Raw genomic sequence first — 61,874 nt, forward strand, 5'->3', positions numbered from 1 at the left:
CACCTATAAACCACGAAGACAGCTATATTAAAGGCTTGTACACACCTATAAACCATGGAGACAGCTATATTAAAGGCATGTTCACACCTATAAACCATGGAGACTGCTATATTAAAGGCATGTTCACACCTATAAACCATGGAGACAGCTATATTAAAGGCCTGTACACACCTATAAACCACGAAGACAGCTATATTAAAGGCCTCTGCACACCGTGGATAAGTGTAACTGACGTTAAACCAGGTACTACTACCAAGGATCAGTCGTTGGGATGGGACGTTAAAGGTATCCCGGTTTGAACAGTCTCAAAAATAAAAGTCTGAATACGTATGAAATTTAAGCGCCAAAATGGTGTATTGACCTAGTCTCAAAATTTCAGCTCAAAATATTGAGTCGTTTGGACGTGAACGTCAAAACTGCTTAATTATGTAACCCTTTTAAGATTTCGGGTCAATTTTTTCGTTGGGTGACCTGATAATCGATTCCCGTTCCTTTAGAGGTCTATACAATGAATGACCCATGTGTTGTACTTGATAACGAAAGGTAAATTTCACCTAAAATAAAAGTCTGGTTTATCCAGACACCGCATAATACAGCTTGGGAAACCGGTCTCCATTTCCAGATGAATACTGACGGGTTTAAGTTGTTTGAAAACATCACATATGTTGAGATAGTTGCTCGGCCCTAAGGTAGAGGATTTTAAGGGATTTTAACACAAAATTAAGCAGTTTTATTCTCCAAGATATTATCGGAATTGACCCTTTAAACCAAGTCCCACCACTGTAATCTTTGATGTGCACGTAAAAGAATCCATGTCAGTTGGAATTCAAAGAAGCGGAGGAGGACAATGCTGTCCTGGCAAAATTTCCCGCATAGCACATTGCGTGACGTATACCCGGTTTATTTATTTATTCTTCAAGTAAAGGTTACAACATGACAATAAATTAATGTATTATAATAAGAACTAGTGCCGCATTGCACGACTGGGAAAGGGACAACAATTAATATAGATATGTATATGAAAATAAGAACTATATGCTACATTGTATGATTGAGAAAGTGGCATGCTACGAGAATAGAGAAATATGATAGGTATGTTGTCATGAAGAGACCTTTACTTAGGATAGCCCATAAAGCCTGACGTATATAATATCCGTTGCTTATTTCCAAGGGGTCCATTGGAGTGGAACAATAGGACACTTAGCCCCATTTCATTTCTTTATATATTTTCTTCTTTGATTGGCATTTAATAATTGAACATATTAACATTAGTATTAAATGTCATTATAGTTTCAACAATGTTAAATTAAACAGCTCGATGGGAAGTTTCCTGTCTCTTGGTGATTTAACGTCTACTTCCCAAAAGTGATATCGCAGACAAGTTAGATTCGTCCCTGACGTTTCACCTGTTATATATATGTACACTAATGGCAGTTAATCTATCTCCGAAAACCCGCGCCCTTCCCTAATTTGCTGGACAGATTGTCAGGGGCGAGAAATCGGTCAGTGGGTGACAGAAAATCGTTCAGTGTGTGCAGGCCTTAGATGACAAACAGGTTATCACACACCTTACAGTTGTATTACACGATGGTGACATTATGACGTATTTTATCCCACCTTTAAACGAGTTAAAAAGACGACAAACAGCTCCACCTATATCCTAATGACATTATACAGATAAAGGTGTAATATATTATATTACGGACCCAAACAACAATTTAACAGGGTTTTGTATTCAACAAATAAAAGTTTATTCATTCTATTTGTAGAGCGGACAAATTGATCTAAAGAAAAGGTCTGGACAATCTAATATAAATAAAAGGAGTCTGGACAATCTAATATAAATCTCCATTGATTACCATTTAAGGTAAAATGCGTTTCATTGGTAAAATTTAATGACATATTGATAAATAAACAGCGACTCCTATAATACATGGCTAGATGAATAATGACATATCTATATTATACCGGATTTTTATTAAACGTATACAGGATGTAATTAAACAATATATAAACGGTCACGCGTGCATACAACTTCCGCTTGTACTTCCTAATAAGGTTATCGCGAGCACGGCGTGTGCCAGGGTCTCGAGCTTACATGACGACAGTTTTATTATGAAGTAATTAATGACTTTGTCGGTTTAAGTACGTCTATACCACGCGCCAGACCACATCGACCCCAAAACAAACAAATTATGATAATTTTGACAATAAATTCAGAGACATGTATTGTTTTTTTTTGTAGCTCTCTTTTTAATTCGACGTTATTTTGAATAAGTATATTAATTTAAAAATTAAAGATTTAAAATTTGCAAACTTTGTAATTGAGGAATGTGGAGGTTAGTAGAAGATTCGGTAAGATTGAAGGTGGTTTCATTTTTTAAAAATAAATTTAAAGTAGCTATATAAGTTTCTAACTCAATATCATCAAAAAATCTTCGACATTGAAAACACGAATTGTTTGTCAATTTAAATCAACAATTATGTTGTGATCTTACCTGGAAACGATGGGCTCCTGATATCCAATATTTAAGACAAAATAAACATTTAACCCTTGGTACAGCCTAACCCTAACCCTAGGTGCCAAATATTAACGATTTAGCTCCTTTAATAACAGATATTGCTTTATTCGTCTATATACCAGGATGGCGCGCGCGTGTGTGTGTGTGTGTGTGTGTGTGTCGGGGGGGGGGGGGGGGTATTTGTTACATGTTACAGTTTAAAAGCAGTTTGTGACATTCCTATTTCTGTTTTCTATGTTAGCACAATGTTTACCGATCTGTGGAAACACCTATAAAGAGATATAAGAAAAGGAAGAACCCCAAGTGGTTCCAGTCAAATAAATTTATTCTAGCTCTTTGAAGGTAGATAGGCCTACACACAAATATACTTGTACGTTTTAAGACTTTATATCATTTTATATAATATAGGCTACTGAGATAAATCAGTAGTAAGTTAATTGTACCTGTCTCAACAGGTGAAACAAACGTACATTTTATGATATATATGTATACATGACCAGCCGGCCCGAGCGATACTAAACAAATTTCATATACAGTAATTACATTTCAATTTTCCAAATGATCGGTCCACGCTCAGAGTCGTACTTAAAATCCCTCTAACCCGGAAAAAAACCTCCACTGTCCCGACCGTTCTTATTAGTGTTAATATTTCCCAGAAAAGTTTTTATTGTAGTGAAGGTATATTTGACAAACTTTGCTAATTTTGGGGTGCGCCCTTCTGTATTCACCCTTGTATAAACAAAATGAAATAAAATGGGGTTTAACGTCCTACTGTTTTGCTCCTACTGAGCTAATGAAGACGGGCATACGCCATACACTGTGCTATGAGGGAAATTTTGCCCGGACAGCGGTACTACGGCCTACTTTTATATCGAATTCCAACTGCCAAGGGATCTTTTACGTGCACGCCAATATGTACGCGGGACCTCGGTTTTTCGTCTCATCTAAACGACTAGACAGCTGTCCTTGTCAGGCCCTCCGTCCTGCATCACTGACAAGGGGGAACCCCGCCGTAAAATGTATTCGTCAATATACACACTCTTGACTGTATGCAGATGAAATGTTGTGGCACGTGGTTTAATTAATCATGTTTCATCCTGCTAGATGACCCCGCGTGTCCCTAAAACACGCGCCGTTGACTAATTAATGACATGATTATGACAACAATCTATAATTAATTATTAATCATCAACAATGTTGGTTGTCAACATTTGGCGAAATTTACTGGATATATATATATATATATATATAATCAACCACATAAAAAAAACAACTCTCGGTTACGCATGGCACCTTTTAGCATTGATATGGTCCTTCAAGAGAGACATTTTACAATAAAAATCTTAAGAGTGTTGGGTATTGAACAGGCAATTCTTAAATTAATTTTATGTGCGTCGACATCTTGTTTTAGGGATAGTTACCTCCATTACATTTTGTTCATGATAATGTAAAAGGCTGGATAATCTAGCAAATGACCTAGTTATTCTAAAATATTGACAACCCATCTAGACTAATATTCGTCATACTCCTCAGAGTGTTTCATTTGATTATACCTAATCCCACTAAACACTGCTTTAACGAAGGTAAATTTCTGTTCCAAATTATGACTGGTCAATGGTCCGATTAACAACCAATAGCTAACTGCGTTACAAAAGCGTTACGCTTAAAACAGAGCTCCAAATTGGACCAAATATGTTTACATAACGTTACGTCATGACTCACGATTTTATTATGCCAAATTAACCATTGCATAGCAGAACATTGCAGAAAATCTAATTGCGTGACAAACGAGGCTATCAAATCGAAAACAATGTAAACAATACTGTATGGAGACGAACAAGACTTTCACCGTTTTTAATACCTTAAATCACTGTCCAAAGTTTTAGGGAAGATCCCAGATTAAACGAAGGGCTGTCATGTTGCTTTACTTGGGATAGATTTGATTGAACGGGAAGAATAGACAAACTCCCTTAAAAGCTCAAGCAGAATGTCTGAATGTTAGAGACTAAGTAATAAGACGTGCGGCTGTGTTAAATTAAGGGACGCCCTACAAGGGAGACGTGGTTGTGATGTCACCAAAACAATAATAATGGGTTCCCAGGGTTCGATCCCGGTGTTGTTGGGTAAGACGGGCAAATTTTCGCGGCACACTTAGGAAGATCTCACACCTGTGTGCCGCTGCACACTGGTTGAGAATCACTGTAATAAATTGACGTTTAACCGTCACATTGCAGAAAACATATAAAATGAAATGAAATGGAGTTTAACGTCCTATTGTTCTGCTCCAAACCTGGGCTAATGAAGACGGGCATACGAGATACAGTGTGCTATGAGGGAAATTTTGCCCGGGCAGCGGCGCTACGGCCTACTCTTATATCGAATTCCAACTGCCAAGGGATCTTTTAAGTGCACGCCAATGTGTACACGGGACCTCGGTTTTTCGTCCCATCCGAACGACTAGACAGCTGTCCTTGTCAGGCCCTCCATCTGGCATCACTGACAAAGGGAAACCAAGAAAACATATAATAACTGAAATTGAATAACGGACAGTGGTGTATATATACGACATTTAAATTATTGTATACATCACTTATACGATACATCGGTCTACCACCAAAGGTTCTTTTTACGTGCATGGTAATGTGTACACGGAACCTCGTTTTATTGAATCTTACAAGCCTCACCATTTCTCTAATATAGAGACAGAAACAATAAATTAAGGGGAAATAACTCATTATTTAACTGTAAAAACAAAACCGTCTGCATCAAGTCCAGATCGGTTTTGAGTTTGAGGGAGTTGCAATGCTACATGGTTTTATATGCTTCGTCCACGTGCAAACCTTAATAACTAGAAATCATATTTTAGCAAAGCTTCATTCCAAAAACATTTAAAATTAATAAAGATTAAAAATGACAGATCAGTAATGAAAAATGTGAAAAATGATTTCATAAACAGCTAGCCATGATTGTTTTGGCAGTAAATTTAGCCATCAAACTGTCGTCTGTGAAGAGCTCGTGTCTGGCAAAAGATAATAAACTTCAAGAATTAGAAGAAATTGTTTGCTTTGCTGTCATATTCGTAATTCAATTAAATGTAGAAAATTCCTGCTGCCTGGCCACCGACAAAATTAAATCAGAATCCCGATTATAAATATAAAAACCATAAATCATATTTTTTCTTCTGTGCGATAAAATGTAGTTTTCAGTGCTCCAGTAGTTATATGCGGGCCCGTAGCCAGCTCGTAAAACTTGGAGGGGCTATGGAATATTTTGGTGGGCTGAAGATGTGGCCAGCTAAGCCGGTCACCGCGAAGCGCCGATGGCGCGAGCCAGGGCGGGAGGTCTTGGGGTCCACCCACAGAATATTTGGTGCTCTTTCCTCGCATCTGAGTTCAATCCTTGGGCCTCAAATTGAAGTGCCTCAGGCAGGGTTTTATGACTGAATTTTCTGAAATTTCCTTCTTCGACTCCTCCCGCCGATATCATCTTGAGGGTAGTAGAGAGTGTCTTTTGATTGACACGGAGAACTCTTGGCCGTGCAATACAGCTGTGGTATCAAATTTCAAGTGAACTATAAGTATTCTATTATTCTATTCATAGCATTACAGTATAGGCTGCACAATAGGCACCTACATTTTAGGCGCCCATAGGCACCCTACATCGGGTGTAGGCAAATGCAAACATTTGAACCGGTGCCTTGTAGGCGAACAAATAAACCAGGACCTCTTTTAAACCTGTAACCCGGGTATAAAAGGGCAGGTCCCAGGAAAATGACGATAAATTATGCAGCATCTGGTACCATCAAGAAAGAGCTCTAACTAATGTTGAACTATTTCTTCTTCCTGCCACAGTAGTTATGTACAACGGACGTATGGTATCAAGACAAGAGGATCAGGAGGTGATGATGACAGGCAGGCCTCGGTAGACCATGCTACGAGCCTACGGGTCGCCTACCAATTTGAACACTCCTAAAAAAACCATTATTGTCGGCGAAATATTTGGGGGGAGGCACCAGTAGCGTAGTTATATGGTCGTGCGAAGAGGCACCAGTAGCGTAGTTATATGGCCGTGCGAAGAGGCACCAGTAGCGTAGTTATATGGCCGTGCGAAGAGGTACCAGTAGCGTAGTTATATGGTCGTGCGAAGAGGTAGGACGAGTGATAGGGCGGTACTTCGGAGGAGAGATTTGCACTCTTGACACATGTGTTGAAATGAAAGATGTTTTTTTTTCCGCCGAGACAGGATAACTAGGATATGTTTTCTTTAAGGATACATTCCTACAAAAGTTTTTATAGAGTTGTTATTTCTAATAAAAGTATGGCATATCTAGTATATGTATATATATATATGGAGATTGGAGACACCCAATCTTACCAGTAAAATAGGCCTACTGGATTCCCACGGGACAAGAAACAGGGATATCACTAACTCACAGTCTCACTGTTCGAGTGTCGAAAGGAGCGTTTCTTATGTGTTGATCTAATGGTTAACGACTGGGGGAAATTATCTAGTGAATTTTTGAGTGGGATGTATTTGTATATGTACGTTGTATATTAGTGGCAGGGTGATGTGGTGGCAGGTATATTGATGTGGTGACAGGGATATTGATTGGTGGCAGGGATATTGTCAGATTTTAAAGCTGTTGAGATATTTTCAGGGATTTACATACAATAAAATTTAATACATACTAAGATATATGTAACCGGAACACGTTATTTACTGTGTGCATATACAGCTCGTGCATGTATGAAAACAATCCAATTGCTTCAAAGCTCGTGAAGTTACGAAATAAATCAAGATGCTCTATCCTCTTCGACGAATTTAAAACAGGCTATTAAAGTAGTCTGATCCCAAATATGAAATTGCCTCCCTTCAATGAATCTTTAGTGTCTAAAGAAGGTAAAGTGCTTTATTTACTAACAAGTTGATAAATTCGTCACGTGTAGATGAATATATTTGCATTTATTTGGACGTCTTATCACTATTATCAGTTATTTAGGTTAAATTTATAACTCTCACCTGACTAAGGAAAGATTAAATTACGTATTTAAACGCACCTGCGTGTTGTAGCTAAAGATCTGATGGTGAAATTACCGGTGTAAAGAGCCAGAGTCTGGGGTAAAAACAGAAGCTTTTTAATTCCTCGTATCATTTCGACGTTGTTTTTACTGTCTTCATGTCCAAAACTCGTCTACTTTCAGTTTCTCAAGTGTTTTTTATTTATTGCATCATGTGACTGACTATTCGTTTACTTCCTATTGAGATACTCGAAACTTCCTCTTTGAAATAAAATAGTTTGTGTTGAAAATAAGTTAAACACAATCTCACCGCCTGAGACTGGGAGGCTGAGTGGGGGATATTATTATATGATCTAATAAAGCGTGCACTTGAGTTGGTAAGGTCTAGCTAGTGTCTGTCATTGGGGTGTTTTCTACATTCCCATGATCTACTTACAAGGAGTACCTCTCTCTCTCTCTCTCTCTCTCTCTCTCTGTGACATTTTCAAAATATAGAAATATTTTTTAATTTAATTGACTAATGTCTGGTAGGCCTACCATATGGATTACAGTCCCTTTGTTATTATGGGATATCAGAATGCAGAAGCTGACCAAGCAGATCTTTGGCTTGTGTGACAATTGTAAATTTTATCTGATATTTTTTAATGTCATATTGTAGATCTCATCTTCCAGGAGTAAATATAATTGCAAGTTATCATGTCTTCCTTGGGTTATCTGCCCATAACCCTCGTTGTTTTAGCCTTCGCCACGTTCATAGCAACATATATAATAGCTGTTGCTAGGGGTGATGTGTCTGCGGCCTTTCCATATATAAGGTAAGTACGTGTATTAATTTATAAATATTGTCAAATCACTTTGACGATCTTTCCAAGGGGCGTTCAAAATAAACCTGGCTTATATCACCCTTACGACAACTAAAATCTGGCAAGGAATAGAAAAAACGGATCCTTCGGAAGAGCATGTTTTTTTACAGTTCATCAAACATTAACTGTGTTGATCGAGCAGTCCAGGCCGTAGACTCAATGAGAATATCCTGGGTTCAAATCCCATGGAGAAGATCCGTTAGTTTTTTGTTAAGGTTGGATTCCACTTGTCAGATGTAGCGTCTGTAGGGGCTGACAATGAAAGGCGCTGACAGAGAAAGGGTCTGACAAAGAAGGGGGCTGGCAGGAAAAGGGGCTGACAAGGAAAAGGGCTGATACACAAGGAAAGGATGATACACAAACAAACCTGTGTTCATATTTGGCTGCATGCAATATTCTCTTCCCTAGCATTGTAATTGGGACCGTAGGAAGTCAAAATAAAAGTACATTTTCATTGTACATATTAATTACTGTACATATTGTTAGTCTCCAAATGACCTAGTTTGTGTTGAGTAGATGTTAAACCCTATATATGGTCATGTTGACCAGGTGTAGTATTTATCTCCCCTTAATAATCTTTTTTTTTACAGTGATACTGGAGCAGAAATACCAGAAAGTTGTATTTTTGGACAGTTTTTAAATTTAACAGCATGTCTAGGTAAATATAATATATAGTTCACCTGGACTGTATCTAGGTAAATATAGTTCCCTGGAAGGTCATCAACAGCAACTATTCAGGTTGCATGACCTTGTGAAGACTAATCAAAGATTAACCACTCGAAATATTACCAGTGTTGAGGGCTTCTCTCATGAGAGGGTGGAGCACATTATTGCCAATGAGTTAGGAATGGCGAAAGTTTCTGCAAGATTGTGCCAAAGCTCCTTGACTGCAAATCAGAAATGTTTCAGATTCCAGAGTCCGGTGACAATCTGTCATTTTAAAGCAGATCCTGATAATGTTTTGACCAGATTTTGCTGATATTCAGGGATTGGGTGGCCTAATAATCTAAGACACGTGCTTTAGATGATAAGATCTGTCAATTGAGGTGGTTGAGTCAAGTGGTGAAATGAAATGGGGTTTAACGTCCTACTGTTCTACTCCTATACTGGGCTAGACGGGCATACGCCATACAGTGTGCTATGAGGGAAATTTTGCCCGGACAGCGGCGCTACGGCCTACTCTTCCAACTGCCAAGGGATCTTTTATGTGCACACCAATGTGTACATGGGACCTCGGTTTTTCGTCCCATCTGAACGACTAGACAGCTGTCCTGAGTCAAGTGGTATATGTGACAAGGAGTATGGTCACCTGTCTAACCTTGTGGGTTTGTTCTGGGTCCTCCCACCACAATATACCCCATAAATGTTAGTTCTGAAATGATTTATTTGAGTTGGATTAAACCTCTTGGAATTGCTGGATCTCCGGTTGTGTTTAATTCATGTAAAAGGGAGATAACTGTGGAGATATTTTTGTAATTAAAGTGTTGTTTAAATATTTCAGCGTTTTGTACGATGTATATAAGATATAAAGCTATTCAAGCGATAGCCGGAGATGAAGACGTCTGGTTACGGAGAATGAATAAAATCTCATTCATCATGGGTACTATATCAGCTATTGGGGTATCTATGGTTGCAAATTTCCAGGTAAAATTATTTTTCCCTCAAAATATTTCTATATTTGAATAATTCGATTTTAAATACATCTCTTAATTTTGTTATTCCTGGCAAGTTTCTCCAAATATATTTTAATATTTTCACAGCAGAAAACTTCTATAGGGACAGAAATGAAATTTAAATAATGATGATGTCACTAATAGTAAGGTCAGGAGGACAGCACTACACACAAAACCGAACAGATCAACCTGTAGACAAGACAAACCTGTCGAACAGACAACCCTGTAGACAAACTATACAAACAATACAAACAATACAAACTATACAAACAATACAACAAATATCAAATCATGTAAAAGGATCTGGAGGGCCAGCTGTAAACGTCAACTGCATTTGGAGGCTTGCCCGGATCCTGGTTAGTGGGCCCTTCATCATGCACCACTCATGACAAGGGTTAGTTGGCCCTTATTGGTTAGTGAGCTCCCTTATTGATCAGTGAGCTCCTTTATTGGTCAGTGAGCTTCTTTATTGGTCAGTGAGCTCCCTTATTGGTTAGTGAGCTCCCTTATTGGTTAGTGAGCTCCCTTATTGATTAGTGAGCTCCCTTATTGGTTAGTGATCTCCCTTATTGATAAGTGAGCTCCCTTATTGGTTAGTGAGCTCCCTTATTGATTAGTGAGCTCCCTTATTCGTTAGTGAGCTCCCTTTTTGATTAGTGAGTCCCTTATTCATTAGTGAGCTCCTGTATTAGAAGATGCATGTATTGTTTTTTTAATTATTTTACAGGAGCGAACGGAGGTTGAACCAGTTCATTTTACCGGAGCAGCGTTGACGTTTATTTTGGGATTATTATATACGTTTGTCCAGACGGGAATATCGTATCACATGTATCCAGATTATAGTGGTATATATATATGTCGTGTACGATTAGCCGTCTGTCTCACGTCACTCGCTAGTTTTATCATCAGTATCCTTTAAAACAATCTTACCCATTGTCCGTCCTTCCACCATCAGTATCCTTTAAAACAAAGTAGTTTTATACACCCATATTTCAATCGTCACCCATACCAGTCCACGATTCGCTTGTTAACACGATAGAGACAACACCTCAACAGATGGAGGCCTTTGGGTATAAGCTGCTGTGTGTTTCTTCAATATCGATAGGCAAAAGGGAGAAATGGGTTTCAACGTCCACTTGACACAAACAAGGCCATTGCTGGGGAGAAAATGGTACAATGGTTTTTTAATAATTTGATTTAGCAGGAAACTGGAGGACCCGAAGAAAACTCATGAGGTTTGGCAGGTGGCCCTACTCATTGTAACATAAAATCATGGGGTCGGGGTCAAGTTGAATCCTTTGACCTAAAACACACCTATTAGATTCCCCCCTCTTTCCCCCCCCCCCACCATAGGGATCGGGTGGGGGAGAGAGAGATATTTGCAAGTTTGTTTTTTTTTTATTTACCAATATTTGTGAATGGTGAACCTGCTATGTTTCACCCAAGATATTCTGGGTGACATTTGATGGCACATGATCCGATTTCTATCGACACTATTTGGTTAAATGAAGATTTGGACAACAAGCAGAGGCTGCACATAGTTATAAGCATATTGATTTTTTGATGCTTTAGAACAAAATAACTCTAGTTCCATCAAGAGTGATGTCTTATAATACATGTTTTAGTTTAAACAGACTTGACACAATGTTTTATAATACATGTAGAGGAGATATATATATATTGAGGGGGAGGGGGGACATCAGCCTCACTGTTACATTGTTTAAATGTATAGGTATTCTGTCGAGTTAGTAAAATCTTTAACTGTACATTTAGCCGCTGCAGCTGCTGGTTATGCTGTTTATGAATGGAAAAGACACAGTCATGATGAATCTAAATTTAAATGGAAACCTGACGATCCAGTAAGTTTGTTTAAAATATCCACAACTCATTGATTTCATTAAAATACAATATTGCGGATTATTTAGATACAAGTCTATATTTAAGATTTGAAATATCTATGGTGTTGTCATGGCGTCTAGCTATTCTTATGATATTCGGTATGAGTGTCGTGGACGCAGAATATTTCAATAGAGGGGGCTCTCTGAGAAAAGTTTGAAAAATCGGGGTGTTAATGTTGATTTGTGGCACATATAACATTCATTTTCATTGGCTACAACCCCACTATACAGAAGGGGTTAGGGTTAGGGGTGAGGGGCTTACCATCAGCTACAACCCCACTATACAGCAGTGGTCAGGGGCTTACCATCAGCTACAACCCCACTATACTGCATCCAATAAATAGCTTACACATTTCAATAAAAATTGTATATTGTTACTTCGTAGTTGGAGGGGAGCCGGTGGAAGGGAGGGGGGCATGTATCCACCACGTATATAGAACTAAGTGAAAATATTTTGGTTTTTTCCAGGGTTATGCAGCTCACGTGGTTTCAACCGCTGGTGAATGGATGACTGCCATATCCTTTATGTGTTATTTTTTTACTTATGTTCGTGAATTCTTTAAATTTGAGCTGAATATCGCCATGCGACCCTTAGTACGGCATCTGGATGAAGAACCATATTACTACGATCGTTATAATACAGATGAGAGAACTAGACTCCTGGCTTAATAAAACACAGAGGAGAGAACTAGACTCCTGGCTTAATGAAACACAGATTTAATAACGTTTAGTCAGTTAGTGCTTGTTTTTGGGAAATATTTTTTAAATATAACTCTGTGATATCTCTATAATGTTTTTGATTCTATGATGTTTATCTTGTCAGACATGTTTTATAAAAGCTGTGTCGTCTCTCATCCTTCCAATTTAAATATGGTGACGGTTATGTATATAATATTGTGTTGCCAGTGATGTATATATTGTGTTGTAATTCAAGGTCTATAAATAGATTTGGGAAACTGTCATAGATTAACAAATAAAATTTGAATTCTTAGGCCTCTTGATGGTCAGCCCATTCATTTAATGAGAGTTGATTATAGGCTTTTCATGTGAATAATTGTCTAAATAATAATTTATAAAAAAATTTGATGCCAGAAAAATTACAGGTTATTGGCAATTTATCTTTTGCATAATGGGTGTTTAATTTGTCTGTCTTGAAGGCCATAATGGGTGTTTTAATTAATTCTTAGTGTATCATGTAATAAGTGCAATGTTCAAAGCTTTACATCATTTCTTCACATATTGTTATCACTGTAACCTTTTATAATTTATTAGTATATATATATATATATATCTACATGTGGGGAGGTAACTCTAGGCTGTATTGTTTATACAGTCATATGTTAGATAAGTTATATCTCCTTCTTTTTCTACATGAGGTAAACAGACAACATTCCAATTTATTTTCATTAGAATTCACCAGTCAAACATTTAATGTGAAAACTGTGACATATCAGGCCCCTTGCTGATATAATATTTAGAGCAAAACAGATTTATAGGCACAGAATTGCATTGAAGTTGGTCTAGAAATAATTAATAGACTTACTCCAGATAATCTGGGACAGCCCTTTGGCTCAAATTTTAAAATTTCACCAATTTCTGTCCAAATTGGTATGTTCTTGTAAAATGTATTTTTTTTTTATTAGACCTGCTAATTATTTTTTATTAATGTGTTTTTTAATCTGATCCTATTTGATTTTACTTTTTGAACTTTATTTTTATTTCTCTTTGTAACAGTAGGATGTGGAAGAACTTATAAATAAACTGTGTTTTGTTTGATCAGAGGGGTGGGGGGTAGGTAGTGTAGGGTTTGTTATGTTTAGTTACAATCAATAGTTTTCAGCATTTAGTCAAAGTTCACCCATAAACCTGCCACATTGTAATGCAGGCCATTAATGAAATTTAGATATATGTATTTTAAACTGATTTGAAGGATACCATTTATGGAAATAAAAAAAAAAATATTTGTGCTCTGCAAGCCAGAGTTTTCGAGATGTTTAATTAAAACCAGCTGAACTCTGTCGAGCAGAGGTAGAAAGAGAAATATGACTTAACATCAACTCAACAAAAACTAGGTCATTTTGGTTCAATTTTATTTCAATAATTCACTTATGTATAGGGGTCTTTAGCAGTAGGGGGAACTGGTAGGACCTGAAAAAAACCCATTAGGTTAGACAGACGAACATACTCCTTGTCAACTACAAATTGGGATACAACACCATTTGACTCAGGGACAGACATTATGCTCCCCATTCTATCATTAATTACTGGTAAACCCTGGTAACCACTTGTACTTAATTCGAATTGACTATATTTCATTCTCCTGGTAACCACTTGTACTTCCAAGTCGAATAGACTATAATTCAGTATAATTTGTTTTGTTTTTTTGTTAATGTAAATATGGTTGTAATTATGATTGTAATTTTTTGTAAATTTTTCAAATCTAACGTAATGGACTATTGCATAATATTTGTAATTTCCGTAAATTACTTATAAAATATACCGTATAATTTATTAGGTGGCTATTATTTGTACATATATCATGTTGACAATCATTGGTCTGATTATAATTGTTTTGTTTTCATAATGGTGAGCTACAGTGTTGATCAGTGAATAAAACCCCGAACAAAACGCTGGCTCGCTAATCACAAGGTTGTAGGTATTCATATTCCCACTGAGTGAAATCATCAATGGACATCTGATGTCTGTATTCTTCTTAACTCATGTTCCATCTACAGGGTTGATTGCTACCAGGGGCATGGGGGTGTGACCTAGCCTCTCTCTCCCGGTGACACCTGAGAATGTTGGTTAGTGTGTAGGGACCATGTTCATTCATCCTATTTGTTTAATAAATAGTTGGTTTATGATACAGCCTTATTGTACAGTAGCTTATATTTTATTTGTTTTATTACAACAATAAATCATGGTATTATAAATACACATTGTGTTTATTTTTTTTCACAGTTGTTAAATGACAAATAGTAACTTTTCATAGACATACTCATTTTATCCCTTCTGAGTTAACCTTTGAAATAGAGCAGGGGCATTACAAAGAGCTATACGGATATATTCCAAAACACAAAATATTGTCGTCAAGGATACCCTGTCTTTTACAGATATGGGTCAATCATACCCTGGATTGATGTGTGCCTTCTACAGCTGTGGGATTTTAAATACACAGTATATCATACTGTTGAATATAATTATAGTATATTACAAACTAGAGAGAGAGAGAGAAATGGGGTTTAACGTCCACTCGACTAATATGTGCGCGTATGGTTCTTTAGCAGTGGGAGGAAACCAGAGGATCCAGAGAAAATCCACGAGGTTGGACAGGCGACACTACTTCGTGTCACGTACAATCGGGGAATAGAAACCACGCCAGTTGACTCAATGACAGACCTTATGATACAACCTGCACACGTGCTAACCATTCGGTCAATATGTCAAGCAATAATCAGAGAAACCTATACTAGTAGAAACGTTGTTCAATTATAAACAATACCTGTATTCCACATGGGGGGTTGGATGGCCGAATGGTTAGCACGTGCGTGCTGCGCTGTCATTGAGTCAACTGGCGGGGTTACGTTTCCCCGGTTTTACGTGACAAGGAGTAGGGTCGCCTGTCAAACCTCGTGGGTTTTCTCCGGGTCCTCCGGTTTCCTCCCACTGCTAAAGACCCCTAGCGCAAGCGAATAATGAAATAAAATTGAACCATGTGTTAGTCCCGAAATGACGAGTGGACGTTAAACCCCATTTCTCTCTCTCTCTCTCTCTCTCTCTGTATTCCATATAATGGTGTACTGTATATTTCTAATGAAACAGTTTATTTGGTTGAATAAACACTTATTGCAAAAGAAATATTTTATAGCCCATAGCTATACATTGTTTTTTTCGGATGAACAGACAAAAAATTGGTTAAAATGCTATTGGCTAAGCCTTTTTAATTTTTTAAAGATAAACTACACAACAAGCGTTGGCCATCAACACAACATACAAGAATTAAATGCACACTGCCGCAGTGTTATCTCATACTTTAAATATTTTTGTGGTTTGGATTTTGTTTTTTCTACAAAACCCCGGTCTTGTCCTCCTCTTCGTCGTGGCGCTTTGCTTTCTCCACAGAAGCCTTGGCTGTTAAAAGGGCGGCTACTCCACTCAACAGGCCACCTAGTAGTGAAATATAAAACGAGGCCCCGATAGAAACATGTTGACCTTCCTCGCCCAGAGCTTGATGTTTTGCGCCAAAAATGATGACGGCCAACAGTAAAAAGAGACCTGAAAATATAAAAATGAATAACTTATTTCATGTCAGGTGTTGGATGTTCGACGATACAGGTATATAACCTATAAAGATTCTGGTTATCTGAGTCTATAGATACTATCAACCTCTGGGTAAATAATGACATAAAGATCCTGGTAATCTGAGTCTACAAATACTATCAACCTCTGGGAAAATTATGACATATTTCTGTTTTGCGTGGCATTCCCATGGAGCTCTGCTAATAATTGTGTCTGTAGACCATTAAAATTCTAGAATTAGATTAGAATTGATGATTAGGCTTAGATTTGGGGTTAAAAGTCATCGTTTCCATTCGTTAAACCCCTTAATCAACCATCATTTAGCCATGGTATGGCTGGGTAAGCCATTACACATGAAGTGGGTTAACCATGACATGGGTGGGTAAGGGCTTGGTAAGGACTGGGTAAGCCACGATGGTAGTACAGTATTTTAAATCAATCGACTGTGTAGGATGGTAGTATAGTATTGTAGATCAATCGACCGTCCTGGATAATAAGTTATTTAGATTAGATCATTAGGTCTGGTTATATATACATACATAGGCGTAGGAGCCGGGGGAAATGAAAAATTCGACGACCTTTTTTTTCTATTAACGTTTAGAGAAAAAATATAACTAACTTATTTCTATGAGATCCACACTGCCCGAAAAGTATTTTCTCGTCTTTTTCTTGTCCACTGCATATGCCCGAAAATATGCCCGAAGCTCTCTTATGATAGGTATGCCCGAAAAAACGGTATTGCCCGAAAAAACGGTATTGCCCGAAAATAGGTATTGCCCGAAAAACGGGCATCGGGTCGGAAAGCGGCAGAGGAAACTAGCAGTAAAACGCGTTTGCGACCGTCAAATATTCCAAAATTTTCTTGGCGGGTCATTCGCCTCTCAAAGAAAACCGGCGCCGCTGTCTATAAATCCGAATTTTTTCGGGCATTTCTAGTTTTGCTTCCCTAACTGTCACCGAGCTCTAATAAAACACTAATTTTACTTCTCTTTTAATTGAATATCACGAATTTGTACTGAGTTGACTATGGATTAAAACATTTTGTCTGGAGCCACTCTACTTTATGCGACATTTTTCAGGCATCGATTATTATTTGTGAATGCAGATGCAACAGTCTGATTGGATGGTTAGAATTCAGAGTGGGATTTCAGTTACAAAACCATTGGATACTTTTGGAGTTGCTTACACGGGCTAGAATAGCAGAAAACGCATTTACGGTGATTAAATTTTCAAATTTTTCTCCGGAGGGTGAGGCCTCCATATACCGCGCGACGATTGATTGGTTGTTTGGAATTCGGGTCAGCCAGGTAGGCTATATTGGACCAAATTGAAGTTGCTGTAATAACAGACTGGAATAACAGAAAAACGCGTTTGCGGCAGTTACATTTTCAAAATTTTCTCCCAACGGTCCCGTCTTCGTTGACTGTAAACGATTGATTGGAATTCGAGTCAGCCACCTTAATAAGGCTATAATATATATTCGACCACTTTGAAGTTGCTTTGTTCACCGGCTGAAATAGCAGGAAAACGCGTATGCGACAGTTAAATTTTCAAAATTTTCTCCTAACGGTCCAGTCTTCGAGGACTGTAAACGATTGATTGGAATTCGAGTGAGCCACCTTAATTAGGCTATATTAGACCGCTTGAAGTTGCTTTGTTCACTGGCTGAAATATCGGGAAAACGCGTTTGCGGCAGTTAAATTTTCAAAATTTACTCCTAACGGTCCCGTCTTCGAGGACTGTAAACGATTGATTGGCTGCAATAACAGGAAAACGTGTTTGCAGCCGTCAAATATTCCAAAATTGTCTTTGGGGGGGGGGGGGGTATACAAGGTCGCTGCTGTTTGTAAACCCGAAATTTTTTCGGGCATTTCGGGTTCTGCCCCCCCTAACTGTCATCGAGCCCCTACGCCTATGTATACATATATCACTTCAGAAAATCACGTGAATGTGACAATTGGGTGTCACATATTGCAAAGTCTAGATATTCACAGTTCGCGATTATTGGTAGACCAGCCATGGGATGCAGGTACGTCATGTAGTAGTCCAGACATGCAGATGATCGTAAAATGGTGGGTGGTCGAGAAACAAGTAATGTACTTTAGTTGACCTACCTGTAGCACCAAGACAATATATAGAAATACTTCTAGTTGACCTACCTGTAGCACCAAGACAATATATAGAAATACTTCTAATCATGGGTTTTCTAACAGCTATATATATAACATGGAGAATCAGAGCCAATACTGTCAACAAAGCACCAAATGTTTCAAAAACTTTACATACAAACAAAAACTCTGAAAGTAATAAAATAAACCATTATTATAGCAGAAAGTATTTACTAAGTCTACTCGGATCTTATCACGTGATTCATTATGGCTTGCAATATCAATGTTATTTTGTCTTGTCCAACTTTGTAGATGTTACTCCGCCCTGCTCTTTACTACAGTCAATGACAGTAGACTGACCATAGCAGATGTTACCCCGCCCCGCCCCCTTACTACAGTCAATGACTGTAGACTGACCATAGCGGATGTAACCCCGCCCCGCCCCCTTACTACAGTCAATGACTGTAGACTGACCATAGCGGATGTTACCCCGCCCCGCCCCCTTACTACAGTCAATGACTGTAGACTGACCATAGCGGATGTTACCCCGCCCCGCCCCCTTACTACAGTCAATGACTGTAGACTGACCATAGCGGATGTTACCCAGCCCCGCCCCGCCCCTTACTACAGTCAATGGCTGTAGCCTGCCCTAGCGCCTCATTTTAGTAAATTTATTACAGCCTACGATTTACTTTAGATATTATTATAAGTTTCATTTTTATCCTTAAATGTTCATTGGGGGCGGGTGGGGGGGGTAGGGCAGATAGAGAGGGATTTCTCGGGCCATTGCTTCAGGAATCTGGGGTCACGGAGGCATTAGCAAACCCATAAATGACACCAAGAAGCAATAAACGGGTTGGTGGTTTATAAATTGCCGTTGTTTTAACAATTAAGTTACATGGAACGACATCCAAGTTCAGGGGACGAAATATGTACACAGGAGATCAAATACGGGTTCGGGTTCAGGGGCGAAATACGGTTGTAGGGGTTTTTTTAAGGTCTACTTACCTTTTCCACCCTGTATCTGCGTTGCTGATCGGATAATACAGTCACCATAGTAACAATCGGATACAATCCATAATCCATAGCTACTCGTCGTATCCACGGAATTAATCGACCACCATTGTGGCAGAAAAAATCCAACCACCACGAAAATAAAGGCTAAAACAGTGAGAATAAAAGCTGCGATACTAAATGGACGAATCTCCATTTTGGTCATTTCACCAAACAGGATTAATGTTAAGGCGTCACCGAATTAGTTTATATCCTAATGCTAAATAAACCAACAAGATGCAATAGGTTATAGAATTATGACACTTTGGCTTGTAACGTCCTATAGGTTTTAGTATAATGACACAACTCTATGGCTTATAACCCTAACCCTAACCCTAACCTTATGGCTTGTAACGTCCGACTTCACACCTCATCAACAAATAAAACTCTTAAAAATTAAATGAAGCGAAGTATGTGATAAAATGAAAATATTCTCATTTTGCTGTTCGTTATTTTCTACTAATTGTATGGAAAAACTATAGTTCCGTAGTAATAATAAAGACTTATATAACCCTACATTGATGCACAAATCCAGAAATTTCAATACCACAATATCCAGTCTGTATCTACAGTTTTGTTAAAACTATCGCGATATAAAACTTAAAGTATTCCATTCTCCGTAGATTTTACAATGACTATATAGATTTTAACTGAACGCCAACGAGAGCAACAGGAAATACGTATATGTTAAAATATTCGAAGGGAAGATCAAGTGGATTGTATGCTACATTTAAGTGGATCTACCACCGAGCATTCGAGGAATATTGATAATGTTATCTTATAAATTACAACTAGATTATCTGGAAATAGTGCTCGGGATACAAGGTGACTCAGGGACCGTGATAGCCGAGTGGTCTGGAAACGGTGCCCGGGATACTAGGTGACTCAGGGACCGTGATAGCCGAGTGGTCTGGAAGCAATGCCCAGCCGAGACACAATGGTACCCGAGATGTAATACAGGCATCGGCCCGATTCCCACTGGTGGGGAGTGTTACTTAGTTGCACCAGGTATCTAAGACATGTATGGTAGACCTGTTGTTTTACACAAATCATTTCATCTGTATGATCACGTGATGATCATGTGATCTGTATGACAGGACTGTGTATATCTGTGTTATGAGTGTAGAGTGAGTACCCCTTGAACCAACTATTAGTGTTGATGAGTGGACGGATTGATACAAATATTTCCTCTACGGAAATAAACGCGAACTGCCATTAACATCAGTCAGTAATATCCTGTTGTACTTCTAGTGCAACTTGTGAATATTAACTATCACCTCTTTATTATGTTTATTTCATTTATGTTTATATTATACATTTGATCCTCGTTCCATTTTATTTTATTTATGTTTATATTATACATTTGATCCTCGTTCCATTTTATTTTATTTATGTTTATTTTATACATTTGATCCTCGTTCCATTTTATTTTATTCCTATACGTAGCATTATTTTAGCACGAAGCTTTACGAGTTCAATAATATAAACCGCCTATCTAATTTCCATTCGTTCCCGTAATGTCTAATATGTGTTCAACTTTACCTTTTAATCCGTTTATTCGTCTCCATTAGTCATATCGGCGCAGTCAGGTGGGTGCAGCCACGTGTGACGTGAATCCCATTCTGTTTAATCCGTTCAGAGAATAGATAAATGCTTGTTTTACTTCCTTGTCACAAGACAATTAGTAAACAACTTTATATCGATCCCAGTCTTTCACAAGGAAGGCTAGACTCACATTCCGACGACAGGTGCAAATAGGTGCAAATACGAATTAACTGGTTAGTGTTAATGTTTAAAATATCTTTCAGAAACAACAACCATATTTTAGTTCCGAAATAACCCAGTTGTGTTTAGTGGATTATTCACCCATTTCCTACTTTCGGTTTCTCTTTACATATTATGCTAAAAATAAACCAGTTGTTTGTCTGTTGTCATGGAGCTATTTAAAGCCTTATATGAATGATACTACTTTCGAATTCCGTGTAAATAATCGGTGATTCCACATTCTAAATATGTATGTTATACGCAATAAGCAATTATTGTTATGTGTTTTCCGAGAAATAATTAGTTCAGAGAACATGGGAAGCGTTGAAGAATAGCCGAGAGAAAATATAAAGGTAAAAATATTATATATTGTTTATAAGACCACATTTAGAAAATCTAGAAAGCTTTATAAAGTCAAATATTTCGCTCTGTATTATACATCGTTATCTATATTTGAATAATTATAGCAAGAACACCTATAGGTCTTCATCTTTAGCAAATATCAATTGCCTCCTTCCGACAAAAGCAAGGGGGGGGGGGCTAATATGGGTCTACCAGTCAATCAGCTTGTCTGTCTATCCGTTGTCATGGATTTTGGAACATACTAACTCTGCTTCTAATTGAGGTAAAATGTTTAAATGCAGTGCAGGTGTAACGTATTGACTAGTAGTGTAGGTGTTTATTAGTGTAACGTATTGACTAGTAGTGTAGGTGTTTATTAGTGTAAAGTATTGACTAGTAGTGTAGATGTTTATTAGTGTAAAGTATTGACTAGGTTTTGTGATGGCCATTTTAAAATTTTAAGCAGGTTGATAAGAAGTTGATAAGACTTTAGAACTCTGCTTCTTGTTTAAGGGAAGTGACATTTGGGATTTAATTTAATTACATCAACGCCTTGAATAAGTTTGATGATGAGCATTTTCTGCTTAGACTAAGTAAAGATAAGCCAATAACCCTGTTTCTAATGAATGTAGACATAATAACTCTGTTTCTAATTAATGTAGATATTTATTACTGTACCGTTTAGTCTAGGCAGAGGTATGTAATTTTATTCCCTGGGAGTGGCAACATTCGATTAACGGCGTCATTACATCAATACCCTGACTGAGTACGATAAGGTTTATTTTTTGTTCAGGGTAAGCAATTGCTTTGAAAACGATATATGTGCAAGTAATTATTGAGTGTCATCTATTTATTTTGTGATTGGTGCGGTGTATCCAAGATAATTACCATTTCCAAATAGCCTCCTGTCGCCAGGAGATGGGAGATCGGTTCTACAGTCAGAGTATTGTCGGTGTAGAGGACGAAGCCCTGCTAGCAGGTCTGACTGCCCAGTTATGTATCTGTTATTAGAAGAATCATATAGAAATGTGTATAATATTCACACTGATAAACCCCTGGCAAACTTGTGTATATTTTTAAAATAAAAATTGAATACGTTGTTTTATTTGACAGGAAGAAGATTCATCGAGATGACGTCATTAACGATGAATAACACAATGGTTGTGTCACAAACAGACAAGAGCGATTTATACCAAACCAATAAGCAGATTTCACCAAATACAGATAAAACGCAATTGATGTTAGCAGCTATGGAAAACGACGTGGCACGTGTAAAGAATCTACTTGATCGTGGTGTTGATGTCAGTGATGTTGACAAGGATGGTTTATGTGCTTTAGATCATATTAGATTATTTCATGGACATCATTGGCTCACGTGCTTTAAATTAATAACAAACTCGAATGGCGTTTATTGTCTCGATCGACCAGACGCAAATGGACAAACATTTATACAGATTGCTTTAAAGAACTGGGATAAACAACAGTGTGATGCCTTCTTCCGGTTTTTGATGTCAGAGAATTGTCCCCTTTCGGAGTTGGAAATTAATTACTCAGTAGAGCGTTATTCAGATTTTGACGAGTTCGATTCCGACAAGCGCCAGAGAATGAGAAAAATATTGTACGAAAGTGGCGCCAAGATTACTGACATACTCGCCATTTTGAATTTTGAACGAGAAAATTTGTATGAGCACACAAACGAATATGAAAATGAGTTTCTGAAATATTGTTACGGTGTATCGCTGAGATCAAAATGTCGACGGATAATTCGTCAATCTTTAGGTCTAGGAATAAAACAAAAAGTTTTAAAACTCGGATTGCCTGTAGTTTTACAACATTATATTCTCCTGAATTTAACAGGAACATCAGAACAATAGCACGCCATTGATAACACTTGTCATTTGGTCGGGTCTGAATGGAGTAAACTAGATCCTTCTGGATCAGTCTTCCGGAAGTGTTTTGTCTGTGTTTTCTTGGGTCAACAATTAATTATGTAAATAATGTATATATTTCTAATTCATTTATATTTAATTGTATTATCAAAATCTGTAATATGTTTCGCTGATTTCAAATATGTATAACATCTATATGTTTTACTTTTGTTATTATTATTACTATTCGTTCTTTGACTGAAATGTTTCATTCTGTTATGTTTATTATCATTGAACTTATACTTGGCAATTTGATTCACAATGACTTGTCTACGATATCACGTGGACGTAGGACTCTCAATAAAACTCTTGAACCTACATATATAAACGTCCGGTCTTCATTAATATAATATTATATAACTTGGAGTTAATAAATACGCATTTGGAATAATTTTGACTTCTCTCATTTAGGCTAGCTCCTAACCTTGTCCGCTGAGAGTTACTTCCCTTTGCCAATTTACTTTACAATTAACTATTTATAGGGTTTGGTCGATAAAAATAGCACAATTATCAAGGGTGGATAACTTGAAAACGTGCCCCCTCCCCTAGATTAACCCAGGGGTTAGTGGAATAGAACGGAATGAATCCACTGGGGATACCGAGCACGCCTATGTTTAGTAAATCCAAACGACTAGGCACTGTCTTTGTCCGACCCTCTATCCAGCACAACTGATACCGAGTCAGCGCCTTAATCACTGAGCAATCACGTGACCAAAACTACAGACTACAGTTGAGGTTCTTTATAAGTTTTATTCTTCAAAATGTGAGGCAATTGTTGGTCACAAATCTCCTTTCGGTCTCAAGAATAATATCTGATTTGATATACATGTAGGTCAAGGTCATAATATTGTTACATCCCATAATAATTTTACAATGTGCCCAATCTAGTCAATCACAGTGAGTCAAAATGTTTCAATTGTCCGTTCTGTGATTTACTTCATTCTGAGCAGAGTTATTGGTGTTAGTAGAATAGCGTCGTCTCGATTGTCATTGCTACCGTTGTTACGATAATAAACTATTGTTGTAGGGGTGAAACAGCAACCCCCTGACAAGATACATGTACTTATTGTTGTAGGGGTGAAACAACCACCCCCTGACAACAACATACATGTACTTATTAAATTTCATTGAAATCCACAAAGTCACAAAGTACAAAATGAACCAGCCATTGCAGCCATCTTGGAGTTGGTCAATCGATATGCAATTACCCAAATAAATCCATATTTCCTACAGAAATAAAAAATAACAAATCGCCTGATAATCGTATAGAAATACTGTCCCCTGTAATTCAACACACTGTCCCCTTCGCCTGATATATCATATATAAAAAACTATGATTCGACAAACCGTGTAGTATTATCAAATCTTCAATCTACCTTCTTCACGCTGTATTTTCTTCCATGACTAGGTTACTACTACAGTTTAGATTCTTGTCTTAAACATTTTATTTCTACAAACCGTGTAGTATTATCAAATCTTCAATCTACCTTCTTCACGCTGTATTTTCTTCCATGACTAGGTTACTACTACAGTTTAGATTCTTGTCTTAAACATTTTATTTCTACAAACTGGAAGCGTTAAACACAATTTTTCATGGTCTCAAATAACTAAAGGCTGGTATGACAGGCGGTGTGAGCTCTGCCCAATGCTATCCCCCCACTCTCTTTTATAGGTACCTATTCTTTTGTCTGAGGTGTATTCTTTTGTCTGTGTTTTTTACGTAAACAACTGATAACAGCTAAATTCCAAATATGGAATGGACATCCACCCCAACCTGTATATCGACAGGGATTGTTACCTAATTTGGTCAATAAACATGATATATGTTTTATAACAAAGAAACATATACATGACCAACATGTTCATTAATCTATAGTTCAGTTGATGTATCAAAATAACCAGCATATACTTTCTCTATTTCTTGCATATGAATTAGAATCAATAATATGAAAGATAACAATATTATTTCGGCCATCATATTTCTCCATTATTTGTCTTTAGACCTCATCTTCTGTTATTGTCACAATATTTCATAAACAATTTAATTTGTGTTTCAGAATAAACTTATACCATAGCTAAAATTTTGCCAATGAAGAATAATTAATCAAGACCATAATTTTATTTTACATGTGTGTTCTTTAGCACAAATACCTGCCATCAGTATTACTACAACTGTCCCCTTCGCCTGATACATGGTATATAAAAACTATGATTCAACATACTGTCCCCTTCGCCTGATACATGGTATATAAAAAAATTGGTGGATGGATGGAACCTGATTGATGTATTGAAAGTCGTTAAATGTTCAGGAAAACACTTCCCTGGGAATAATTATAAGTTGCTACTTTGTCAGAAAAACTGTTTTTGGTTGGTCCCTTTGATGATGATTATGTTCATAAACAGACAATACGTATCATATTGTCATTCTTGAATTCTATAAATATTGCGTTAAGTAAAATAAACCAAAAGATAGCTTTATATAATAATAATATTAATATCGTCATTTATAAAGCGCATCAATACTGAAGAAGACAGTTTCTAAGGCGCTGTTGGTTTTTATATTTACTGATTATTTACAGATCAGGGTTTTGAAATAAGAATGTTTTGAGTTGAGATTTAAAATAGCCCACAGACGGTGATTGTTTTATCGATTGTCGTAGTCTATTCCATAGAAAAGGACCAGCATAAAAAAGGCACGTTTTCCAAGTTGTAAGTTAATGGCTGGAGATTTTAGAGGATGTTTTTTCTGAGAACAGAGATTTCTGCCGGTAGTATAGGGTTTTTACAAGACTCTTTATATAAGATGGAGCTTGACCGTTTAACGCGTTGAAGACGAAGAGGAGTAACTTGAACTTAATTCTTTGCTGAATTGGGAGCTAATGTAAAGATAGCAATACTGGGGAGATGTGTTGATGTGTTCTAGTTTTAGTGAGCTGCTGAATTTTGAACATGTTGTAGTTTGTTAATCTGATAGTATGGTATGCCATATAGTAAACCATTGTGGTAATCTAGTTTAGTTGAGATGAATGCGTGAATGAGTTTTTCTTTATTTTCATTGAGATAGCGTTGGATCTTTCCAATTCGATGTATATGAAAGAAGGCAGTGGAGCAAATACTTTGTATGTGATCTTTAAACGATAGGTTCTAGTCTAATATAGCACCAATATTTCGAGCTTTATGGGTTCCTGAAATTATTTCTTTATCAAAATTAACTAACTTTTGATCAATTTTCCGGAGTTGTTGCTTGGTTCCAATTACTAGCAGTTCTGTTTTATTTGGATTTAATTTCAAGAAATGTTCTGTCATCCACGCAAGAATTTCTGTGAGACAAAGTTCTATATTATGTATCGTAGAATGTTGAGAGTCTGTGTCAAATTCAATATAAAGTTGGGTGTCGTCTGCAAACAAATGAATATTTAGCCCATAGCCTTCACCAATCTTAGTGATAGGCTTTGTGAAGATAATATAAAGTACAGGTCCGAGTACTGACCCCGCGGTAGGGTTAGGGTTATAATATTCAACGTCAGCCATTATGGTAGAGCTCAAATATAAAAATCAATAATAAAATATATATTATATTATTTTGATGATTAACAGGAGAAAAGTATAATATATACACAGGGAAAAGAGAATATCGTAACCACTAGAGTGGTTATTGGTTCAAGAGAAATTGATTATATTATTTTGATGTCTGGCAGGAGAAAATAATAAAAAAAAGGTATTGTAACACTAGATTGGTTATGGGTTGAAGAGAAATTGATTAAGTTAATAAATATATGTCAAAGTGAAATGAAGATGTTGATGTATTCTGTTCTATATATAGAACCATTTGACCAACAGATTAATGTTATATTATGTATAAACACTATAAGATGATATTATCTTTTAATATTTGATAAATGTATTTCTTGTATTTTAATGTTCTTTTTACATTTTGGTGGCACCATCCTCCCTTATTTTAACGATCTTTAAGCAAAATTTTATGGAGTGTTTGTGATGACTTTTAAAAAATTGAACTTGTTAACAAAGTTTTATGTTCCGATTGTGATGAGTTTTAACAACTGAACTTTTTAGCTAAGTTTTATATAATGATTGCGCTTTCATTTTAATAACTTCATATTTCTTAACATTGTAACATTTAGCTTAAGCTGGTGTATATTATTTTGGAGAAATGTTCTGGACGAATAATGGTAAATACTGTTAGAGAACACCTTTGTTGCACCCAGCAAATGGTGGAATAAGATAAGTGCTTATTTAAGCTACTAGCTTTATTTCTTAATTGACAATGAATGATATTCTCTTTCCTATTTCCAGTATTATAATATATGATGTGCATATAAGTTATATCTCATATCAACCTGTCATGACGTCATCTTGGGTTGATATATTCGGTTCATATCAACAGCTGATGACGTTGATGATCGAAATAATACAAAGAACACAGAAATAAATTTTTATTCTTTTGACAATTAAATATTTTCCTGGTACAATTTGTAGCATTCAGCACCGAAATAAACGGCATATTTATATCGGTTATCGATGTTTAAGATATCTTTCAGAATTTACTTTTCGTCAACATTTCGATTATTTCTCCACACATTCCAAGACTTGAAAGTATTTATAGCCAAAGGGTTCCTTTGTAAGGTATTTTTGGGTACTCTGAACATACTGAAAACCTTAAAGATTTACTGTCATAATTATCGGAAAATATTGCCTTTTGATCCAAATTTGCTCCATCCTTTCTGGTATATATTTGAAATATGATTTGACCATAATGCATTAGACTGAAATCGTAATCCCAAATGACAATGAATATTTACGTTTTCAACTTTTGTATTTTCGAAGAGAGCGTCTGGATGAATAGTATTTTTCCTAGTAAAAATAACATTTTTTAGTTTTATTGGGGTTAATTAAAGTTACACACCACTGTTTAGCACACGACGAGATAATATTCAGATCTTTAGTTATAGAGTTCGCGCTACTTAGAGTTCGCGCTACTTAGAGGACCATTATGGATAATGGTAAAAAGTGAAGTATCATCGGCGAATATTCGTATGTTGTTAGTAATATTACCAGAGATATCATTTAAATGAATTAAAAGTAAAAAAGGACCCAGTACACTGGGACTGCTTAATCGATATGCAAATAATGTGATTTGAAACCTCCTAAAACTACACATTGTTGTCTATTACTAACAGTGTTCAATCCATTTACATGAAATGAAATGAAATGGGGTTTAACGTCCTACTGTTCTGCTCCTAACCTGGGCTATGAGGGAAATTTTGCCCGGGCAGCGGCGCTACGGCCTACTCTTATATCGAATTTCAACTGCCAAGGTATCTTTTACGTGCACGCCAATGTGTACACGGGACCTCGTGATGGGTCTTCCGTGTGTTCCCATTGTCTGGCCTGCTGTCTCAGATGCCCGTGTGAAGGGATTCTGCACGTACTGTCGCACAATATGGCGGTCTTATCGCCTTGTGGTAAACCTTGGTCTACCAGTTCGGGGGCGATCACTTTATAGGGTACACTTTATAGGGCTGGTCCGGTGAACAGCACGTGCAGCATGAGTTACATGGAAATCACTGAGAACACATTACCATCTCAGGAGTAAGGTTGCGTTTTTGAGAACATTTCCTGGGTTCAATTCTCTGTTTGGGAAGGAGCCTTATTGCTCAGGTAAAGTTGGAGATGTGGTCACATATATACAATAAAAACATTTGGCATGCTTTATGCAATGCGTCTATACTGACTAACATACCAACCTGACGATTCTTTACCTGCTTAGTATATTTGTAAACTTTCAGTATATATTCTTCTGAACTGTATTGTATACGAATAGCTATTGTTAATTGGGATTGGAACTAATATTATAGGGCCCAAAAGGCTTTCAACGGTTAAAAATTAGTAACTGACCTTTTACTTCTTGTTCGCTTACAACAAATTTCTGTAATTCGTTGCCTTAAAATTGTTGCAAAATTTGCCTTATCCGAGTGTATGCAAACGGAGTTTTTATAAAATAATAGGGAGGTGGCTATCTTTTCATGATCAAAATTTGTAATAGATTTAGCTATTTTCCACCATTTATTTGAAGGCATGTTGTTATTATTTATTTGTTGTTCTAATTTATTTTCAAAATTACTTTTAGCTTCCCTAATTAATGTTATAACTTCATTTCGCATTTTTTTCTAAATAATAGCCACTGATTAGCGCGTTTGTGTGCTTTATTTCTTTTACGAATTTTAATACGTATCGTGTTATTTATAAATGGCTCATCATTTAGTCTTATAGTTACTACTTTTCTTGTGATATACTGTATTAATGCTTTATTTAAGACATCTAAAAACTTTGATAAATTTTATTAATATCATCATTTTTAATAGAAATGACCAGTCACAATATAGTAGGATTTATTTATTATTGGTATCAAAGGATTTGTATCCTCAGATAAATGTATGTAAAAAAACCCTATAGTTATTAAATATACCCGAATGAAAAGGGTAGCAGTTATTGGAAGATGGTGAATATAAACTACTAATAAACTGTGTACTAGAAGAGTATAAATCCAAATTAGAAAATAGGCAAATTAGAAAAGAGAGAAAACAATAAGCTATTGTAAAACTAAAAATAAGGAATCTAGAAATGAATTAAAAGATCTCGAGAATGAATTAGAAACCAAATATAAAGACAGAGATATAAATTTAACAGATTACATACCTGTTTTATAGATTACATACCTGTTTTACAGACTACATACCTGTTTAACAGACTACATACCTGTAATATCATTACTGTGGAAAAATATGATTACGTCAAATGTAATCGTAGAGATATTATATCTTATAATATTGAACTGAGTTTTCATATTGAATATAATATGTAAACGCATATAATATGAAAACACCATACTTGTTAATTCTGTCTATTTTAGTTTATAACCGCCCGTACCTTTAATATATTCAGATATATGTAAGACTTTATTCAATAATAACAAATAGTATAACACTGAGTAGCTGTACGGTGGTAGACTTTCTATATACAGGTATCTGTATATAGGTATATATTCATGCAGGTATATAGATCAGTAGCTATATAATATTATAGGTATGTAGGCTGGATGTTTTAGGCGGTAATATATACTGTAAGTGTTTGTAGCATATTGGATAGTTCAATGGGTATACTACATATAGTGCTGGTTAAGTTTTAAAATCTATATACAGAACTCTACTATTGTATTGAGCAGATCTTTAAATATCATACTCAATAGCTAATGGAATATTTATATTAACAGATCTAACGGCAAGACATCTTTATATATTATACTCAATAGCTCCTGGAATATTTATATCAGCAGATCTAACGGTAAGCCATCTTTATATGTTATACTCAATAGCTCCTGGAATATTTATATTAGCAGATCTAAGGGTAAGACATCTTTATATATTATACTCAATAGCTCCTGGAATATTTATAAAATGACGTGATAATTAATTGTAAAGCTATATTAACGACAATTATAACGCTGTAGAATTCCAATATTATCTAAAAGTCAATTCCTGGATCTATTTTATGTAGTTACTTTAGTAACGAAGTCTGTTAGAGGCTTACTCTCATCGTTACTACCCGATCCTAAAGACAACTAATATAAAAATAAGGCTTTTCTCCCATCTCGGTTCTAAGGCTATTTTGGAATCCTATTTCTCATCGTGATTCTGCTTTGATCACCAAAGGGAATCATTTCTTGCTACCTCCGACACGCATTTATAATAATCATACCCTATTGTCATGTAGAAGTGATACAGAACACAAACAAAATTCATTTGAATTAGTCGGCCATTGTGAAACTCACGCCTGCGCTCAGCCGATATACCAAATTTAGGAATGGAACGAAAATTCTTGTTTGTACTTTAATTATGTATTAATCGATTTTATGTAATAATTGTTTATGTATCTTGAATACTTAAACTTAAGTGGTATCAATATGGGCAGTTTTTTTTCTGTTAATTGACGTACATAATTTTCATTTCATTCCTAAATTTGGAATATCGGCTGAGCGTAACTATGAACCCGTTTACGCAGGCACGAGTTTCACAACGGCTGACTAATTCAAACGCATTTTGAAAAATATAATGAATATTTAGAATTTTATTTAAAGTTCGGAACCAAAGAACAGGAAATGTCTAAAATGATTGTACGAGTTTACAGTATCTGATGAAGGGCGAAAGTTATTTTTTTGTCTTTCTCTCCCTTTCCCTCCCCCCACCCCCTTGCATGGCGATTTTTGTTGAGATTTTGGTGTAGAATCGAAGAAAAAGGTTTGAACATAGGCGTACTAGGCGGGGGGGGGGGGGCGGGGGGGCGGGAGGGAGGGTACCGCCCCCCCCCCCCCCACAAAAAAAAAATATTTTCATGAATAAAAATAGAAATCTGAAAAGAGCTCAGAATTGTGAGATCGGTCATTAGCCGAGGAGTTTTTGAAAATGGGGTGGGGGTAGGGGTATGGCCTTGTCGGGGAAGGCTATGGTCTTGTCGGGGATGAATGCTCAGTTTGTCGGGAAGCGTCGCGCCGTCTGTCGGGTTTTGAATATTATTAATAATATGGAAGCGGAAAGAAAGCAGTCCAGTCAATGATGAACACGTACGCCATCTGAATAGAACTAGCGCGTACACATGGCCTTTCTCAGTTCTTGAGTACTGTGTTCCTGTATACTGGCATCCAACTCCATGCACCGGACGAGCCCAGTGATAGAAGTGAGCAGCTGAAAAGCAGTATAAATCCTCTGTTTATGCCTTCCCTGATAAAAAATGTGAAGTCTCATAAAATGAAAAATGTGGCAAAAGTAAATCGTTCGACTTGTTCTTGTTTTCGTAGTAATAAAGCTTGTATTTTAAAGATGATTTTGTATCAGTTTTTATGCTGCAACTGACATAATTTACTACCCACTCCAAATTACTAGAAAGTATTCGAAATGCCTGGAAATTTTATGGGCGAGGCCCCCCAGACCCCCCGTCGAACGCTTAGCGCCTCCGGCGCTCGCGGGCGGACGGCTTTGCCGCCCGCGGCGAAGCGGACTCTAAAGAAATATATTTGTCGTGAAAATATGCTGCCCCCCCAAAAAAAGTTTGGCTACGTACGCCTATGGGTTTGAATATATATTTTCTGCCAGGTTTTGTTGAATGTTCATATTTTAAAGGCGGAAGGATACAAGAGTTGAGAGGTTGGTAGCTTGAAATGTTGGACCGAAACTTGCATGTTTACTTGTCTCTACTTCCAGCTCATACGTGCTTTTTGGGCAACAGGTTGCCACATGTTGCTCCATGTTTGGTTGAAAGCGTTCTACCCAACGAAAATTTGGGAAAAAGTTAGAGCCAGTCTAAGCGACGAAAATTAACATTAAAGTCAATGGGGAAACCATTAGTGGTTTGTGACCTGATACCCTTTGATATCTATATTAAAGTCAATGGGAAAATCATTAGTGATCTGTGATCTGATACCCTTTGATATCTATTTGAGTTGTGGTTACTTAAAGTTTCATTTGAAAAGGTTTACGTTAGACGTTTCAAACCATTATGTTGAATTTTTCAAAATTTGTAAATAAGGTGTGTAAAGATGAAATTTGTATCATCAATTAAGTGGAATATTGTAAACTAGTGCAATTTGTTGACCAGAATAAAGATTGGGACATATTATTCAGTTACAACAAGAGTGGTATTGAGCCTTTAACCGACGATCTCAGTTTAGGTGTTGATGTTAAGGCCAAATCCATCAGGGACGATTGTCTCACATGATGCGTGCTAATATCCGCTATATAATAGGTGTTATGTGGGTGTTCACGAGTAGCAGACGATGTCCTGTGCGACCTTGCCCTTCTCGCTGATCTGTGTGTAAATGTCGTCTGAGGTTAACATTGTTTCTGAATGGTAGCAATTCATCTTCGCGTGTAATGAGATGTTTTCGGCCGTTAAAACTACCGACAAATATCTTTCCGCCATAGGTCGAACACTTTTTGATAACCTTATCTTTAAAGAGATCACTTTTGTACAATGCTGAGCGGGTTTTAATTAGCGCTTCATTTATGTATACTATATATTGTGCTTAATGTTGCACTTTTTTGGGTTCTTTTTCTTGCATGTACTGAAACCCTATCATGATAACTAACAAAGCGTACTGTGATATCTCTGTGAAACTAACCCTGTTTGTCACCAACTCTGTGGGTACGCCCAATATGTGACTTGTCAAGCTTGATAGCACCATCAGGAAAAACATAATGGTTTTATAAAGACATAACAATATCATCAATGTTTTCGTCAGCTAATTCGCTGATATCTTTAGGCACGTACGTCGGGAATATGTTATTCAAAATATATCGTTTTATTATTGATTTTCATATTTGAATTGTATCATAAAGTTATTAGCACACTTTCCTTGGTGTATCGGTGAATATCAGGACAGTTTTGGTCGAGGGGCCCAGCCGAGGCGGCCCCGACCAAAACTGTCATGCTCTTCACCGATACACCGAGGAAAGTGTGCTAACAGAATCAAAGTACATGGGTTGGTAACATATTGTTGTGTTAATTTAACAAAATACATGTAAATACGTGTACAACTTTATATTAAATTCAATTTGATATTTTCAAATAATCAATAAGTTTATGCAATATTTATTTCATCTGTTTAACATTTAAAATATCCCCCTTTCCTAACATTTCTCAGCAGAGTATTATGTCCTACTTGAGTCTTGTTGGTATATACAATCATTGAATTGGCCCTAGTCATCACTAAATGACCAATATGTTCATTAATCTATAGCTCAGTTAACGTATCAAAATAGCCAGCATCTACTTTCTCTATTTCTTGCATATGAATTTAGAATCAATAATATGAAATATAACAGTATTGTTTCAGCCATCATATTTCTCCATTCCTTGTGGATATTTGAAAACATGGAGAAGACAAATAAAACATAAGTATTTATCAAATTATAAATCCTGTCCTCTAGTGCACTTATATTGGCCTAATGTAATTTCGCATAAACTATCAAAAAATATTACACAAGTTTCATATTAATTCTGTTCACTAATGGACAAGGAGACGCTCTAGATTTAGACACCGGGGAGTGGCACTGGTGTAAAAAGTTTACTGTAAACCTGATCAAGGAAGTTACTGGTGACCGAAAAAATGTCAATAGGGTGCGTGGTATACGGTTAGCGTATTGGTCTTGAGTATGCAAACCTGTGAAGCTGTGTATGTATCTATTACCAAAAATGTTTAGTTTAAACCATATTGAAAAAACTATGAACTTGTGCATTGGTTCGTATATAATACAATACAGTCTTACCATACGTGTAAAGAGATGATTCAACAATTTATATCAGACACCAAGGGCCAAAAGAACCCAACAATGGTTAATGCTATAATAGCCCTTTTTGTCAAAATTGGGGTGAAACTATAATTACACTGATATTTACAATCTTACCCGTCCTCATTATTATCTATTTGTCTTATAAATTAATTAGTTCTAAGGTTAGGGTCGTGAGAGAACGGAACCTATCGAGAGTCAACGTTCCGCAACCTTCCGGTCATGATTTTGATATTGGTTCAAGGGCGAACTCTGTCCACACTAAGTGTTCCGCAACCATCCGTTCGGGAATTAGCTGCTATGGGCATATGGTTTGTTGCCTGGCAACATATCGTTAAGTAAGAAATATCTGACGTGGATTCATTTAATAATAAATTTTACATGTCTTTAAATTGATTTTGTTTATTTGAACATGTTTATAAGAGACACCAGATGTGTGAATTATATGATCAACTAGCAGCGATATAATCATTTTATAATGTTTATTATAGTATGTCCACATTTTCATGTGGTAGTATATGGTCGTTCACATTTTGTTTGTGGACACTCGTCAGGTCACATTTTGGTGTGCACACACTTTTGACCGCTTGAAATATAGGTTGATATTTGAAAGATATTTTCAGGAAAAACGCATTTCGAAACCAAACACAAATTTAAAAAAACTCAAAGCTTTGTCTGTGATGGTACGACGATCTAAATGAAACTTAAATGTATGTTTATAACCCACAAACCATGGTTGGTTCCTGTCAGTATTCTTTCTTTTTGTTTTTCAAAACTATTCAAACTTTTATCTTGGTAGAAACATTTGACGTGGATTCATTTAATAATAAATTTTACATAGCTTGAAATTGATTTTGTTTATTTGAACATATTTTTAGAGAATCAAACAATACACAAGATGTTTTAAAAACATGATAAACAAGCAACACTACAAGATTTCTTTCACCATCCAGGGAGTTATTGTATGACAGATGTCTAGAAAACAATACATTTCTAACCAATGATAAAACAGTTGTTTTGCACACGTAGCATTAATTCAGCCATTGTGGAAAATTTCATATTAATTGAATTTGAATAATAGCATAGGCGTAGGGGGCCAATCTCAGTTGGGTTGTTGGGTGGGGGTGAGGGGTAATTGCTAAAGAAAAACTTTGTCACCCGAATTTTCAGACTAAATCTATCATTAAATAATATGGCATATGGTCTCACACTTTGAGTAGCGCCTAAGGCCCCCCCCCCCTGCCCATTCCAACGCCTATGAAATACTGAAACAATTAATCGATGATAATGTCGATTCAGTGAATATTTATACCTCAAAATAAACTTATCAAAAAGATAGAAAATAGATTGTGAGAAAAGTTTTCAAAATCTTTGATTGATCATATGCTCAGTTGTATTGATTTTTCACGTGCTTTTATGTTTTATTCTTTACATAAATAAATGTAGAGTTTAATCGGGGTAATTTATGATCGTAATATTTGATGATAAGCCTACTTACTTACTTGTACTTATGTGTTAAACATCGTATACTAAGAACAAAATCTGCATATTATATAAACATGGTTAAAGTCATCTAAGCCTATTGGACCGTCGTAATTAAAATAAAATATTGTTTATAGAAATGATTTGAAGTCGGTAATATATTACACCGTACAATAGAAGTGGCATTCAGCAATACGTTTTCTTTAAAGAGAAGACTTCAAAGGTTATTTTGTCCTAGCATTTGATAATAATAATAATCAATTGGTATATCGCTGCGTGTTCCAGCTAATACGACAACGTGAAGTAAAGGGACAGTTTTCCTAAAGTAAAAATAGACACCTAAATTACGTCATACATAAAGCTCCTATTGTACATGATTGCCAAGAATGACAAGACTAGTAATTCATCTTGGTTATTATAATAATTATGTCAACTTTTACTGTATTTATACCAAGGTTTAACGTAGTTGAACTTGTCAATATTCGCACATATCGACGAAAAGCCTCCTGCCTCCTGATTGTACGAAAATCGCGTCTTTAGCTTGTGTATTCTCTAGAGGTCACAATTTTCATCAGAATTTGATGAAATTTAAAATCGTTGTTTATATCCCAGGAATCATGATTCCATTTGCATATCGGACCGTAGTATCTTGGATTATTGACCCTGGTTGTTCGGAAAATCACCTTATTAAAGTGTTTAATCGATAAAAAAAAACTTCCTGGCTTATAGCCGCAGATTGTTCGACCAAATCACATTATTATTCAGTGGTCTATCTAAAAGGCAATTTTTTTATCCGTTTAACAAAAACGTTTAAATATTAAACGTTACACCTTAAGGATCAATTCGTGAACATCGGACCGAAATGACCCCTCCCTGTACACAAATAAGAGTAAAAGTATGTATTACCAAGGCTTTGGATCCTCTATAGGTTACATTTGTCATCCAGGTTTGATGAAACTTAATATGTATATTTATATCCCAATTCCCAAACGTCTTGGTTCCTGTTGATATTGACCATGGCCCCCTGATTGTACGAAAAATCGCTTTTTTAGCTTGCTCTCTATCCATGTCTCGCAAAATGTGGGCAAATGTTGCATGGGTACCGTTTGTGTTTTTGTATCTAAGAAATGTGTGTAGAAATGTTTTGCCCCCGATATCATCCAAATTTCACGACCAAATTTCTACCTAATTTAAAAAATACCACAATTCGTCCAAATAGCCAAGAGTAAGCGTTGCATATGTTGGGCCGACTTTGGTGGCATTAGCTACTCCTTTAATTTCATCATAAAATTGCCCAGCAAAATAAAAAAAAATATTATTTGACAGAATAATTCTAATTGCTTCTACAACAAATGACATTGGAACTCTTAATGGGCATTCTGTATCCAGCTTATCTATCCAGTAATCTTCAGCCTTTACTCCAAGATCGTGTTCTAATGATTCAAGCTTCTGATAAGAATATTTCTGATTACAAAGCAAAATGAAATCAAAAATTAAAGACAATAAATGTACCATGTGAAACTTTGTATTGAAATAATTATTACTGTACAGATCATGGTGACGACATTGAAAATTATTTTGATCAATTATTTTCTCTCACTATCGATAGTGCTGAGTTCACTAAATCACATAGAATACGAAAAGCCCCCCCCCCCTCCAAAAAAATAGCAATTCCTGGTTGGACTAGCCATGTTAGGTCGTCTAGGGAAACTGCTATCTTATGGCAAACCATGTGGAAAGATAATGGTCGACCACGTGATGGGGGGTGGGGGGGTAGCATGTATCAGAAACCGAACAAGGGCAAAGTACCACTATGCTCTAAGGTCCACCGTGGCAAATAAAGACACAATAAGTGCTAATAAAATGGCTGAGTCTATTCTTAATAACAAAAATAGAGCCCTTTGGACTGCAATAAAAAAGATTAAAGGCAGAAAATCTTGTATAAGTAATAACATTGATTGTAAAATTGGTCCCAAATAAATACGTTCTGTATTTTTTTTAACAAATATTTATTTAATTGTGTATCATTTGAAAGTCATGAAATGTAAGATATAATTGGTGATGTTAATAACAAGATAGAATACTGTCAAAACAATACATGTACCTATTGTCATACTGTATCTACTGATGAGATTGCTAAGGGTGTAAAAAAGCTTAAGTTTGATAAAAGAAAAAGATAGGAATCATGGGCAGTCAACCGACCACTTACGCAACGCCCCTCATATTTATTTAATCCATTTGGCTTTTGTTTTGACCGCCATGCTTAGACATGGGTTTACTCCACCCACAGAATTTTGTACTCTCAACAATCATCCCAATACCAACGAACAAGAAAAAATCTCTTACAGAGGTATCGCCCTCAGTAGTCTTGTGGGTAAACTATTTGATAAAATATTGCTTAAACGTAACTGACCTACAATATGGATTTGAAAGTAATCACTCGACATTACATTGTTCTGAGTCGGTTTCTATTTCAAGCCAATAAGAGAAGATCTGAACTTCTCATTAAAATATAATCACCTCTTTAACTCATTTTGTAAATCTTATAAGCATACTCTCCTTGTACATTTTGTATATATTTTCATTTTATGTTTGGTATGTATGTATTGATGTATATGTGTTTTACCCGATGGTCTTTGGCCTAAGGGGATACAGAACTGAACGGATCTCTTTTGAACGAGTTAGTATTTCCGAAGAGATGAATGTTAAAATTTTGATCCGTATTTAAAGGACCAGAGTGCGGGGAATGCACGTGCAAAACGTGTGACATGGGACAAGTGAAAAAAAGACAAGTGTTGCGTTTGCATGAACGAAGTTCATTACCGAGAACTGATATCGGGTTCAACCCCACAACTCCACTATATTTATGAACAGGGGAGTCGGTATAGAATAAATTTGAAGTTATCCATGATTTCAAACCCTAGTGTATACGATTGCTTGTCAGTAGGGCTTATGTCAGATGAATCTATAGTAAAAGATTATCCCAGAGTAGATTTATTTTCAGTGTTGATTGTGTTGTAAGGTGGGGAGAGACTTTGGGTGAGTTTCTAAGATAGAGAGGGATAGAAGAAACAACTAATTTGCGCTGGTCTTTTTTAGAAAGTCTCTAGTTCTCGGATGATGCGAAAAACCGCGAAGTGGAGTAGCTGTATTCGAAAACAGAACACGGGTAGTAATATTGCTGCCAAATGTATGGAAAATTCCACCAGTATGATTCACCGTTGACGTAAACAGAATCAAAGTAGGTGGGTTGGTAACATATTGTTGTGTTAATTTCACAAAATACATGTAAAATTTCATGTTAAATTCAGTTTGATATTTTCTAATAATCAATAAGTTTATGAAGCAATATTTATTTCATCTGTTTATTTAAAATACCCCCTTTCCTTACATTTCTGAGCTGAGTATTATGTTCTATACTTGAGTCTTGTTGGTATATACAATCATTGAATTGGCCCTAGTCATCACTAAACCTCTGTATTCTACTAATCCAATCCACTACTCTGGTAACTCTTGTTAGAACGTATCACCCCTTAAAGTAACAATCAAACAACCAAGAACCAAACGATCTACGAGTAAATAAAAACAATCACCAACAGGGACTGGTATTCTCCTTACAAAGGGTACCTACCAAGTGTAGCGCTATCCTACTTCACATCTTTGTTTTTGGCCTGGTCGGCCAGGGGTTGGTTCGCCCTGCATTTGCTACTAAGTAACAGGAACAACCATAGTGTTATTGCTAAACATTTTATGTCACAACAGTTACACAGTATTCTACATTACAATATTTAAAATTAACATCTCTTTCTCTCAACCCCACTCCTATAAAAGTCTAACCAGCATGGCTAGACTCAGGAAACCACTACATCGTGAAATGTTCGTCTAAAGAACCCACCTCTTCTAGAATCTACATGGTGTCTAACTATTCTAGCCCCCACTCCCTACTTTATATGTGCCTATTCTTTTGTCTGTGTTATTTACGTAAACAACTGATAACAGCTAAATTCCAAAATATGGAATAGACATTCACCCCATCATAAATATCGCAGGGGTTGTTACCTAATTTGGCCAACAAATATGATATATGTTTTATAACAAAGAAACATGTAAATGACCAATATGTTCATTAATCTATAGCTCAGTTAATGTATGAAGATAACCAGCATCTACTTTCTCTATTTCTTGCATATGAATTTAGAATCAATAATATGAAAGATAACAATATTATTTTAGCCATCATATTTCTCCATTCCTTGTCTATATTTGAAAACACGGAGAAGACAAATAAAACATAAGTATTTATCAAATTATAAATCCTGTCCTCTAGTACACTTATATTCGCCTAATGTAATTTCGCATAAATTACCAAATAGTATTACACAATTTTATATTAATTCTTTTCACTAATGGACGAGGAGACGCTCTAGATTGAGACACCGGGATGTGGCACTGGTGTAAAAAAGTTTACTGTAAACCTGATAACGGAAATTACTGGTGACAGAATAAATGTCAATAGGATTCGTGGTATACGGTTAGCGTATTGGTCTTGAGTATGCAAACCTGTGAAGCTGTGTATGTATCTATTACCAAAAATGTTTCCTCTAAACCATATTGAAAAAACTATGAACTTGTGCATTGGTTCATATATTTTACAATACGGTCTTACCATACATGTAAAGGGATGATTCAACAATTTATAACAGACACCAAGCCCCCCCCCCCCACCCACAATGATAAATACTTTAATAGCCCTTTTTGTCAAAATTGGGGTGAAACTATAATTACACTTATATATAGATATTTATAATCGTTCCGCAAACTTCCGGTCATGATTTTGATATTGGTTCAAGGGAGAACTCTGTCCACATTAAGTTCGGGAGTTAGCTGCTTTGGGCATATGTTTTGTTGCCTGGCAAAATATCGTTAAGTTAGAAATATCAGACGTGGATTCATTTAATAATAAATTTTACATGTGTTTAAATTGATTTTGTTTATTTGAACATGTTTATAGAGAAAGGCGACACCAGATTTCTGAATTATATGATCATTTTATATTTTTTATTATATGTCCCAATTTTCACGTGGTAGTAGTATAATATGGTCGTTAACATTTTGTTTGTGGTCACTCTATAGGTCACATTTTTGACCGCTTGAAATATAGGTTGATATTCAAAAATATATTCTGGAAAAACATATTTCGAAACAAAACAAAATTTTAAAAAAAACTCAAAGCTTTGTCTGTGATGGTACGACGATCTAAACGTCACATTTTTTTTATCCGATTTTGATGAAACTTGAATATATGTTTATAACCCACAGACCATGGTTGGTTCCTGTCAATATTCTTTCTTTTTTTTCAAAAATATTCAAACTTTTATCTTGGTAGAAACATTTGACGTGGATTCATTTAATAATAAATTTGACATGGCTTGATATTGATTTTGTTTATTTGAACATATTTTTAGAGAATCAAACAATACACAAGATGTTTTAAAAACATGATAAACAAGCAACACTACAAGATTTCTTTCGCCATCCAGGGAGTTATTGTATGACAGATGTCTAGAAAACAATACATTTCTAACCAATGATAAAACAGTTGTTTTGCACACGTATCATTAATTCAGCCATTGTGGAAAATTTCATATTAATTGAATTTGAATAATAGCATAGGCGTAGGGGGCCAATCTCAGTTGGGGTGTGTGTGTGGTGGGGGGGGATAATTGCTAAAAAAAAACCTTTGTCACCCGAATTTTCAGACTAAATCAATCATTAAATAATATGGCATATGGTCTCACACTTTGAGTAGCGTCCAACACCTATAAGATGCTGAAACGATTAATCGATGATAATGTCGATTCAGTGAATATTTATACCTCAAAATAAACTTACCAAAAAGATAGAAAATAGATTGCGATAAAAGTTTTCAAAATCTTTGATTGATCATGTGCTCAGTTGTATTGATTTTCACGTGTTTTTATGTGTTTTTGTTTACATAAATAAATATATATGGAGTTTAATCGGGGTAATTTATCCAGTCAACCCGTAGATTGCACGAAAAATCGCGTCTTTAGTTTGTGGATTCTCTAGAGGTCAGAATTTGATGAATATTTAAAATCGTTGTTTATATCTTGATTCCATTCGCATATCGGACCGTAGCATCCTGGATTATTGACCCTGGTTGTTCGGAAAATCACCTTATTAGCTCGTGGTCTATCTAGAAGTTAAAATGATTAATCGACTAAAAAACTTCCTGGCGTATGGCCGCAGATTGTTCGACCAAATCACATTATTATTCAGTGGTCTATCTAAAAGGCAAATTTTTTATCCGTTTAACAATAAACGTTTAAATATTTAAACGTTACACCCTAAGGACTAATTCGTGAACATCGGACCGAAATGACTCCTCCCTGTACACAAATAGAGTAAAAGTATGTATTACCAAGGCTGTGGACCCTCTATAGGTTACATTTGTCATCCAGGTTTGATGAAACTTAATATGTATATTTATATCCCAATTCCCAAACGTCTTTGTTCCTGTTGATATTGACCATGTCGAACCCTTTTGGCCCCCTGATTGTACGAAAAATCGCTTTTTTTTAGCTTGCTCTCTATCCATCTCTCGCAAAATGTTGGTAAATATTGCATACCTACCATTTGGGTCATTCCATGACAACTGGACCAATGGTGGGAACATGACCTCCTCCAAAAAAATTATGAAAAAATATATGTTATAGTATATGGCTTTAAACTAAGAAATCCAAAATTTTACCTCTCTAGATTGGAAACTCGCTATGATATGGCCATTTGAAATTAGGGTACTAAAACAGATCATAAATTCAGTAATTTTTTTCAGGTTTTCAGATGCTTTAAACTCACATTTCTAATAGGAGTAGGACCCTCTAACCTTGTAATCTAAGACAACTTTTAGTGACGATTATGAATTTAGCATCACACTCATTATCCAATGCATACTGTTTGCGCCACCAGGTGGCAAAATGTGGAACAAATGAACTATTCACTTTTATTTTCAGGATTTTCAAAGCCTCTGGCAATATCACTATTGTATGCATAAACTGCAAAATTGGCATACTTAATGTCAGTTTGTCTTATATCAATTTACAAAAGATTCTAAGTCGATGGGATATATACTTTTCCAAATATTCAGTCTCGAAATTCAATGCACACTGAAAACGTACAAAATATACCCATTTTCACCTTCAATTTTGGCCATGTGGGACAGAAGTTAAAATTCTGAAAAAGTTTGAGAATGAAACTTCAATTACTCTACTATAACATACATACATTAAAGTCCATCTTGTGTATTTGATGGCTTATAATTTTAATTGGCACATGAAATCTGTGCGGTGATGAAGTTTTAATGGCTGTTATCCAAATTGTTGACTTTTCACGTTGATTTTAAAATAACTTCTAAATGACCTATACTCCCCAAACAGGATTATTTAAAGTGATGTTTTACGTAGATTACAAATATGTAATCATTTTGGATGTACATTGTATTGTTCTAATTTTATTTTGTATCCAAAATGAGAACAAAATGGTTAATACGCTTCATGAATTAGAATAATGGGTTTTGGTGATCAGATTGAAAGTATTTCTGAAAGACTTAGACCCCTTATATTTGTCATTTTAGATCAACTCTTAACATAGAATAAGAATATAGACTCTTTTGGGATCCAGGGAGTATCGGTTCATTTTAGTTTTGCTTTAAAACACGTGAAAACTTGTTTTGTCTAATTAGAAAGTTGAAGTACGGCCTTATGTAGTTTCACTATCTCTAGACGCATCAAAGCTACAGGCCGCTATCCTTAAAGCATCGTCTTGAAACTATGTATACTAGTTTTTCCTTATACCCTAAGGATGTTCCCTCTTGTTTTTGGTGCGCGCCAGACCCCCGGGGCAGAGAGCCACGCTCAATTTTTGCATGTGTCAGTTTGTCGCCTACAAGCCAAGATTCTTAATGGATTGTCTTGAAGTTGTGCATACTTATTCCTTATACCCTAAGAATGATCGCTACGCCTATTTTTTCTTTGTGTGTCTGTGTGTTTTGATCATCTTGGAAACTTGTCATACTTATTACTTATACCTTTAGGATGACCGCTATTATTTTTAATGCATGCCCAACCCCCAGGGGCATAGCAACGCCCATTTTGTTTGTTTATCGCCGCAATTCTGAATGGATCATCCTGGAGCGTGACAGGTGTCGGGCATGCACCCAAAGTTTAGAATTGCAGCCTGTGGACGATAACACTAAATCTGGTGTCGCTGTGCCCCTGGGGGTCGGACGGGCATACACCAAAAATCATAACAGTCATCCTTTGGGTATAAGGAATATATATGAATAGTTTTCAAGACAGTCCATTAAGAATTGCGACCTGTAGGGAAAAAAAACACACAGACACACAAAGAAAAGATGGGTGTGGCCCTGACCCGGGTTGGGCAAGCACCAAAAACAATAGGAAACATCCTTAGGGTATAGGGAATAAGTATGTAGTTTCAAGACCATACGTTAAAAATTGCGGTCTGAAGTTTTCAAGTGTTCAGTGATAATGTAACAACACTACTGTACATGTACTTCAACTTTCTATGCAGACAAAACAAGTTTTCCCCGTGTTGGAAATCAAAATTAAATTGAAATGATACTCCCTGTAGCCAAATGCGTCTATATTCTTACTGAACAATATACGTTGCTCTAAAATGACAAATATGTGGAGCCTAAGTCTTTCAGAAGTAATTTTAATCTGATTGTCAAAGCCCGATATTACAATTTGGGAAGCGGAACAACAATTTGTTTCTAATTTGGGAGGCAAATAAATTTAGAATGGTATAAAGTAGATGCAAAATTATTACATATTCGTGATCAAGGCAATAAGGTACTATAAATAGACACGTTTGAGGGGTATAGGTCATTTGGAAGTTATTTTAAAATCAACGTGAAACGTCAACAATTTTGATAATAGCTATTAAAACTCCATCACCGCACAGATTTCAAGTGCGAATTAAAAATATAAGACCCCAAATACACAAGATGGACTTTAATGTGTGTTATAATAGGGTAAATGAAGTTTCATTTTCAACCAGTTTCAAAATTTTAACCCCTGTCCCACATGGCAAAAATTGAAGGAGAAGATGGGTAATTTTTGTAAATTTTCCGTGTGAATGAATTTTGAGGCTGAGTATTTTGAGAAGTATACATTCAATCGACTCAGGAACTTTTGTAAATTGATAAAATACCAACTGACATTAACTATGCCAATTTGCCAGAGGCTGTGGAAATCGTGAAAAAAAATGAATAGTTCATTTGTTCCGCATTTTGCCACCTGGTGGCCCAAACAGTTTGAATCGCACATTAAGTGTGACGCTAAATTCGTAATCTACACCAACAGTTGTCTTAGATTACAAAGTTAGAGAGTTGTACTCCAATTACAAATGTGAGTTTAAAGCAATTGAAAATCCGAGAAAAACTTTTCAATTTATAGTCTGTTTCAGTACCCTAATTTCAAATGGCCATATCTCCGTGAGTTTTTTATCTAGAGAGGTAAAATGTTTGGATTTGTTAGGTTAAGACTATATACTATAACATATATTTTTGGAAGGGGTCGTGTTCCCAACTTTCCGAAATTTGGTCCAGTTGACATGGAATGACCCATTTGTGTTTTTGTATCTAAGAAATGTGTGTAGAAATGTTTCCCCCGGTATCATCCAGAAATCTCCGCCATGCTGCTTCAATGAACAATTGTGTTTCACGAGCAAATTAAAAATACCACAATTCGTCCAAATAGCCAAGAGTAAGCATTACATATGTTGGGCCGACTTTAGAGGCCATAGCTACTCCTTTAATTTCATCATAAAATTGCCTAACAAAATAAATAAAAATTATTTTAAGTGCTTCTACAACAAATGATTTTGGAAATCTTATTGGGCATTCTGTATCCAGTTTAACTATCCAGTAATCTACAGCCCTTACTCATTGAGTGGTCAATCAAACCCAATCCATTCGTTCACCCGTATTATTGTTTCTTTCATTTCAGATTGACTACAACGTTATACAACTTTTTGATGACATAAACGATACATTCCACGATTCAAACAGCTTGTGATTTGCCAAAAACGAATTCAGGCTGAAACTGACCACTACAGCCTTTTAAAATTATGATAAAAAATAATATTCAAAATTTCGAAAAATAAATTTTGCATTTATAGCCTGCCCCCATAAATGCAAAAATAAACGAAACTGCAAATGGTCCATAACGCTGGAATCCGACACCAGGATATGTGTGTGTGTGTGTGTGTGTGTGTGCGTGTGTGGCTATGTGCCCCCATCCCCGAAAATGTGCCCTTTCGAAAGAGTCAACATTTTCCCATTGCTCAAATGACAATATTGTGCCCTCTGTTCCTGCTGCACTTTCCTTGTTTCAACCGAATCCAGAGATATTAAAAACTAATCGCGCTCAATGACTGTACATGCATCATCTATCAATCCCCCTTGTTTTGAACGGAATTTAACGCCCTATCCTCCTACAATCCGTCTTGTTTTGAAACGGATTTTTTTTGCGCCCTACAATCCCCCATGTTTTGAAACGGAATTTTACGCCCTATTCTACAACTGTCGGACTAATAAAGATGGATGATAGATTCGAGCTCAGGGTTAGCCGAGATAGTACCACAGGATTTTCCGTTGTGGTTCCCTCTTGTTATTAGCGTAGGACAGAGAGCCTGACATTCTATGACGTCCAGTTGGAATTAGAGGGCACACTACATGGCGTATGTCAATCTCCATTGCATCCCATTTGTGGAGGAAAGTAGGCTCTTCGTTAAACCACAGAAAGGACAGTAAACAGAGATTTAAATAATCAAATTCTGAAATAATAAGTGAAATTGTGTATGGAAAATTCCACCAGTATGATTCAACGTTGACGTAGACAGAATCAAAGTACGTCAGTTGGTAACATATTGTTGAGTTAATTTAACAAAATACATGTAAATACGTGTAAAATTTCATGTTAAATTCAGTTTTATATTTTCAAATAATCAATAAGTTTATGATGCAATATTTATTTTATCTGTTTAACATTTAAAATATCCCCCTTTCCTCACATGTCCTATACATGTGTCTTCTTGGCATAATATACAATCAATGAATTGGCCCCAGGCATCACTAAACATCTGTATTCTACTAATCCAATTGACCACTCTGGTAACTATTGTTACAACGTATCACCCCTTAAAGTAACAATCAAACAACCCAGAACCAAACGACCTACGAGTAAATAAAAACAATGACCAACAGTAGGGTGACCTATGTACTCTACAGAAAAACAGTCCTCCGCTGATAGTTAGAGACTACCACCGAAGCGTGCACATTCGCCGTGCCGAGACCAACTTTCTGACAGTATGATACTATAAATAGCCATGGCACGTGCAATTCTCTACAAATCTATCAACTATTACAGCCGTAAAAAAATTATTGTTGACGATTTTGAATAGCAGTGAAATTAAGCTTCTTGGTTATTACAGCAGATTTAGAAATTACGTTCGTTTCATTTTTTAAATCGCTTTATCATTAACTGTACCGTTAAGAGCGGCATCTTTTGGTTTAGTACAAATAATATCTCTGAAACACTCGGGTTAGACAGGAACATGATACTAGCAGTAGTTTCATTTTACTTTTACAAGGTTCTTAAAACGATTGTTGAGCTACCTAACGTGCTTATTTCTAAATTCAATTTCTTGTTCTAGCTTTCTGTTATGTTTCGTAAAAAAGTAGTCTTGATTATCCCGACCTGTCAATCAGACGTAGAATGGTCGATAGACTGGTTAAGCGAGACTAATTTCAAAACAAGGGCACGTAACCTATCTTTTACTCAAAAGTGTCTGGATGTTATGGACGACACTTGGAACCAGTTTTCAGTCTATTATTTATAGATGATTAATGGTCATAGCTTATTAAGAACAAAATGATCGTTTATTTAGTGACTATAATTGTGTGAAACTGATTTGAGGCTTGGCATATATATAAATATTGTGGCGTAATTGTCGAGATATATGGAGATATATGGAGATATTTATTTATGGTGGGTCACCCTAACAGGGACTGGTATTCTCCTTACAAAGGGTACCTACCAACTTTCATATTGATTCTGTTCACTAATGGACGAGGAGACGCTCTAGATTTAGACACCGGGGAGTGGCACTGGTGTAAAAAGTTTACTGTAAACCTGACCAAGGAAGTTGCTGGTGACAGAATAAATGTCAATAGGGTTCGTGGTATACGGTCTTGAGTATGCTAACCGCTAAAACGTTCCAATGGCAATTTCCGAGTTTTATTTTCATTTTACTAAATTCATTTCATTTATGGCAAGGTTTGGGTGCATTTGTGGTGAACTTTTCAGCACAAGAGTTCCACAAGATATTGTACTTCTGAAAATAAATACATTCAACAAGATTTTCATAGTTCCACAGGATATTGGACTTGGAAAAGAAAATAGGTAAATAAATAAAACTGAATCTGATTGCTATGAAAATATTAATCCGGCTGTATCTCTATGCCATCGTCTAGATTTTCAAGAGGTTTAAAAACGTTTCACGGTTGTTGATTTACCGTAAAAATGTGTAATTGAAATTTTTATTATCGTAAGAACTGTAGAAATAACAACAAAGACTATCATGGTCTTCTATTTATTATAATTTTAAATTTATTATATAAACCTTCTGTATATTATCGTTTACTTGATGATGGTGAGGTGATCCTAAACAAGAGAGAGGGAGGGGGGGGGGGAGTCCACAAACTATGTCATTTCTCGGGATATCCATATGGTTCAGTTTTATTTCAATAATTCAATTGCACGTAAAACTAGAGGACACAGAGAAGCCCACGAGGTTAGACAGGCGTCCCTCCTCGAAGCCAGTCAATGACAGACCTTATGATCCAGCGTGTACACATTAAACAATTCGGCCACCCAACTCCCTTGAAGCTTACAGACGAAATCAGCTGATACTAAATCTGACAATTCCTTTTATCAATAAACATAGAAAACATATAATGCTCATATTCATTACGTGAAAAGTGTTCTCATTCACCAACAAATACATAATCACAACCCAAAACTAAGGGAAAATGGGGAACCTTTTATTTTCAGTTTTCACGCTCAGTAGAAATAAATCCACGTAATAGCCATAAATACAAACAATACACGTCATGGATGAATCATGATCACCATGCGTCGTAATCAATAATAATATTTAACTCCTCCCTATGAAAGTATTGAGTATGTAATCAATAATAATATTTAATGGTGCGTCGCAATCAATAGTCATCAATATAAGATGTTCCTCTCAACCAATAGTAATACTTGGCTCCTCCCAGTGGGCGTGGTAGCCAGGTATCGTTCTCTTTACAATCGATGACTGTTACAACTAGCTTGTGTTTAAAAGGACAGCAGAACACTCACTAGTAGTGTTTAACCTTCAAGTTGCAATATGTATACTTATTTAAGTCTGGTGTATCTTGCGGTGGCTCTTACATTTTCAAGTTGTACGGCACACAGAGAAAGATGGTGGAACTTGCCGAGACCTGAAATTAACCTGAGAAGTTTACACTGTGATAAAGTTGAACAATTTGATCTCTGTCGCTGTTGTCCAGGTAAATATTTTTATTTTCCACTTGATAATATCCAAATCAACTTTATAATTTACAATAAACTCTAATTCAATTGTAGCTACTGAAAAGGATGCCAGAAGGTAATATTAAAACGGGTAAAGTCAGAGGCCCAGTACTGAATCATAATTCCCATTTCCTCCCACTGCTGAAGTTAAATTAAACCATATGTTGGTCCCGAAAAGGCATGGTTTGTATAGAGTGGACGATAAACCCCATTTCTCTCTTTTTCAATGTGAGCAAATGAAAAACCCATAGCAGTAATACTGACAAAAACCCAACCTCATCATACATAAAACATCTTGTGTAGGTGTCCTGCCCCTCCACCAAGCGTCGTGTACTGTTATCACGCCCTTCACACAATTCACCGTTTCTAGCTTCTCTACTCTTTCTAGCTTCTTACCATTAATCTTTTAGAGGCATTTAGTAACTGGGTAGAGCAATACACAAAAACACATACTTATGGAAAAACAGCTACTTATTTATTTGGGCGACGTTTCGAAGAGTATTCTCTCAACGTTATCAAGCTAATACAGTAATGCAAGAATTATGAGATCAATATATACAGAAAACTATAACAACAATTCATGAAACCATATTGTTGTCCTGTATGGTTTCATGAATTGTTGTTATAGTTTTCTGTATCATTAAATAGTTGAGATTTAAAGATGTGTAAGCGCCACTGAAGTGGATTTTTTTCAAAATCGTTTTATATCTAAATACTATCTTTGTGCGCTATAGAATCCCCTGTAAATATGTTTACATGTTTTAGCGTTGTTATTTTGATTTTGTTTTCTTAGTTAAAAGTTAAACAATCAGTCTAAGTACATATTGCCGTGAATTACGTTGTGATATATAATCATATATCATTACTGTAACGTGTAAATATTACTGTGGTTTTCAGTAGATCCATGCGATGGTGTAGAATGTTTGAACGGGGGGAACTGTGTAGGTGAAGGTGTTTGTAATTGTACCTTTGGTTTCGGTGGAGCTACTTGTAAAAGTAAGTATCTGTTGTGATTTTGGTCTTTATAATAAACACTTTACCTACTGTTGAATCACAGGAAGCAGTGTGGCTTATCGAACAAAACAAATACGTAGAGATGTGGCCATTAGTGCAATGATTTCTTAAATCATAAATATATAACATATCTAATATATTACCAATATTATAATTATTTTACAGTTACCAATATTATAATTATTTTATAATGAGAGTTTGTAACGTGGCCAATATTATAATTATTTTACAGTGAGTGTATGTCACGTGACCAATATTATAATTATTTTACAGTGAGAGTATGTCACATGACCGAGTGTAGAGAAAGAGGTGGAATTTGTATTGATATAGCATGTATGACCAATGGTAAGATATGTAGTCTTTTATCAACTACATTTATAACAAATCCACTTATTTATTATTCACATACGACTCAAATAACTATGATCTTGAAACTTACTGATAAAATTAAAATTCTACCATATAATCGTGGATTAATCTACAAACTAACTTGACTTATTCCTTGTAGGTAAATCTTAATAAATAATTGGACAATCGTTTAACCTGTAATATGTTTATATTTTTCAGCCACAAATTGTGGAGGCAAACGATGTAATGAAATTAACGGCGAAGTTTGTATTGATGATACGTGTGTAGTCAAAGGTAAGTATAACATGTTACTTGTTCGTTGATTAAAATTGTATTATCGTACCTCAGAATTGAATTTCTAACGACTAAACAAACAATTATATGTCATTAGACTATTACCCTTAACTTTATAAACAGTTCAAATTTTAACTCAAGTTCATAAGATGATCAATTTCAATAAAATTAATGAAAACATTGTCAAGACTTCATAAAATCTTAAAATCTTGGGAGCTGTTCGACTGATTCCACAAGATTTACAAACTGTTGATATTTTAACTACGACTTAATAAATTGCATAACAATTTCACGAAACAGTCTGAAAACAGAGGGTGTCATGGCTTCTTGTATGATACAGATATCACCAACACAATCCGTGACTTCCTGTCCTGTATAATAGCACCAACACAATCCGTCACTTCCTGTATGACACGGTCAGCACCCACAACACCCACATGTCACAATACGTTAATATGGCGTTCTATTTATATTATATACGTGTTTTATATTTCAGCTGACAATTGTGGTTCAATAAATCCAGGCGTGTTTAACTCATGTACAGCTATTGGTATGTTGCTTGTTTTACTAACTTACAATATAATTTGACAATATTTAATTGGGCTACATTCATGTTGGCATCATTATATAATTTGACAATTTATTTGGGTTGCTACATTCATATAATCAGTTCAAGCCGGCATGTTAGGAATTATATGATCAAATGAATGATGATATACACTGATTATTGATTTCTCTATGTTCATGTTTTGGTCTGGGTGAGAGAAACTGTAAATAAATCAGAAATACATTGTAGTAGAATCCATCGCTCTAATACTTCAATTGTTTCAGGTTCACCATGTGGGGAAGGTACATTCTGTAGTGCTACTTATAAAGGTACTAAATGTGTAAATGACACATGCAGGAGTAAGTATAACATAGATATATATGTGTTATTCATAACGCAACTTTTTATAATTAATACTGTTCTACTTGATCAATCAGATGCACTTATAAGGATATACTTTAATACCTTAACAAGAGGAACACCTGATAACACCTGTATATTGTAAATTATCTTTAGTTGTAGATAAATGTGATGAGCAGATTGATGATACAGCTTGTACCGTCATCAACATCAATAGTGGCACTTGTTCAGGTGGTGTTTGTCTAGGTAATTATGATTTATATTATAGACAGTGGGTCATTTACATAAACCCGATGTATTTATATATATTTATATATATTTATACCAACTCAAGTTATTTATTTATTTTAAAGATACTATGATAAGAAATCTGTAAATCTAACTAATTTCTATTGGATAAATGAATACCACTGTCAGGGATATGATCACCATCCTGATAGCCTAGACACCCCCAAGTTATACAAGCGTTGAACGAATTCAGAGCTGAAATTCAGATATATCAAATATTATCTGTCAGTTGAAACTAACACTGTAAAGTCAATGATAAATATTATAGAATAGAATCGTTTTTAATCTAAATATTGTACAATCTACAGGGGGTTGAGTGATCTAACGCAATGCTTTTTCATTAAAAGGCCATCAATACACGTAGTTAATATGGGACCAATAGGACCTAATTATTGATGTTGACAGACTCTTTATCTGAACTATATCTATGTATTGATATATTCAGTGTATAGACCAGCTCCAGAAAAGGGGCTAAATTTTGGATGTTTTTGTTGTGTCCAGTTCACTGACATTAAATTGGCTGGTATGCTAATCTAAACAACATGTCCGACTTGATAGCATTATTACCCTTATATGTTGACAACTATAAAACCTGCCTGCTATTGGGGGTATCAAATGACATCATTTATTATAATCGGTATCATTTCTGGGGAATCGGTTGTTTATTTATTCCAAAAACTAAGTTTTATCATTAAAAAGAATGGTAGTGGATGTAAAGAATTGACATCTTTCAATAAAGGTGAGCTATTTATAATTATAATCTTTCTGAAAACAGAACATATGTATTATTTAGTTTAATTGGATAAGGCTTTGCATGTTTAAACTAGAGACAAAGTACATGTACTGTAGTAGTGTGTATTTTCTTACAGAATTTGCAAATACTTAACTAGATAAAATTTAAATTGCGCATTTCATTTGATTTCATTTGAAAATTAAAGTAACATTTCTTAAACTGTCATTTTAAATATGGTGAATTAACTTAATGATGAAGTTGAAGTTGATAGATAACAGCTTAACACTGTTACATATGGAGACTGTCATATAACCAATATTCTAACCAACCCAATACATAACATATTCTTTTTATTCAAGGAAGAACACAGACACCAGACCAGAGCTGTTATTTTGATTTGAGAGGGCTCATTTCATCCGGTCCTGATTTTTATACGACATGTTCTTGTGGATGTATACTGCTGTTGCCACTGTCCATTTGTCCGGTCATAATTTGTTTGTGGACACTCAACAGGTCACAATTGTTATCCGATGTTGACAGAACTTGAAATATGGGCATATCTCCCAAAGATCTTGGTTTCTTTGGATATTAGCATGTACCAGACCGGGTCTCGTTTTTAGCTTGTGGATCCTCTAGAGGTCACAATGTTCATCCAGTTATATATTTATATCCCAAAGATCTGGGTTCCTAATGTTGATACTTCAGACCGTAACTTGCTGGATTATGAAGACGGACATATGCCATACAGTGTGCTATGAGAGAAATTTTGGCCAGGCAGCTGTACCATGGCTTACTCTTATATCGAATTCCTACTGCCAAGGGATCTTTTACGTGCACGCTAATGTATACCCTGGCAGTCGGTTTTGGTACCATCCGAACGACTGGACGACTGTCCTTGTCAGTCCTTCCATCCGGCACCACTGACAAGGGGAAGCCAGGCCGGAAAATCCCAACGAACTTTCTCGACCAATGTAGGGATCGAATATACGACCTCCGGGCTAGCGAGCCAGTGTCTTACCCACTTAGCAACCGTGGCTCTCAACAATTTAAGATACTGATGATCAATAAAGATGTGGACATTTTAGAATGTTTGGGAGCTTTTGTATACAATTTGTTCATGTCTTGTGTATCTGTATAATTATGTACATGTATATATATCTTTGCTTACTGCATGTATCTTTCTATTATTTTTATTTGTATATGCACATAACCTAGTAATTTTTTTATGCAATTAAGTTTCTTCTATTACATCAAATTTAAAATATAAAAATCTTAGTATAACTTTATGTAATATTTGAATCAAATGTTATTTTTATTTATTAATTTTTTATTTTAATTTTTTTTTTCTACATTTAATTTGAATGTGAATTGTCTCATATAGAAACTGATCCAAACCCATCTAAATATAGAGCAGTGTAATATGATACTTAGCATGCCCTAAACACCACATCATATGTATCAGATAATTAGGCTACAACATATTGTCTTTGACAAGTTGATGACACGATTCTCTTCAACAGAACTGTATTGTCTGTGGGGGTCGCATTCCTAAATTTGAGGAAAAATGGCTAATTTCCACCTAGTCCAAGCACTGTATTACTTATATTTATAGAATCATGTGATGAAAACAAGGTTTGTGAAGATGGTTTGCCATGTATTGATGGATTCTGTGCAGGTAAATATTTACTATTATATTTATAATCACCTATCAATATGACCTGTTTTTTATATATATAAACATCAATATGACCTGATTTGTATATCGACCACCAATATGACCCAGTGTGTATAACGTGATAACGTCGTTCAGAATAAAGTAATTTGACTGAAATTGTCATTATTTTTGTTTTTTATCATTTATTTTTGAATTATTATAGCTAGAATGGTCAACTCTTTATTGTATTATTATTATTATTACATATATTTTATATAGCGCTCCTTTCATGATAAACATGTTCAGATACGTTTTACAATAAACATAACATTACACAGTGGATAAATATATAAACTGTTAACTATCAATATAGACTATAGATAGGATTTATAAATATAGAAATAAACATATCAATATAGACTATAGATAGGATTTATAAATATAGAAATAAATATATAAACTCTTAACTATATATATCAATATAGAATATAGATAAGATTTATGAATATAGAAATAAATATATAAACTGTTAACTAGTGTATCTTTATTTAAATAAAACACAACACTCGAGTACTTGATATAAATTCGTGTCTTTTAATTTAGAATAGATTGGAAAATATTGAGTTACAGGTTTAGCTCCTTTAATACAGAAAAAGTCCGTGCATTACCATGGTTTTTATAAGGTAGAGAATGAATAAAAACAAGGGAATGTACGGACTATTTCTATTTTTCTCGTGTTCTCTTATCTAATGACACTCAATTAATTTATTGAATTGTCAGATATCTTCTTGCAGTCTCATATAACAACTTTTGGTCTTCGAAGGAATTATTAGAGAGCAGAAATTAGCCCGTGTATCTGTTATCACTCGTTACTTCAGTCAGTTATATAGAGGGACAACTCGTGTTTTCCTTTTGCGTTCGTCACTTCAAATTGCTGATATCTTTATTATGCATCTATCGTAGCAATGATCTCTGTGATAAAATAATAATTGGAATGTATTCAAACAGTTCTATCACATATGTGTTAATGACTGACACCAATATTGTCATTTAAGTCACGCAAATTTATTAAACACATTTGTATGAGTATCTCCTATAAACGCCAATTTCATATCCTTTAATATAGGAGAATATACTTGCATTATCTCCTCTTAAGTCTCGCTATCTAACAATCTACTGGACAATTACGGGTGTCTAGCTATTAAATAAAACAATAAATGAGTCAAACACATGTAAACAACCTGTAAAACTAACCCACTGTTTTTTCCAAAAATCTTATTTTCTTATAAAATTTCATTTTCTGACCTGACCTTTCGCTATTACTAGACATATGGTTGCTTGTATTATATAAATAATTTGTTGTATTTCAGAACCTAAATGTGGAGAATCATATTGTGAGCCGTGATTGATCAACCACTGGTATATAAGGGTCAATAAACTATATTGTAATATTTAAAACCTATTATAAGATTTAACATAATAAACTATATTGTAATATTTAAAACCTGTTATAAGATTTAACATAATAAACTATATTGTTATATTTAACTACTTCTTTAAAATAATTAAATGCTATTTTGTTCTTTCTTTATAAATTATATTCATCTAAACCAAGAAATACAATAAATTCATCTGTACTTCTTCATAAAAACCCAGATAAACCAACAAGTACAAGATATTAAAATGTAACCAACATTGAAAAATAAATAGTTTATTGTCTGTTTGTTGTTTATTTTGTTTACCTCACGTTGCAACGTTGAGGGGGGGGGGGGTGTGTGGCAGAATCTGAAATGCCCCAACGAATTCCGGGTTACAAACGGTGACTCCGGTCGTCTACGAGAAGAGAAGGAGCGTGACTTACCGTATAGCCCCCCCCCCCCCAACCCCCGCACCACAAGATAATTTTGGGAAATTTGACGGCCCTCAAATGCGTTTTCTCGCTATTCCTGCACATGAATACAAGGAGTGAGGAAGGGTCGGGAATTTTTTTAAGAATTCTGGCCACATCTGAAGTTGTTTGTTGGAAGTCGAATAAAACTCGAAAGTTCGACGTTTTGTCGGAAAATGGGAAGGGGACCCGCAACATAAGAATCAAGGTTCAGAGTATCGAGCACCACTGTCCACTCATCTAGCATAGTAGAAATTTTGTACGCGATTTTCGAAACAACCTGAATCTAGCTCCCTTACTATGTAGAATGGACTAAGCAGACGTAAACCACCACCGCTTTATTTGACAGAGCCATACACCCTTTAATTTGAGATGATCAAAGAAATGTACCCATTACTTGATTGTCGCTATGGGAACAGGAGGGGTGTGATAGAAGGGAGACAAACACAATTACATTCGGACTCAGGCTAGCAATTATTTGCCCATTGACTTCAATGTTAAATGGCTGTTACATCACAGGCTGTACCTTTTTGCTCAACATTCCGTTGGTTTCAATCATTATAGGCACAATGGGGACCACATTTGGCAATCTCCTCATCATAATTTTGTAGGGGGGTTGACCTGTTAGATTTCCTGCTACGGGGATTTGATGTTGATGGGGTGAAAATCTCACTTCCGACACAATGATTGCTCTGCAGAAAGACACTATACACCCCCTATCCCTCCGCTGTAATATGATCAGTATTACCCAAAACTGCTATGGAATTGCAAATTTAATCCCTTTTCTCCAATTCTAGACCAAAATGTCAACTAAAAAATGCAGGAAGAGGGGAGAAAAAAATAAAGGGAAAATTGTCTATTTATAACTCGCACTACATTCGTGAAATATTTAAAGAGGAAATAATTATTAGTCGTAGTCAGTCCATTCTTATACAAAGGGAGATAATCATTTCCGGACTAACGGGTGCAGACCACAATTTATATCTCCACTGACATCACTGTTTTATTTTTCTTGTTAATGTTTATTCACAGAATTTAAATATAGCATCATCAGGTATTTACATCACGATACATTTACATTCATCTATAACAACAAGTATATCGTCAATTGGTTAAAAGTGTGTATGTACCTAGAAATCTTTTTTTTCTTTTTTCTTAAAGTTAAAACCCAATGCTTATCTCATCATTTAATCAAAGTTTAATAAAGAAGGAAGGCTTAATACATTTTAAAATAAAATCTTTAGCACTCTTATTCTTTTTGTAATAGATATTATCTATTGACAATCTTTTAAATGGCGGTTTAATGTCTATAATACATCTATCTTTTAAGGTTAACATTCTTTTATATATAGCTAATCTTACTGTACATAAAATAATATTACATAACTCTATTAGTAAAGAGAGAAGACCATAATTAAAACGTTCTAATTACGGAGGAATCGGTGGTTGACCATATACCAGCAATATGTAGAAAGTAGGGGCCTTTGTAACATTCCTTTTTATTATGTTTCCAATAATCATCACAGACAATTATAAAACAAATACACATCCAAACAGAGCATACATCACACGCCCTAAAAAGATTAGAATTCGAGTCCTGTAACCGGTACCTAAGTTTATTTTAACCAGACAAGTCTGGTTAATTAAGACTACAGAAATACATTTCGTTCAGTCAACAACCTAACTTTTAAACTTACTAACCACACGATTTTACGGTTAAATAAAAGTAAATTGCATATTCTTTCGGTGCCGATACTTTGCCGCGACAGTTTAAAAGATAGAAAAAGAACGAAACCACATGAGGCGACTCTGAACCGAGAACCGTTACAATATATACGTCATTGGTTACAGTCAAGTAAATCATGCAGAAATAAAATCGCCGAGTTTCAGCCAAAGTTTTAATCAAATAGATTACTACGTATTTTTAAAAGTCAAACGCGTAAAGAAGAAAATGTTTTCCTGGCTTATTGAAAAACAAGCGAATGCATATTGTCACGTGGATATCTATTTTGTGCCAACCGGTACTGAATAGTTCTCATTCGAGAATTCTGTTCAGTGGTGGATCATGCTGACAAGAGAAGGTTAGATTGTTATTAGCAACACACTTGAGGCTGTGAACCACTATACATATGATAGGAAAATTTGTATAAGTGCAATTCTTGTGTATTTTCGTGAACATAAATTACAGCAGACAATTAAACATACATTATGACGTCACATTAATAATGATGTCATTGTAATAATCATACATGCTTGGGGGTGAATCTTGCGTTTTGATTGGTTAATTATAGACTGTCGATTAGACAATAATACCCCTCTGTTTTAGTAAGGCGAATAACTGCGTATAAATATCACAGTGTACACGTTTTCATTTTTGTGCTCAATGATCTTCCTCAACTCAAATCTTTATTGACAAATATTTTCAAAAAAGTCTGCTCAAATGACCATCACACTATTTTCAAACTTCATCCTTTATCCAAACACATACTTGAAATACATAAAACAGTAGAAAATCAGTCAAAGATTTATTAAAACCGTTTTCGGGATATATTATTCGTAACTAGACACTTTGCAATGTTTACTTAAGAGGTAACTTTATGCAAGAGCTAAATCTGCCTATTGCAGGTCTTTCTTTAGGCCTGAAGTGTTATATAAACTATTAATTAGACATTTATTAACATGGAAAGACCTTAATAAACTCTGGATGCCATCTTTTGTATTGGATTTTCACTAGATTGGATTCCGATCTGCTACTGAAAGCTCATTGATGATTAAATCCAAAAATGGATAATCGAAACTGTTTTTTATCGTACGAGGCTGAAATTTTCAGCATATTCTCTTTACATTATCTAGTTTTTAACTATTATAGACAGAACTGCCAGCTTTTCGTGTAGTCTTCCATAATGACTCTTTTAATGTATCAAATATTTGTTCAACGCTTAATAGTAGATAAGCTCCAATGTGGATATGGAAATTGACATAAACTTGTGTCTCCAAATATCCGAATACAGGTAAAGACCGTCTGTCCTTAGGAATCTGATCTAATGTGATCTCCAAGTGACACGCTTGTAGCCAGGTCCACCCCACCCCCCTTAACCTTCGTTCGTTCCTAGAGTCTTACGTCCACTTCCACCAAGTGTTTCCTAACAAACTTGCTAGAGGAAGCCACAAAATAGGCTTGATCCAGCTTTTTGGGTAAGACACGATGACTTTGTAGGGAAGCACCCAATTTTATTCAAAGGAGAGGCTCCGCGTGTCATGTATGGTAGGTACATTTAGGTTTCACTTTCAGCCGGGCTACAGGGCCCGTCGCCTGTCCGACCTTTGTTCAGAGATGCAAGCAATGTTCTCCGTGCTAGACGTATGTATAAAATTTGATTAGGATATGCAACATGGCAGCCAAGCGAATAAATCAATGAATTAAACATATCCATAACTTAAATAAATAAATTCTATTTCCCCATTCTGTTTCCTGGTGAGTTACTCCACCTTTTGTACAAAATTTGATTACAGTATGCAACGTAGCAACATTGCCAATAAAGCAATAAATAAAATATAATTATTGCTTTAATAAATTCCTTTCATTTGCGCCACGAGTAGTAAACATTAGGGGGGATCACGTGGCTAAGTGGGTAAGAAGATAGCTCGCTAGCCTGGAGGTCGGGTGTTTGATCCCTGCATTGGCCGAGAAAGTTCATCCGGATTTTCCGGCGTGGTTCTCCCTTGTCAGTGATGCAGGACGGAGGGACTGACAAGGAAAGCTGTCTAGTCGTTCGGATGGGACGAAAAACCGAGGTCCCGTGTACACATTGGCGTCACGTAAAAGATCCCTTGGCAGTTGGAATTCGATATAAGAGTAAGCCGTAGTGCCGCTGTCCGGGCAAAATTTCCCTCATAGCACACTGTATGGCGTATGCCCGTCTTCATTAGCCCAGGTTAGGAGCAGAACAGTAGGACGTTAAACTCCATTTCATTTCATTTCATTTCATTTGTAAACATTAGGAAGTATTTCCATTTCCGGTTGCAGGCCCCAGTCCACGTATATTGCTTTTCGAGCTTGATTAACAAATAACGAATAACGAATAACGAGACGGTATTCAAATGAAATGATTAGGCCTTCTTATTTTCCATTTGTCAAGTAAGCTTCATTTCTTTATTTAACTGACGTGTAAGAAGGATGCCTCAGCAGTAAAAACATACTCTTTTTACTTATGCCATGAAACAATCTTTTTCCTTTTCGAACTAGAATAACGATTTATTATTGTTTCTTAAAAGTTCATATCATCGTTGTCCATTAGTCAAGTAAAATGACTTAAAGAAAGGATACCTTCCTAGTAAATAAAAAACCCTCTTATTACCTCTTATTACTTCTGTGTCATACAACAGGCTATTTGGTATTTGAATAACCCCCCCCCCCCACACACACACACACACACACCAAAATATATTAACATACTATAAAATTTTGTTGAAATGCATCTAGCTGTTGAGGAAATGCATCTAGCAGTTGAAATAAAATGGAATGTGTCTTGAGCCCTGATTTTCTACACCAACTGGGCTAATGATGACGTCATTAATTGTGCTATGTGGGAAATCTTGCCGCAGCACTCCGGCCTACATATTTGTTGTACCAACTTGGCTAATGATGACGTCATACAGTGTGCTATGATGGAAATCTTGTTGCGGCTCCCCGACCTCCTCTTGTCTCCATTAACAACTAACCTCGGATTATTAGTCCAGTCAATTTATGAAA

The 61,874-nt window shown here is 35.7% G+C and overlaps 1 protein-coding gene and 2 long non-coding RNA genes across 5 annotated transcripts; 2 read left to right on the plus strand and 1 right to left on the minus strand.

Annotated features, from left to right (window-relative positions):
• Positions 1 to 7,446: 7,446 nt before the first annotated feature.
• LOC126824864 (DNA damage-regulated autophagy modulator protein 2) lies at positions 7,447 to 14,911 on the plus strand. Of its 3 annotated transcripts, none has more exons than XM_050554273.1 (7): positions 7,447 to 7,640; positions 8,199 to 8,355; positions 8,994 to 9,061; positions 9,905 to 10,047; positions 10,804 to 10,984; positions 11,850 to 11,935; positions 12,443 to 14,911. In XM_050554273.1, exons 2-7 carry the CDS (start codon positions 8,237 to 8,239, stop codon positions 12,641 to 12,643), a joined length of 798 nt encoding a protein of 265 aa, XP_050410230.1. In that variant the 5' UTR covers positions 7,447 to 7,640; positions 8,199 to 8,236; the 3' UTR covers positions 12,644 to 14,911. The 3 variants fall into 3 exon arrangements, with proteins under 3 accessions (XP_050410230.1, XP_055957790.1, XP_050410231.1); XM_050554274.2 differs by lacking the exon at positions 7,447 to 7,640 and adding an exon at positions 7,733 to 7,917; XM_056101815.1 differs by lacking the exons at positions 11,850 to 11,935; positions 12,443 to 14,911 and having other exon boundaries at positions 10,804 to 10,995.
• A 978-nt stretch (positions 14,912 to 15,889) lies between these two features.
• On the minus strand, positions 15,890 to 20,088 carry LOC126824866 (uncharacterized). Its single transcript, XR_008788508.1, has 3 exons — positions 19,390 to 20,088; positions 18,433 to 18,570; positions 15,890 to 16,249 (listed from the first exon to the last, which is right to left on the minus strand). It is a non-coding gene; the product is annotated as an uncharacterized LOC126824866 (long non-coding RNA).
• A 29,474-nt stretch (positions 20,089 to 49,562) lies between these two features.
• LOC126824870 (uncharacterized) lies at positions 49,563 to 56,920 on the plus strand. The gene is made up of 9 exons (XR_007681662.1): positions 49,563 to 49,973; positions 50,893 to 50,991; positions 51,283 to 51,354; positions 51,577 to 51,651; positions 52,148 to 52,201; positions 52,483 to 52,557; positions 52,715 to 52,804; positions 55,192 to 55,254; positions 56,604 to 56,920. It is a non-coding gene; the product is annotated as an uncharacterized LOC126824870 (long non-coding RNA).
• The last annotated feature ends 4,954 nt before the right edge of the window (positions 56,921 to 61,874 follow it).

The sequence above is a fragment of the Patella vulgata genome, chromosome 6 (genome assembly GCF_932274485.2).
Source record: "Patella vulgata chromosome 6, xgPatVulg1.2, whole genome shotgun sequence".
Lineage (NCBI taxonomy): Eukaryota > Metazoa > Mollusca > Gastropoda > Patellidae > Patella > Patella vulgata.

What these genes read in the sequence shown, in the direction of transcription:
- LOC126824864 (XM_050554273.1), top strand. Translation starts at nt 8,237, where the DNA reads ATGTCTTCCTTGGGTTATCTGCCCATAACCCTCGTTGTTTTAGCCTTC. An exon ending in GCGGCCTTTCCATATATAAG is followed by an intron (nt 8,356 to 8,993) that starts GTAAGTACGTGT and finishes TTTTTTTTACAG; the next exon opens with TGATACTGGAGCAGAAATAC. An exon ending in CTATGGTTGCAAATTTCCAG is followed by an intron (nt 10,048 to 10,803) that starts GTAAAATTATTT and finishes ATTATTTTACAG; the next exon opens with GAGCGAACGGAGGTTGAACC.